The 59,132-nt window shown below is 44.0% G+C and overlaps 2 protein-coding genes and 1 long non-coding RNA gene across 4 annotated transcripts; 1 reads left to right on the forward strand and 2 right to left on the reverse strand.

The window, feature by feature from the left end:
- Positions 1-4,067: 4,067 nt before the first annotated feature.
- Positions 4,068-6,566, reverse strand: LOC134405099 (uncharacterized). The gene is made up of 2 exons (XR_010025925.1): positions 6,339-6,566; positions 4,068-4,290 (listed from the first exon to the last, which is right to left on the reverse strand). It is a non-coding gene; the product is annotated as an uncharacterized LOC134405099 (long non-coding RNA).
- Positions 6,567-14,336: 7,770 nt separating this feature from the next.
- On the reverse strand, positions 14,337-42,084 carry NECAP1 (NECAP endocytosis associated 1). Its single transcript, XM_063135713.1, has 8 exons — positions 41,841-42,084; positions 27,608-27,708; positions 26,453-26,557; positions 25,203-25,284; positions 22,603-22,711; positions 22,309-22,495; positions 16,994-17,099; positions 14,337-16,491 (listed from the first exon to the last, which is right to left on the reverse strand). The coding sequence occupies exons 1-8, from the start codon at positions 41,945-41,947 to the stop codon at positions 16,443-16,445; spliced, it is 846 nt and encodes a 281-aa protein (XP_062991783.1). The 5' UTR covers positions 41,948-42,084; the 3' UTR covers positions 14,337-16,442.
- A 9,248-nt stretch (positions 42,085-51,332) lies between these two features.
- On the forward strand, positions 51,333-55,287 carry C3AR1 (complement C3a receptor 1). Of its 2 annotated transcripts, XR_010025892.1 has the most exons (3): positions 51,333-51,414; positions 52,923-54,508; positions 54,937-55,287. XR_010025892.1 is itself a non-coding variant. In XM_063135413.1 (2 exons), the coding sequence occupies exon 2, from the start codon at positions 52,948-52,950 to the stop codon at positions 54,358-54,360; it is 1,413 nt and encodes a 470-aa protein (XP_062991483.1). In that variant the 5' UTR covers positions 51,333-51,414; positions 52,923-52,947; the 3' UTR covers positions 54,361-54,644. The 2 variants fall into 2 exon arrangements, 1 of the variants encoding a protein (XP_062991483.1); XM_063135413.1 differs by lacking the exon at positions 54,937-55,287 and having other exon boundaries at positions 52,923-54,644.
- The last annotated feature ends 3,845 nt before the right edge of the window (positions 55,288-59,132 follow it).

Below are 59,132 nucleotides of genomic sequence, written 5' to 3' on the forward strand. Positions count from 1 at the left end.
GGGATCAAAGATTTTTTTTAAAAAAGCACCAATTTGAGTGTAAAGGCATTTACTAGTTGCTAGATTTGTCCCCGGGTATATCAGTAATAGCTTAAATCACAGAGTCATTCACTGCTCAAGTTTGCATTTGCTAAAGCCTGCCAGAATTGTGAAAAGGTGTCAGAGGACAGAGCTCAGCTCCCAACTTAGTTCTTTACCCAAAATTGTTGAGCAAGAGGACAAGAAATACAGTTCAGGGGAGCCATCCCATGTCCCATTTGAGAGAAGAAAGCATTTTGCAACTGTATTTGCAGAAGGGTGCAAATGACTATTGACATATTGACACGATTATTTACTTGCACAGCCTTTGTGAAAATGACTCTGTGATCCCAAAACTCACTCAGTAGCTCATGATGTACTTCCAAAAGACCAGATTTAGGGCTCATCTACACCAAGCAGGATATTCCACTATGAAAGCGGTATGTAAAAGGCTGGAGCCACAATACTGCTTCATAGCAGTACTGAAGTGCACTGACAACTGTTGGGGCCCATTGACACAGACCATATACCACTTCCATGGTGTTATATCCTGCTTGGTGTAGATGTGTCTTATGGGCCCCAACAGTTGGCTGTGCACTTCATTACCACTATAAAACAGTAGTGTAGATCCTGCAGTGCACTTCAATATCACTATAAAGCAGTAGTGTGGCTCCAGCAGTAGTAGTTTTCATAGTGGAATATCCTGCTTGTTATAGATGAGCCAATAGTCTCTCTGAATTGATAATAGATGCTGCAGGAGAACATGTAGACTTCACACTGGACTCATCTACACCAAGCAGGATATTCCACTTTTAAAGTGGTATGAAAGCAATATATCAAAGGCAGGAGCCACACTACTGCTTTATAGTGGTACTGAAGTGCACAGACAACTGTTGGGGCCCAGGACACATCTTCACCAAGCAGGATATAAAATGGTATGAAAGCAGAATATGGTCTGTGTCAATGGGCCCCAACAGTTGTCAGTGCATGTCAATACCACTATAAAGCAGTAGTGTGGCTCCTGCCTTGTATACCACTTTCATAGTGGAATATCCTGCTTGGTGCAGATAAGCCCTATGACTTCTTCAACCAGACGTAAAGTATCCTTGATTGTTTCCCATATTCTCAGTGATTGAGAGAGCTTCTCATCTTAAGAACAAAAGCAGAGAAAATGTCGGAAGTGTATGAACATTCTCCTAAATGCATTTTTAAAAAACTGTGGGAAGTTGCCATGTTCAGCCAAAGAATAGCAGGGGGCGGGGAGCTTAACCTTTTCCCTTCCCACTAGTTATATGTTCAAAATCACCCTTGCTAATTGCTTTTCTTCTTGTAGGATCAAAGATATGAGGATTCCATATGTGTTTCTTGTAAGTAGGAAAGCAACTGGGGGCAGGGGGTATTTTGTTCAGAATGTAGCAGGAAGAGAAATAGTCAAGCAGCCTCTCCCTAGTTACTCTCCCCTCCTAATTTCAGTCTCCAATGCTGCTTTTCGTTTTAATAGTTCAGACGTCTCCCACATATCATCTAACTTGCTACTTAATTTTACTTGCTTTTCCTTCTGGCCAAAAAAAGGCGATTTACATTAGTTCTGTGCCGAAAAATTCTCCCATGAAAATTTCAGCCATTCTCACATCACCATTATTCTTTTGTGGAGGCTGCATTCCCTCCCCCTCGATGCCCTGTGGTGATCTTAGGTATATGGGACATTGTGGAGGATGAAGACGGGGGCCGGGCCGACAACACAGTGGATGCTGTTGTCACTCGCAGCGGCAGTGCAAAAGAACCAAAGACCCTTTGGGGGGGGGGGGAGAAAGGAGCCGTTCTACACCCCTTGCCAATGGGGATGCCTACCTGAGAGAAATTGTTGGAGAATTTCTCCTCCCCCTGGAGAAATTTGTTAAACTTTTCCCCCTATGTTCTCTACCACAAATAGGGTGGAGAATTTTGAGAGGCCCCTTGCACACAGATTTAATTTACATGAGGTAAACTTAGATGGAGCAAATTATTGACAAACCATTTTTGCATAAATCCTGTTGAAATCTCCCATGATGTTGAAATGACATCTTCTTAAGCATGTCCCATTTCATCAGCTACCCAAAGCATTATTTTCTCCCTATAAATCCAACAATCTGTCAATTCCTTTGCGTGTCATCCCTTTTTTTAAAAAAATTATAATCCAAATACACTCCTGGATTACTAGTACAGAGTAGCCTTTGAACTGTGTGAAGTCTTCCAACTGATACCTGCCTCATCCATTTCTGTAGTTGCTCAAATTATGAGAACAGGGTCTGATCATATATAGGAAGGGTCCAGAAAGCAGCAAAGAAGTATCACACACATTCCAGGTTGTGTATGTGAGGGAGTGTGTGTAATCAGTGGATGTCATGGACTTTTTTTAAAAAAAGTAATATTATGCAATCATAGTATAACTGACCAGCCACTGTTTTTATTGGTCCTTTGTTTTAAATTGAACAATTTTAATTTGCTGTTTTTAATCTTCATTCTTTTTACTCCCCCTCCCACGTGCACCACTCTGGGATCTATTGTAGATATGGAGCAGTATATAAATACTGCAAATAAATAAATAAAAATACTAGAGATACCATTCCAGGTGACTATTTAGCTGAACCCTTATGGATTCTGCTAGTATTTCCAGATGAAACTGTTGCTTTATGCTCAAAATCACCCTTGCTAATTGGCTTTTCTTTTTTTATATTTTTGATGGTTTTAAATTTTGTATACTTTTTTAATGTTCACTGTTTTTAACTTTTGTAAACCGCCCAGAGAGCTTCGGCTCTGGGGCGGTATATAAATTTAATAAATAAATAAATAAAGGAGCTCTTCATGTATCATATCAATTTAGATGTGTCCTTAGGGTGTTTAATGTGAATGTGATGAACAGATAATTGAACCAACATGTATCATACTGGTACACTCTTCAAAGAGCAGCTTTGGCTGCCACATCATCATCATCATCATAATATCCCACCTTTTATTTCCTCCGTGAAACCCAAGGCGGCATACATAATCCTCCTCTCCATTTTATCCTCACAACAACCCTGTGAGGTAGGGTTGGGCTGAGAGTCTGTGACTGGCTCAAAGTGACGCAGTGGGTTTTCATGGCCAAGTGGGGACTAGAACCCGGATCTCCTGACTCCCAGTTCTACACTTTTGCCGCTACAACACACTGTTGATTGCACTGCCAGTTGCAAACCCAACTTTGCTGCAGTGTGATATGTGAAATGCCACTAAGTGAGGAGGGCCAGGAAGCCTTCTTCAGCTGCTCATGCTAGATGTGATTAGATCCGTAAGTGCCCAGTAACAAGCATGCAGTAAAATGCTGTCACGGATTGCTCCCATGACGTCGCCTGCCTCTTGCGCGTCTTCCGCCTTTTCTGGCCTTCCTTGCGCCGCAAAAAAGCCCAGAAAAAATCCGGTTGCTGCTCTCTCCTGCTGCACTGAATGGGTGTTACTTCCTGTTTTCAGGGAGCAACATCAAAGCGATGACGGAGAAGCGATGGGAGCTGCGCATTTCTACCTAGATGTGACGGGGCTTTTATTTATTAAATTTATATACCGCCCCCATAGCAGAAGCTCTCTTTTAGTGTGGAAGGGATGTTTTTTCATGTACAGCTGTCATTTCTGTATGTATTTATTACTGCTGCTCCATAAGGGAAGTTCTCTAGATGGATCACAATCAAACATAACATTAAATTACAGTATAAATCTAAAACAATTAAAAACACAGGATTTGAAACAGAGGGGGCCAGGTTAAAAAAAGAGAAGTAAGTTATTTAAAAGGCTGAGGTAGGTAAAAAGGTCTTCGCTTGATACTGAAAAGACCGTAGAGATATTGCCAGGTGAGCCTCTCTGGGGAGGCTGTTCCATAACTGGATACCAACCACCGAAAAGGCCCTCTCCCTAGCAGTCACCCACCTCATTTGACAGGGGCATGCAGAACAGGGCTTCTGAAGGAGATCCTAAGGTTCAGGCAGGTACGTATGGGAGAAGGCAACATTAGAAAATGAACAAACAAGCAAGCACAGGAAAAGAAGGTGGCAGTTTTACCATTTGCCCAGCACTGGCATTACATCTGCTTTGTACACATTTGGTGTGTTGGAAGAAAAATCTGAATGCCCCAGAATCCACTTTTGCAACCCAAGTGGTTGAGGTTTCATTTTATTGCTTAAAGGGTTCTTTGCAATGTTCTTGCACAGCAACATCCATTTCAGTGGGTCTCATTCAGGAGAGCTCAGATTGTGCTCCAGATCTCTAGAAACGGAGACAAACTTTAACATAAAATACAAGAAAACAGAAAGTGTTCTGAAAGTTCTTAGTGGCCAGTTTTTAGCAGCTGAAACAAAACATCACCTTTTTCTCATCACAGAATATATCAGTGGTGCTATGTCCATATAACCAAGTCTGAGTTTTACTTTGCTTTTAACTTCATAAATTTCCTATATTTAAACAAACCCATTTAGTCACATTTTCTTTTACCCAAGAAGAACCAATGGTCTTGAAATGTGAAAACTGATTCGACCACACAAACTAATAAGGCACCAAGATTTTAGCAGATACTATAAAATGGAAAATTAGATGGAAAATTGCCTTAAGCCTCTGTAAATTGAAATTACTCTCTTAATAGCAAAAATAGCCCTTATATAGCAACAAACAATGTTATGATCTGCATTTAACTGGCAGTTTTCATATGGCCAAGGGTAGTTATTCATCCTGCTCTACTGGCCTGGCCAGCTTTTAACAACACGATGTCCTGCATATTTTCACATTGTTGTAAAACAAAACAAAATGTTCTGTAGATTTATTTGATTCCTGTTGAAAAATATTTTTACTGCCTCCTAACCTGCGCAAACTGCAAATTATCCTTAATATAATTTTCTTGGTTCCCCATCCACTTATTAATCAGGAAGCCAATTAGAGATGGTTGGTATACTCTGATTTGAAAGAGTGAAAGCAACATATGTTGACAGTTAATTTGGATATTTTTTGTTAACAAGCATTCAGTTTTCTTCAATGAAATAATATTTGATTATGCTCTAGAAATAAAAACAACAACAAAAGAAAACCATGAGCTATTAAATTGCAGCAGGTTGGGGAAATGCCAGTACATTAATCACTCTGGGAGCAATAATGTAGATCATTTGGTATTTAACATTCTAACATTTCTGTTGGTGATTTTCCATTTTGCCCATTTTTATGCAGTATTACCAGTATTTGATTTAGAGCTTTTCAAATGTGTGTCATTGCAATTCTTTAATGCATTTTGAGTTTCCACAGGCCACACTGTGCTGAAGACTCGTTCAGGAGCAAATGTGACCTATCCTAGCTACTTGTGTATCTGTTGTGATTTCACACACTTCTAGCTTTATGGCTATTTAAATAATATAATTGAATTCCTTAAACAGGTAAAATTAATATGCAGCAGGAGGGCAGAGCTTCAGGCCTGGGGGCCAAATTCAGCTTTCTTGGGGTCCCATGCAGGCTTTCTGGGGTTCACCAGAAGGCCACGCCCCATCCCCCTTCCTCCGCCAGATTGAAATGTCTCCCCTAAGGCTTTGTCCATGGCAGCAACAGCTTTAAGCTAAAATAGGCTGGTATCCAAATATCTACCCATTTTGCATTTCACCCCGCCCACCCCCAGAGCTTCTTCAAAATGGAGTTCGGCTCTTGAGCTGAAAGAGGTTCGACACTCCTGGTCTATATTGAAGCCATTATAAACTATTCATTTTCCAACACTCTCCTTTGGCCTAACTCTTTCATGCCTAAGCATGCAACAGAGGTGAGCATAGCTGTTTCCACAGTCAAGAACCATACAGAAATTACTTTTATAGGGGTAACTGATATGACATAAAGAAGATACAATTCCATTGGTGAAATACAAAACTCATTTCTGTGAAAAGGTATTTTTTGGTTAGAAAATCTCTAATACTTTGTTTCTGACTTATAGAGATACTTTAAGCAATGCCAGTTCATTATGCACTAGGAGACAAACAGTGACATGTCACTGGGGGGTTGGGGAGAGGAAGGAGAGTCACATTGAGGAGGTGCCTCAACAATGGTCTCATTAACAGAGAACATGCTTTGCCTGTGAAAGGTTCTAGGTACAATTCCTACCTGGAGAATCTCAGGTGGTAAGTTGGGAAAAGACCTCTGCCTGAGAGCCTGGAAATCTACATCCATAAGAATAGGCAATAGGGGGCATGGTAACTGCTGTACAAACAGTTCCTTATCACTAGCAATGCGATATCCCACAATAATTTTAAATAGTGCATTATCTCAGATCTTTGTTAAAGCGAAATTACCAGGCGAAGGCACAGCAGACGTCCTGAAGATTGACAGTGTCATGTAAAGATCTTGCAAACTTCCATGAATGGCCAGTCGTGTGTGTGACATAAATCACTCATGTAGAGAAGCTCTTGGCATATATGGTCAGCAACCTACTTAGAAGTTTAGTCCTTTCATATTGTCAAAAACAGGTTTAATTCTCTAGAATGTAAAATGGTGACTGTCGAGTTGATGTAATCCTCTTAATGAAGCCACCAGTAAAACAAGAAAAAGAGAGGAACAATGTTATATATGGTTGCAATTGCATCCAAGCTTAAATAAACAAATAAACAAGTACAACAGAAGATGAAGCCCACTGTGCAAAACATATTTAATTACAAACTGCTTTCCAAATCTCCCAATGCAGTTTGTTTTAAATTGAACAATTTTAATTTGCTGTTTTTAATCTTCTTTCTTTTTACTCCCCTTGGGAATACAAGTGCCTGGGTGTGGTAATGTAGGGTGGCCATATGGAAAGGAGGACAGGGCTCCTGTATCTTTAACAGTTGCATAGAAAAGGAAATTTCAGCAGGTGTCATTTGTATATATGGAGCACCTGGTGAAATTCCCTCTTCATCACAACAGTTAAAGCTGCTGCTATACTACAGTGACCAGATTTAAAAGAGGGCAGGGCACCTGCAGCTTTAACTGTTGTGATGAAGAGGAAATTTCACCAGGGGCTGCATGCATACAAATGACACCTGCTGAAATTCCCTTTTCAATACAACTGTTAAAGATACAGGAGCCCTGTCCTCCTTTCCATAGGGTCACCCTAGGTAATGGGCTGGATGAGGGCCAATAAACTTCAATTCATTCAAGACAAGACAGAGGTACTCTTAGTGAAGGATTCATCTGCCTGGCATCCTAGTCCAGGCTAGGACTGGTTTCTTTTAAAGAAACTGGAACTTCTCCCTATCTCAGGGAGGCATTTACAACACCCAGGACCCAGATGGACACCCTCTCCCTCTGCCACAAGGTGACCACAAGTGGTCAGCCAGACCTGACTCAAGCTCCTTGTCCATAGTCAGGAACGTATCATCCATTCTTTCTACTATCAAAGATCTTACTCAATAAATAGCAATACCCAGCAACATCATATATATATATATATATATATATATATATATATATATATATATATATATATATATTCGATTGGTGGCTTGGTCTTGTAGAGACGACAGCTGCAGTGGAGGCTGCAGCGTCCAGGCCAGAGTGGCGAACTGGCAGATGGCCAGGAGTGCCCCACGCCCCATAATTTAATAGGAGCCTCCCACCTGATCAACAATTGATTTACACGAGGTGCAAAGAATGATACTGGGAGGAGCAGGGCCGGTGCCGGACTACTTTGCACCCTAGGCAAGGCATACACACACCCCCAAAATTGCCAACTTCGATTCAGCTGTTCAAGAACAGTTTCTGAACTATTATATTTTCCTTTTATTACGTTTTTTTCTTAAAACAGCTAATTTGTATAAAACTGTGACCCTTAAAGGTCAGTACTGTGCCCCTCTGAGGTCTGCACCCTTGGCGGCTGCCTAGTTGGCCTAATGGTGGCACCAGCCCTGGGGAGGAGCCAAGGTGGAGGAGAAACAGCCCCAGCAGCCCCGGAACATTGGTGGTAGCGGGAGGAAAAGCAGGACCCCTGGGAGCCGCTAACGCCACCTCCTCCTCCTCCTCCTCCTCCAGAACCAGCAGCCTTGATACTGCCCCTCCCTGCTCTTTCGCCACTCAGCAACAGAGGCTGATAGCACTCTTCAAATACTTGAAAGGTTGTCGCACAGAGGAGGGCCAGGATCTCTTCTCGATCCTCCCAGAGTGCAGGACACGGAATAACGGGCTCAAGTTGAAGGAAGCCAGATTCCGGCTGGACATCAGGAAAAACTTCCTGACTGTTAGAGCAGTACGACAGTGGAACCAGCTACCTAGGGAGGTTGTGGTCTCTCCCACACTAGAGGCATTCAAGAGGCAACTGGACAGCCATCTGTTAAGGACACTTTAGGGTGGATTCCTGCATTGAGCAGGGGGTTGGACTCGATGGCCTTGTAGGCCCCTTCCAACTCTGCTATTCTATGATCTGTTTTTAACAGGCCAGTGGACGCAGTTCACAGTAGCTTGTCTCCAGAAAGCCCTTTTTGGTTTGTTTTTCTAAGGACGTCTTCCCTCCTCTCCTGACTACCGGCAGCAAAACTGCTTTTTCCTGCTGCCTACAGAATTATGTGGGGAGTGGATGTAACAACAATAGGAACATGGGCAAGTATTTTGCAATACACAAAATGTGGTCGAGACACACATTAGTTAGTCATCTTGAAAAGTTATAAACTGCAATAGTAATAGCCCTTGCTATAAGATGCATTAAGGAAGAAATTTAAGCGCAGCAACTGTATCACACTTGCCCGCCAGATGGCACCACAACTATGCCAAATTATAACTAAAATAACATTCATTTTTTGGAAGACAAAGGGGTCATGGGTGGACCAAGAACATTATTTAACTCATTCCTTTACAACTGCATCAATCAGATAGACATAAAGACAGCACACGGAGGCCTTCTGGGGCCTTTTCACAAAATTGTTTTCTTTAGGTGGTGGAGGTGGTATTTGTGCATTATACATGCAGCCCCTTATTTGTTGTGTGTGGTCCAGGAATCTCTCTTCAAAGGCAGAGCTTCTTTTTCAGGGATATCATCCCATTTCTGAGCACTGAACGCTCAATCCTTGGTACATCTAGACAGCCCTTCCTATGGAATGGGGTTACGTGAGTGTTGCAGGCACATACTGGACACTGTGCAGGACATGAAGGCTGGCAAGCAACACATACTTGAGGGTGAGCACGCCCCCCAATCCCCACCCTTCTGTTGGGCCACTCTAGCGGGAAACACCCCCAACTACCCTGAAAAAGACACAAGACACAACCCCAGAAATGCCCCGCCATTTTAAGACTCCATTCTTCATGTTTTCTTATTCAAGTTCATGTGAAGGGCTGAGGCCCATATCCACCTGGACTCAAAAAAGAGGACAAGAGATTTTACTATTATTGGCTTTGAATTAGAACTTGTGGGATTATTGGCTAAAAGGTTCAAGCTAACAGGGGCGTGCAGTTCGTGATCAGCTAGTGAAATGTTCAGGGTTTATCACAGCTTTAACTTTCAAGAAAGTGACAAATATACTATGAAGTAAAGTTTCTAAAAAGGCTGGACAGGGTAACTTCTTAATAAATATATATATATATATATATATATATATATATATATATATATATATACGCAAGCACTCAGAATATATCATACTCTTGTGCTGATCCCATTCATTCTTTCGTTCTTCCACTGCACCTGAGGGCAACAAGCTAGTTTACAGTAGGGCTGTGCTCCGCTCCGTTTCAGGGCAGAGCCGAAGCGAAGCCGGGGCGGGGCAAAGCACCGCGAAGCGGACTGCCCGTTTGTGGATCGATCCACTTGTTGTGAAGCTCCGCCCGCCATTTTGGAAGTTTTTCCCCATAAGATTGCATTGCACAAAATGAGCGCGTATAACTTTTTTGTTTTTCAAGCTGCAACCCTGAAACTTACTCTGCTTAGAGAGTGATGATTGGGGGGTCATTTGTGTCGACTTTCAGAAGTTTTCATCGTGCGGTTTGCTTGCTATTAATTTTTATAGAATGGCTAAAACGGGAGGGGGGAAGCGCTTTTTTCCCACCTTGATGATTGACAGATTCAGCGCCCTGATGTGAAGCATCCTCCAATCCCAATGTTGGAGGGGGGGGGGGAATAAGCAAAACAGGATACTTAGTAACTTAGGATACTAGTTAGTAACTTTGATTTCTTTGTCTTTCGATCAAACTTTTTTCAGTGTTTTGAAGCAGTAGCCCCAGTAAACTCACACACACAACCTTAAATCATATACTAAGTAAAATAACAGATAGGCAACACACCACTGCAAGGTACCCACCATAACCTTGGGGAACAACTGAATAGATGTGGTGCAAGAGGATGATGTCCATATGGCATGTGGACGTGCCCAGTGCACACTGCCCTGCCTTGGGGGTCATCAGAACCCTTGAAAAAGTAGCCAGTGGAAAAGCCAATGAGTTGCACGAGTTGAAGTGTGATGTGGCTTCTCAAAGGCAGGTACCTAGACAGGACCAGGCGAATGAGTCCACTTTCCTCTTGCTGGTAATAAAGTCAGACAAAGCCTTTTTTAAAAAAATTCTTGTTGTTGTGATTACTAGATTCAGCAACACTACTGCTTTTAATTCCACCCCTCCTGTGTTTATTTGTTTATTAAATTTATACCAGCCCATAGCCAAAGCTCTCCTGGCTTTCCCTCTTCAGTGAAGTCAGGCAGGCTTTCACTGTGGTTTAAGTTCTTATTATTGTTGTGATTATTATTAATATTAGTACTGTTATTATTATTATTATTGTTTAATAATGGCTGTGGTCACAGTGCAGTCAATCAACTCTGAAGCAAGGAAGACAAAGGTTTACTCTTATCCTCCTAGCCCCCTATTAGTTATGGGATGCAAAAGGCATCTCTCTGTGCTGTTCCCACCTCACAGGGCTGGTTTGCATTACTGGCTTTGAATGGCCTGGAAATTGGAAACAATCCTTGGCCACTTATTTGTGCCCCCAGAAATGTCTGCTGCATGCCTGCCTTCCCGCCTCTGCCTGGGTGTTGTCGTTGTGGGGTATTGGGATCTGCTGGGACTTACTTTCCCATAGATCTATGGCATAGTCGTACATCGTGTGCGTGTAGCACCTCTCTGCCTGCCTCTCTGCCCTGCTGGTGCCTAGATGTAGATGGGCTGTGTGGGTCAACCCCACAAGCCTCTTGCATGCTTGCTCCCAGTGCTTCAGGGGCATAGCCGCCGCCTGCTACCTCTCCTCTTCTGTGCCCGCCTTACAGGGCTGGTTTGTGTGTGTCTTACTTTGACTCAGGGCATTAGTCCTTCCTTCCTCATGATGAAAAGGCAGCTGCATTGTGCTCACCCTGTTTAGCATTTCTTGAAGTTCCATGTGTGTGCATTTTTGAAGTGTTTAACCTAAGATGAAGATTCTTATTTAGATATATCTTTAAAAATTCCCCAAAAATTAGGGGATGCTCGGATTTGCTTCAAACTTGGCATGAATGTGGATACATTTCTAAGGTCTCATGGTGCCAGTTTTGTCTGTTTCTAACTTGAAAAGTGATGGAGATGTTTAAAGGTTTGTTAATTGGGGTTAGGGTTGAGGCTTAAAACATTATTAATTCCCTAAAAATCAGGGCATGCTCGGATTTCCTTCAAACTCAGCATGAATAAGGATCAAGGAGGAAGCTGTGATGGTGCCCATTTTCAAATTTCTAACTGGAAAAATGACAGATAATAACTGCATTTCTGAGAATGGGGGGGATATTAGAAATATTCCCAAAAAATCAGGGGATGCTCGGATTTCCTTCAAACTTGGCATGAATGTGGATACTTTTCGAAGGTCTCATGGTGACAATTTTGATGTTTCTAACTTGAAAACTAAAAAAGTTATAGGCATTTGACATTTTCAATGCAAGTCTATGGGGGAAAACACGGAGCTCCAATCCGGATCCGGAGCCCTGCAGCGGAGCGGATCAACGCAGGGTGGAGTGGACCCGATCCATAAGTAGCGGATTGGGATCCAGAGAGGATCAAGGGTCCATGCACAGCCCTAGTTTACAGGGTGCCAGGCAGGCCGTGGGGGGCACAGAGCTCTGTCCCCTAAAACCTCACTGCCGTTCCCCAGCCTCTGCTGCAGCCTAAGGCAATGGGTTGGGCAGGCCCCATTGTATTCAGGCTTCTTAGATTGTTCTCTAGGGTCATGGCAGCTGAGAGCCATGAGTATGCAATCCCTCAGAAATGGTGTTTCTCTTTGTCCTGAAGAAATTAGGTGAAATGTTCCCCACGTTCTTTCCCCAGAAATGGGGTACAGAATTTTGGGAGGCTATTTGCACACAGCTCTAAAACAAACAAAATACTTATATATTTATTTATTTAAATTGTAATCAAAAAGTGATCAGTCCCCTAACAACTGATGCCTAAACAGCTGTTATATAAAATCAATTAATACAACAAACAAGCAAAAGATGACAGGGAAACAGACATCTAGATTTAAAAGTGCAGACAAAGCCATTCATCTGGATTTGCTAGTTCACAGATAAACTTATTTTCCGATGTCAGCAGGGTCAGAAGTGACAGCTGCCCATTGAAATCAACGAAAAAATTCAAAATGTTACTTAGCTGTAACTCCACCATCCAAACCCCCAAAAGGTAGCGGCAAAGAGCCAAGTTCCTGCTTAGTCAGTATGCTTGACCCAACTTTCCCAAGTTGGTCTGGCACGGTGCCTCTCCAAAGGATCCCAACATGTCCATGTTGGTTGGGTGGACATGTACAGGCATGAGTCCTTGTACATGTATGCACAAGCACAGGCAATAAGACTCCTGTGAGGATTCCAGCTCCCATGGAGTCAGCTGTCTGAAGGAACAATTTTGCCGCACGAGCAGCCCCTGCCCTCCTGGGCTAGACATTATCCGGACTATTCATGAATTTAGTCTTGGAGGGGGAGGGGAATGGAGGCGTCCAGGAGGGGCTGGTTTTTCCAAGACATCCCTGAACCTGAACAAACAGGTGTAAGGTGGGAGAGCAGCTCCTTCGTTCAGTGGTAGATCTACATGTGAAACACACATACACACCCGCCGAGACGATAAACAACTTTACTGAAACACGTTTGTAAGCTACCTTTTACTAGGTCAACCACCTTTTGTTGAAACACAGCACACACCTGTTCCAGATAATAAAAATTGCCATTTGGAAGGAGCTGCAGCTGGAAGTGAGACCAAGGACAGCCCTGCAGGGAAGTTCACATGGAATACTTCAGGCCAGGCTCTGAATGGTTTGCAGCAACGGAATGGTGCATTGTTGTCCAGAGGTATGAGCAGTCTACTCTTAATATTGGAGGTCAGAGGTGAGGCCAATTTGGATTCCACCACCACCCCCTCCAAAAATCCTCTCCGGTTTCTTCAACTCAAGACATCCTCCCAAGCCAAATCCAGGACTAACTTGCATACAGAAACCTCATATTCCATTGACTTGCATGCAGACAGGATGCATTTCTAAGCGTTTAAAAAGCACATAAAAATCTAGTCCAGGGACAGGCAAGATGGACCCCTCCAGATGTTCTGGGCCTTCTCCCATAAGCCCCTTCAACATGACCAGCCATCAAGGATCATGGGCAGCAGATTGCCTACCTTTGGCTAGTCTAACAAGCAGCAGCTGGTCAGGGCTTCCTTGATTTAATTGGACTACTGCCTGGTGAACTGTGTTGCCTTCCCGTTTTTTCCCAACAAGCCACTGGAGAATGAAGAGGAAACTCTGTGATCCAATGCAAAATTCTCTACTTGCACCCTCTCTCACCAATGGGGAGAAACTAGCTTGTGCCAAGCTTCACTCTCATTGGAGTTCAAATCTCCTTGCAACCTTTACAGAAACTAAACCTCAGGCCTTCGTGCGTGTGAAGTGACAGGCTCAGCCGCTGTACATGCCCCTGGGAGCTGGGGCTGGAATCTCTCTTCCTTCAGCCACTACGCTTCTGGGGGAACCCTGCTTGAGCCCAAGTAGCCTCCTGACCTCTGTGCCTGGCTTCGCCCTTCCTGTTGTGATTGGTCACCACCCCTTCCTGCCTCTAAGCAGCCTCTCCTTCTTGCACAGCTTGCAAAGTCCATTCCTTACGGTGTCCCTGACTGTTCTTGCACCCCCCTAATATTTCTGCTACCTGTACCTCCTCACCCCTATCTCATTCGCGTGGACCACTCAACCCACTCATCCAAGGAGCAAGGCCCAATCCTGGAGTCCCCCAGAACACCCCCCCCCAAGGGATACTGACACCACAGAAGGTTCTAGACCACTTTAGAGTGTGATGGAGAAGTGCCAGGCATGTACTGGTATTGCTTCATTTAAAACACATACACAGCAGAAATACATGCTTTTCCAATTTTATTCTTGATTTTATTTGCTACCATTGAACCAGTACATCTTATGCTTTATATACATATACACGAAGTTTTACTTCATTTTGTGCCAGTACATTATATATTATCTTGATAATACTAGTTTTTTTAAAAAAAAACAGAGGGAGAGACTCCTGATTATCTCTTTGGGGTATCTAATTTCTTGACGTCTGAACACAAAATTATTGAAATGACAGGACCTGTCACTGATATGGAATATTCAGCCAAATTCTAGAATTGTTGGCCTGGCATATATGATACCACACAAAAAGGAGCTTAAAGTGGATGGGAAACAGTTTACAACCAACCAGTAGTAAAATAAAGAAGATGGAGATATACAACTAGTTCTAGGAACAGATAAGCTTAAGAATAAGGTGGTGGTAGAAGTGATGAATAACTGGGCATTTAAAGCATGTATTGAGACGTGCATAAAATGTTTAAAAGTATTTCCTCCCCAATTATTCATGGACCAGGTTCCTCTCTGCTGTTCTGGCATTAAGGAATTGTCAAGTACATGAGCAAAGGAGAAACATCAGAAGATTATTCATACGTGCGCTAATTCAACCACCTAAGAGCACCAAACCATGGGGTAACAGAGGACACCACCTATGTGTACATACACAGGCCGCCAGGTGATATTGGCATCACAAGAAGAGCCCACTGTGAAACTTACAAATCTAGCGTTCTGCAATAATGTGGTCTTTTTGCTGAAGGGCCAAGCAAAGCAGGTGCTTTTTTTGTTTTTTAGCCATTTCCAGTCCATAAAGTGCAATGAAGGGGGGAGGGGGGCAAAGGCAAACCTACACAACAACCTGAGCATCTCAGGACAGGAAAGGATGGAGATTGAATAAAATAAAAAACCTTTGCACAGAATGTGGGCTGAGGAAGGGACAATGCCCCCAAAGCCTTCATGATCCACTCATATTTGCTAGGGAGAAACTATTAACATGAAACAAGTTAAATCACACTGGCCAGAAAGTACAATCCAAAAGTTAAATCCCTCAAGCACTGATATTCATTTTTGGAAGTTCGCACAGTGGCATTTCTGTTGCTTTGGTCAATTGGTCAATCTTCCATTAAGCCATAAGCAAGCAGTGAAGCATTTGGACTTCTTTTACATTAGCTGACAGTTCCCAAATGCAGACATCACACCAAACGGAGGTCAGAGTTGAGCTGCCTTATCGAGATACAGGATTCCTAGAAGAACCAGGACAGCTGCTGCTCCCTGGTGGGCAGAAGCATTGCTATGGTTCCCTGTAAGGATGGAGGCAACAGTTTCTGGCATGTTGCTGCTATTTCTACACATTTCCAGTTTTAAAAGGTTCCACAACGTATATTTAGTGCTAGGGATGTGGGGGCAGGCAGGGGAAAAGTCAGGGATATTTGCAGATGCTCGATCAGTAGGAAACAAGGGTGATGAAAGTCAAAATGCACCATAGATAGGCTGACGCATAGACCTCCATCTTCCCTTCCCTACCACAGATATAATGGGAGGGAAAAAAACATTTGAGGAAGGGCTGAATTAATTCCATGATAAAGATGCTATGACAAAGCAACCCGTTCCAGGATTACTACTTTAAGAATGGCTTTTGTTTTCCTCCTTGGTTGCTATACAAGAACTAGTGTCAAATACACCATCACGATCTACCTGTGTTTGCTAAAATCATAACTGCTGTGGGAGATTTGGAGAAGAGAAAGGAGCTACACCTGGCTAGAAAAACCAAATGACAAGCCTAGTCTGCACAGCCTTCTCCTATCCCACACAGCATTAATTTAGTTTTCCTCTACAGCCATGAAGGAGGAAGGTAGATTTATAGAAGCTAGCCAGAGCCTTTCGCCTCTTCCAAAGTTACCCCAGGGCAGCATTCTGAAGCACTCCCAGCTTTCTGCCGTTCTGTTCCATGGGAGAAAAAACTATGAGTGTCAATGCAAATGGAAACATGAACAAAAACAGGAAGATCGTCCAGAAATTGTGTTCTGACTGAAGAGCCAAGGACACCGGCACACTCCCGTCCCTCTTAGAGCCCGATGAGCCTCGGTCATTGGTCCGTTCCTACTGCACCAACTCAAAATCTTCAGAACTGGACCCAATTGGGGGGCTGAGGAGATTGGCTGGGAACTGTGCTAGGGGGTGAAGAAAAGGCAGGAAAGTGTTAGTGAGGAGAGTGGCAGACTTTAGCCCTGGACCGTGGCGCTGTCGTGGACCTGGAAACTCTGGGACCTGCATGCCCAAAAATGCATTGCTCCCGCGTCTGTTTATGAAGATCATTGCGTTGGAATCTTAGTAGTGAAAGAGACAAGAACATCAGCAGGAAGGAACAAGGCCTTTTGCTGAATGAGGTTGCTCCAAGGCAGTGGAACAAGTTCACCAGGGGAGAGAGTTGCATCTCTGTTTGAAGAAGGGGGGGAAACCCACTTAGAGGAAGAAGTCTGGCTGATTAACTAATCTGGATGTCCCTTAATTCAGGAAGTTGTCTTCCTGTTTTATGATTTATTTGGAGTTTTCAATGTTGTACTTTAAGGTTTTTTAAAATTTGGTTTGCTTGTTATTCCACCCCTGGCATTTGCACTCTTCACGATCTTCTTAGGCCAAGAGCCCGTCCCCGTCGTTTTCACAGCTACTTACCTGGATGCAGTGTTGAAGTCTCCCCAGAGGTCTGTTGTGGCTGGAACCACAGCAGGTGCAGGGGCCTTTGAAACAGCAGGTGGCAAGTCCAAGTCTAGAAGAATATCTGGTGGTCAAGAGAGGCAAACATTTATTTGTTATACTTCTGTATTAGAGCAACATACACAGACTTCCTTTTGCAGCCTTCCATTCCGCCGAATGCGTAAAAGGCTCAACTCCAGTGTTGCTGCAAGAAGAGGGGATTCTGCGCATTGTACATCAGGGACAGGCCAGCCACAGGCCCCTGGCCCTTTTTGTGGTCCCCCTCGTCTCCAAATTTGCAGTTCAGATTCGGTGGTGCAGTAGCAAAGGGAAACTGCAAATTTGCTTTAAAGCAAGGTATACGCTAGGGGTGTGCATGGACGCCCCGCTCCGCTTCACTTCCAGATCCGCGATTTGCGGATCGGCCTGCTTTGCTCCGCCCCCGCTCCGCCCATTTCCGCTCCGCTCGGAGCTCCGGATCGGAGCTCCATTCCCCCCCCCCAGGCTTGCATTGAAAGCTAAAAAAGTATATAACTTTTTTTCTGTTCAAGTTAGAAACCTCACGTTTGGCACCATGACACCTCATGGATGTATACACATGCACGCCAAGTTTCAAGGGAATCCCATCATCCCCTGATTTTTGGGGAATTTTTGAAAATCGGGCACCCCATTCACACCCCTTTCTATAGCTCCATCAATTTGTACGCTAAAAATCTCAAACTCGCCACCATGAGAGCTTATCCAGGGACACACACGCACGCCCAGACTCAAGGCAGTCCCATCATCCCGTTTTTTGGCGCGGCTCTAACCTCTAACGCACCACCTATAACCCTAATTCACACCCCTTTCGATAGCTCCTTCAATTTGCATGTTATAAACCTTAAGCTCGGCACCATGATAGCTTATCCACGTGTCCACATGGACGCCAAGTTTCAAGGCAATCCCATCATCCCCTGATTTTTGGGGAATTTTTGAAAATCGGGCACCCTATTCACACCCCTTTCCATAGCTCCGTCAATTTGCATGTTAGAAACCTCAAACTCGGCACCATGATAGCTTATCCATGTGTCCACATGGACGCCCAGACTCATAGAATCATAGAATAGCAGAGTTGGAAGGGGCCTACAAGGCCATCGAGTCCAACCCCCTGCTCAATGCAGGAATCCACCCTAAAGCATCCCTGACAGATGGTTGTCCAGCTGCCTCTTGAAGGCCTCTAGTGTGGGAGAGCCCACAACCTCCCTAGGTAGCTGATTCCACCGTCGCACTGCTCTAACAGTCAGGAAGTTTTTCCTAATGTCCAGCCGGAATCTGGCTTCCTTTAACTTGAGCCCGTTATTCCGTGTCCTGCACTCTGGGAGGATCGAGAAGAGATCCTGGCCCTCCTCTGTGTGACAACGTTTTAAGTATTTGAAGAGTGCTATCATGTCTCTCCTCAATCTTCTCTTCTCCAGGCTAAACATGCCCAGTTCTTTCAGTCTCTCTTCATAGGGCTTTGTTTCTAGACCTCTGATCATCCTGGTTGCCCTCTTCTGAACACGCTCCAGCTTGTCTGCGTCCTTCTTGAATTGTGGAGCCCAGAACTGGATGCAATACTCTAGATGAGGCCTAACCAGGGCCGAATAGAGAGGAACCAGTACCTCACGTGATTTGGAAGCTATACTTCTATTAATGCAGCCCAAAATAGCATTTGCCTTTCTTGCAGCCATATCGCACTGTTGGCTCATATTCAGCTTGTGATCTACAACAATTCCAAGATCTTTCTCGTTTGTAGTATTGCTGAGCCAAGTGTCCCCCATCTTGTAACTGTGCATTTGGTTTCTATTCCCTAAATGTAGAACTTGGCATTTATCCCTATTAAATTTCATTCTGTTGTTTTCAGCAAGGCAATCCCATCATCCCCTGATTTTTGGCACGGCTTAAACTTTTTAACTCACCCCAAATCAAGTCCCATTCTACAACTACATCAATTTGCATGTCAGAAACCTATTCTTTGGTTCCATGACAGCTTACCCATGTGTCCACATGGACACCAAGTTTCAAGGCAATCCCATCATCCCCTGATGTTAGGGGAAGTTTTGAAAATCGAGCACTCCAGTATGTCAGGGATTTAAAGTTGCAATGCAGACAGTTCAATGGGGCCAGTTGAAAGGAAATCCCAACATGCCACGAGATAACCCTAAATCTTCTTCCACATTTGAAAAATGGATTATTGAACTTGATAAAGTCTAAGTGAGCGCAGGAAGGACTTCTCCCCTGAGTCAAAGCAAGACACATACACCATCCCTGCAAGGCGGGAAGGGGAGAAGGGAGGGAAGGCAGGCAGGCAGCATGCATTGTAGTGCCGCAAGGATGGCTTGAGCACTAACGCATAGCAACCAACCCGTAAGCAGGCACAAGGAGCAAGTGAGGCAAAGATGGCTGGTTGTTTCTTTCTAAGCCAGCAGTTACGCATTGAGGGGCACAGAGGAGGAGGACTGGGAGCAAGCGTGCCGGAGGGTGCTGGGCACGAACCGCAAAGCCCATCTCCCAGGCACCAGGCGGGCAGAGAGGCAGGCAGAGCAGGCGAGGAGTCAGTCCTGGCAGATGCCCCACCACAGCAGCACCCCGGGGGAGGCGGGCAGGCAGGCTGCGGGCATTTCTGGGGGCACAAGGAAGTGAGGCAAGGATGGCTGGTTTCTAAGCCAGCACTGCAGTTAGTCACGCATTGCAAACACAAACCATCCCAGCGAGTTGGTCACCGAGGAGGACAGGCTAGCAGAGGGGCAGGCAGAGTGACATGTCATAGATCTAGTATTGGGGAGGAGTCAGTCCCGGCAGATGCCCCACCACAGTAGCACCCTGGGTGGGCGTTGGAAAACTCCATCTTGTGGGTCCATACTTCCCCCACCCCATGTCCTGCAGGGTTGCCTGCCTAACCCTTGTGGGGATGGGAGATGGAGAGCTTAGAGTGGCAGTGCCACCACCACCAGCAGCAGCAGCAGCAGCCTTCGGCTTTCCCCTGGAACCAGTCACCTTGCCCACCTCTTTCCCCAGCAAGATCGCCTGGTGCTGCCTCTGAAGATGCATCTTCATCCTGCTGGTTCCATAATGCCCTGTAGATGAACCCCTGCTTAGGGTGAGTTTGCAGTGGCGACAGACAGCAAAGCGGGGATCCGCTCCCAACTCAAAGTGGTCCCACACTATGCTTGTCTTTCGCTTCCGTGGTGACACCAATTGCCCGCCTGAGCTCTCTGGTGTTGCCACAGAAACAGGGGTGGCAGCGGAAGAGGGGTGGGATGAGACTGGGGAGAGAGCCTCGGCCTGCTGCTGCTCCTCCTCATCCCCCACATCCTGGAGGACCACCGCCTCCTCCTCCCCCTCCACTGTGCTGAGGGCCTCGTCTAGGAGGTCTGGAGACAGGTCCATCAGCGGGCTCGTGGGCTCAAAGGATAATGAAGGAGTTGGGGATACTCCTCCTCCTCCTCCTCTAATGGCACTGCTGCTCCCACCCTCAAAAAGAGAACGCCGGGCACAAGTTGCAGAAGAGAGTGCCTCTGCCTGCTCCTTCTCCTGCTTCTGTTGCGGAGCAGCCAGCCAAGGAGTTGCCCGTTTGATTTTCACAGCAGGAGAGGCAGCCTGCTTACTGGTGCCAGCCTGACCCTTGCCTTGACCACTGCTTTCAGCACGCCCCACCACAGACATGCGCCTGCTCCCTCTTCTCATGATGACATTACTAATAATAATATCTATAAGAATATACTAATATACTACTACTAATATGTATAAGAATAAAATATTAATACTAATAATATGTATAAGAATATATACTACTACTAATATGTATAAGAATAAAATATTAATACTAATAATAGTATGTATAAGAATATATGTATAAGAATATAATAATATGTATAAGAAAATTACTGTATGTAGGGAAATGGGACAAGAAGTGTGTGTATGCTTTGCCCAAACAGGATTTGAAATGCTCAGTCAGTGGCTGTTGCACTTCACAAACAGTGCACTGCACACACAGCACACTCACACAATCACACAGTCACACACAGAGTCCAAGTAACAGAGAGAAGAAATAGAGAATATTTTTTTTTGGTATTTTTTTGTATTTTTTGGTATATAGAAGGAAGATGAAACACAGTCAGGCTTTAAGAGAGGGGAGAGGGGGGGACAACCAACCAACCAACCAAACACACACTCCAAAGTTTAAAAATAAAGTTTATATTAAATCAAAGTAAGGGAAAAACACAGAGCAAACTAAGCTAAAAGTCAGAAAGAAGCAAACAAACACACACACATGCGCCAAGCTAAATCCTAATCTATCTCCAAAGTCCAAACACAGCAGCAGCACCTTTAACTAATTCCTCTCTCCACGAACGCCAACCCACAAAGAGACACAAAGCAGAAAGGTCTCAGGGTGCCTCTGCCTTAGTCCCCCCCTTCAACGCTGGGATTGGAGGATGCTTCATGAGGTGATCAATTCTCATCAGGATTGGGAGTTGAATGTGCCTGTCATCGCTTCAAAACCAAAAAACAAACAAACCCCAAACCGCCGGTTTACCGCGCTGTCCCTGTTTGTTGACCCGATTTTTAAAAAATTCTAGCGCGCGACCCGCACCACGCAGAGAGGTGAGAGTAGTCTCAAAATGACCCCCATCCACGAGTCTCTAAGCACAAGAATTTTCAGAAAGATAGCATCAAAAACAGCCCAGTTAACTGCGATTCTTTTCCGCAATGCAATCCTATGGGCGAAATGTTTCAAGATGGCGATAGAAGCGGAACGCGGAAAGAGGATCACTCCGAAAAAGGGCGCTTCTCTTCGCCTTGCTTCTAGGGGTCCGCGGTCCGCTTCTACTCCGCCTCTGGGCAAGGCGGAGCAGGCCAATTCGCTCCTGCTTCTGCGCTTCTAATCGGAGCGGAGCACATGCCTACTGTCAACACTATCATTTCCATTATTTCCCCAATTCTGAGTGGCAGTATCAGAACCCATCAGTTCGTTTGCAAAGAGTCTTGCCCATCTACAGCTCCCTGTGCCCCCCGTCAAGGTGGATTCCTGCATGGAGCGGGGGTGGGGGCGGTTGGACTCAATGGCCTTATAGGCCCCTTCCAACTGTACCAGTCTATGATTCTAAGAGGCAGTGACTTGCTTATGGCTACCTAGTAACAGTATGACAGAAATTAAATCCAAACCAGGAAATGTCTGATCTATAGCCCAGTATCCTTGCCAGCTCCAGCTTTTTGTATGTTCAAAGCACTGGGATTGTTCCAGATGACCTTTTCTGCACATGTGTAGCAGTTACCTGTGCTGCCCACGTTGCTGGATTTCAGCACTGGTGGTGGTGTAACATGGTTAGAGATGGCAGTCGAGGAAGGAGGGGGGACAGGAGGAGGAGCAATTTTGCCCCCAGGAGGTGGTGGAAGTAGGCTTGGTCCCCCTGATCCAGCTGGACGTGGCTTGGCTGACCCACTTTTCTTTGTTGGCATGTTCTGAAAAGAGAAACACAGTATCAAGGGGAATATCTCAAAGCAACAGCAGCTTACCAGAGAGAGCCTTGAGCAGGCCCAGAAACAAGCAAGACCCATTAGATTCTCACCCCAATGTTCAATTTAATGGTCTGTCCTTCCTTAAACCCTAGGTCAAGCTTGGGACGGCTGTCTATTTCCTGGGACTCCTTGGAGATTTCTGTCTCTTGTTTCACCCACCTATATTGTGGAGTGTAGGAACAGAGAGAAACAAATAAAAAACACACAGGAAGTGGAAAGACTGATTGCAGAGACAAGGAAGATGCAAAGAAAAACTCAAACCAGGATTCTACAGCAAGTATTTTGGTTTGCCTTCATATGTGTATCCCACCCCCCAATGTTTTGTGTTCTGGCAAGAACGTGATTATTACTCTGTATCAGGGCCCTTCCTTCAAAGAATTGAGGGGTGGCTTACTCAAACGTGCCTTGTTTTGAGCGAAGCTGAGAATGAGTGGCCCAACACCAGCCAGCCAGCTTCCTAATAATGGAGATATCTGAACCAAGTTCAACACTCAGTCAACCATGGTGTCTTCCTGCTGCTTTGGGCTTCAACTCTCCTAAGACCCAACCAACATGGCTAATGGCCAGGAACGCTGGGAGTTGTAGTCGAAGACACATGGAGGCCACCAGGTTGGGGAAGGCTGCTCTGGCCCACGGATGGAGAGCCAGCAGCTTCCCCATCTCACCCACACCTTGGAAAGAAGGCATCAGTGGACGCCTTTTTTATGTAACTCATGTGGGGCATTTACAGGGCCGTTGGGTGTGTCTCAGCTGGGGAGGGAGGGGCTAACCCTTGCCATATGCTGTAACTCTCTGCCCCAAAGCTCCACACCCCAAGCTAGGCAATTAGTCTTAAAAAGCATTACTGCCGCACCAGGGGTTGGGTGAGCAAGGCCAGGCAAGAAAGAGAGGGGGAAGCAGGGAAAGAGGGGGGAATGCGTGTGTGAACGTATGTGTGCATACATGCAAAGGGATGGATGGATGGCTATAAGCGAGACGGACAGTTCTGCCCCTTGGGGGAGGGGGGAGGCCCGCCCCCTTTTCTTTCTCTCTCCCCCTTTTCCTTCTCAAGCCGTGGGGGGCCAACAGAAAAGGGAGAGGTCACTTTTGCCAGATGTCTGAACTGATTGCATGCAGGATGCCCTTGAAATCTGGCGAGGACCACAGGTTGCCCTCCCCAATGTTCTACACGCTCTTGGTCTAAGCTAAATAAGCCAATGAGCAGGAGAGTGGACCTAGAAGCCTCAACAGATGCCTTCATCATCACATGAAGGGCCATTTCAACCAACGTTTGCAAGAGTAAGGAGGCAGAGCAGCTTTTTACAGCAGGGAGTCTAGCACCAACACCTTGAGCTGGCCGCCTCACCGATTGGATTGGACTCTGCATTGGCACCACCCCTTTTACTGCAGGCAAACATAGCTCTCCTCTATTTTTAACTAATTAGAGTGTGTTAACCACCTTTCTGGCAAGTACTTTAAAGTGATGCATGCATCTTTAAAACCACACATTAAAACTATTTTTAAAGTGTTTTAATATTTAGAAAATCACCCATGTCGCTAGATTAAAATAGGCTTGCCTGGGGAGGGTGTTCCATAATTTTGTGGTAGTTTATTGTTTTCATTTTTCTTTTCTTTTATTCATTAATTACTTTAGTTCTCAGGAAAACCTTACATGAGAGAACAAGATTTCACTTCCTAAAAATCACAGGGGCTTGGGATCACAAGGTTCTTAAGAGAGAAGATGCTCCGGAAGACAAAAAGTCTGAAATCATTTTTGGACTTTATAGATATAATCAATGCCTTGAATTGGGCCCAGGCACACTCTGAAAGACAGTAAAGATGGGCAATGATTTTGTGTAATGTGTTCCTGGAGAGCCACCTCTGTTAGGAGACAGGTAATTGAAACTTGCACTATTGAAGATTTCAAACAAGTCTTCAAGGGCAGCCCCAAACAGGACGCCTTACAGAAGTCACCCAAGGTAGAGCACGGAGACAGCCTGCTGTTTTCTGCTCGTCTTCGAGGGCTTTGACACATCCCATCTGTTCTAACTCTCCACATCAGGGCTACAGGCAGAGCTTCACCAGCCAAAGGTGTGTCTCCCCTTAGGTCCAACAGCTGAGATGTCTGAATGAGAGCAGCACCAGCTCAGTGGCTGAGCACCTGCTTTCAATCTGGGACCTCCTGCAGGCAAGCCTGGAATCTCCATTTTAAAGAAAGTCTCATCAGAAGGGCTGGAAAAGAGTCCTTGGAGAGGGCTGCAAGGTAACATGGGGATAGATCAGGGCTGGGGAACCTTTGTCGAGCCGAGGGCTGAAGTCAGGTTCCGAGAAGGTTCTTGGGAGCTACACTCCGATGGCAAACAGGGCAAGGCAAAAGGGTTGGGGCAAAAATACAAAGAACACCAGGATGCAGTAGATGAAAGCTCTTACGGACGGCGGCTCAGCCATAGGAAAGGCATTTCAAACTTTTAGGATGAGAAAAAACTGCACAAAAGGCCAGGAAAAAGGGGACCCCAGAGAGCCTGATCAGGGGCCTCTGGGGGGCTGGATTTGGCCCTCGGGCTGAGGCTGCCCACCCTAGGCTAGATGGACCAATGGTCCAACGCATATGTTCAGTGAGAGAGAAGTAGCCCGTAGAGGATCATGTGCCAGAACAGAGAGAAAAACTTACTTGAAATGATCCTGCAGGGAAACGTTGAAATCAAAGGCATCCCCCCTGTCTCCAAAGCCAATGCCAATGAAGGCACTTCGCCCTGACAAGAGAGGTGGAGCAACAAGTCAGCAGCACAACTGATGGGGACCAAGTTCCCAATAGGTGATCCCACCCACCACCAGAATGCCTTGGGGAGTCAGGCTTAAGTGGCCCAGAGGCATATGGACTGGATTTGAATCTATCCATGGAGCTAGAGACTTCCTTTTGCTAACAGGTATCCTTTTATCTTGCCTTAATTTACAGTTTTCTCTTTTCCTGTTTATCCAAATACTTATGGCTCCAGATTTGCTGCTGCTGCTGCTGCTTCTTGTTTTTTATACAAATGATGACTAACCTCTACATCAACAGAGCTAGATTAATGTTGGTGGTTGCCCCAAGGCAAGGTTAGTTTGTTGCACCTTTGGGGTTATGATACCTGCCATACCTGAAGTAGTGGTACACAGACTCCAGTTAAAAGGGACCTTATTCTTAATTCAGAGGTAGGCAACTTGTTACCACTCCCATAATCCCTTCCCATTGGTTGTGCTGGCTGAGACTGACGGGAGTTGTGGCGTAAAACATCTGGAAGCTTTACTCGTTTTTCTTAACCCAAATTCTAGATCTTGGCTTCTCTTTTATACCGAATGGCTGTTCAGCAGCCATTAAGACCTCTGTAGCAGTCATGATTGAATCCTTTAATGAATCTCTGCCTTTAGCCCAAGCACAAAAATAATTTAATGATATTGAAGGGCACTTAATTGCATTGTGCGATTGCTTCTAGGTGTGTCAAATGTTGGACACCAGCACAAACCTGATATAAAGCTTAGTTCTGGCTTAGTCCTTCACCTTCCATTTTCAATTACCCTTTCCTTTAATCTTTTACTTTTGTCATGCGACACTTCTACTTTGCCAATACTATTTTAACACCTCGTCTACTTTGTTCTGGGTGTAGTGCCTACTTCCTGTGAATATTACTACCAGTTGTTATTAGAAACCAGCATTATGAAGCGAATCCCGGGAGACAGCTGAACAGGAGAGGGCCTCGAATAGTTACCTAGGTATGTGCCTTAGTGAGCCTGGCCTTACACAGGAGATACACAGCCATGTTTTGCAGACCCACTCCAAAAAATGTCATCAGCCATATTCCTCAAAAGGCAGCTGGGTCAGAGTTCCCTTATGACCACTCCATTCATTCCAATTCAGCTGGGGAGCAATAAATCCCTTCTCACCATTCCCATCCTGAATCCGGATGACAAAGTACCGGCTGGAATCAGTCACAGTCTCCACAGCAATGCCAGGATATTGATCTATCGGAGCTTGGGCAAAAAGCTCACCTAAGGATACACAAGAAGAGCACCATGTTCAAGACCAAAACGAATTCATCCCTGGAAGGATGCTGGAAAGGATGCACTCTTGTGTTCCTCAAATAAAGGAACAACCAACTTATTCAGCATCAAGGGCCTTAAGATGATAACAATTTGCGTCATTTTTTTAAAAAATAACAACAACAACATGGAGGGGGTAAATCTCGGTGAATTGCTGACTTGTCTGAAGCAGTTTTAGGCATGGATAATCAGCATCTAATCAACATCACACTTATACCAGCCTTCATTGCTAACCCTTAATTCACAAGATCTGATACCGAAAAGAAATTTCATTTTTATCCAATGCTGTATTTCAATCTGCCCAAATACTAATAACCTTCTGGCAGCGTAGATTCACTATTTTCTCAGAAAACATATTTTGATCCTAAAATGCAGATGAATGTAACTGTGGGTCACTATCCTCATGTTAATATAGCAGAATGATCAATACACATTGCCTGATATCCTTTTTAAAAAAATCTGAAAGGAGGCTTACCATAAAACTCCAACTGCAGGTTTTCCCTTGCAAATCAGAGCTATAACACTGTGTAGCATCTCATTTTCAAGAAGTTTGAACAGGTATGACATTAACTTATCATGAGCAAAGTTATGCTAACCAAGACTTGGGCCAGATCTACACCAAGCAGGGTATAACACTATGAAAGCAGTTTGAAAACAGTATATGGACTGTGCATCATGGGCCCCCACGGTCGTCAGTGCACTTCATTACCGTTATAAAGCAGTAGTGCAGATCCTGCCTTGTATTTACCCAATATTTAATGATTGTGCTAATCTGAACCACCAAGCAAGTCACCCCTAAAAATGTGCAGGGCAGCCTCACTCCCACCACTGAAGAGAAAGGAAAAAGATACACATTGAGCCAACAGAAATAAAGCAAAGCAGTTACCACAGAAGTTACTGCAGCAGTTCAAAACTATTTGGAAACAACCCAATGAGACTTTGTTATCTAGATAACAATGTCTTTAGGACTACAAAACACCCTCCCAGCCATTTCCTCACCTGAAATTTTGTCCTCTAGTTTTATATAAGCAATTTTGCCTTTAGAGGTAATGCGAAGGCGCCCCGTCCAGTCTGGCTGGTCCAGTTTCCAGTCAGAGGCCCTGCAGGGCGAACAGAGATGGGGTTATTTACTGATAAGAAACCGCTTCCTCCTACACGGCTGATTTGGCCTTCCCTGGTGATCTCATCAGAGTCCTGAGTCACAGCAGATTTGGCTCACCTTTCTGAGCCAATGGGGGCCAGACGCTCACCCAGAGATGGGGCCTTAGCTTCATGTGTTCTCAGCTACCAGGGCAGAATGCAGCTACTCAGTGTGAATGTAGGCAAACAATTAAAATAGGGCCAAACATAATGAAACAAGAACGTTATTTTCCATTAGAAAGTGGCTAGCTTGTCAGACTAGGCCTGGGGAGACCCATACCCAAATCCATACTCAGCTATGAAGTTCAGTGGTAACTTTGGACTACTTGCTGTCTTTCAGCTAAGCCACCTTGGTTTATGTAAGCCCCACACCTGGTAAGGCCATACCGCACAATCCATCTATACTGAAAGTGTATTTGGTAGCTGCCCCACAACATAGGGCCTTCTCTATACAGACATCAACAAAAGGTAGGCCGAGGCAATGTTACGGAATTTTTATTTTAGAAGCTGCCTTTTTGCTCCTGCTACTATTCTTGCCTCAAGTTTTCATTAGATATACAAACTGTATTGTTTTATTAGTATGCGTTGATGTTTTATTAGCATTTGATTGTGAGCCACTTTAAGTTTTTAGAAAGGTGGACTATACATTTTACTAGTAGATTTTTGTTTTTATGAGAGATACGTTTGCTGCAGAATCCAAATTGGCACAGTTCCTCCACAGAGATATAACTGTGAATATACTTTCAAACCACTCCCAGAATGCTGTGGACTCAACACATGAATGCATCCAGACAGTCAATCTGAATCCAGATTGAGAAAATGCTAAACTACTGAGTTGGCCCTTGGTTGCCTAGAAGCACTAAGCTTTCAAATCATAGAATCATAGAATCATAGAATCATAGAATAGCAGAGTTGGAAGGGGCCTACAAGGCCATCGAGTCCAACCCCCTGCTCAATGCAGGAATCCACCCTAAAGCATCCCTGACAGATGGTTGTCCAGCTGCCTCTTGAATGCCTCTAGTGTGGGAGAGCCCACAACCTCCCTAGGTAGCTGATTCCACTGTCGCACTGCTCTAACAGTCAGGAAGTTTTTCCTGATGTCCAGCCGGAATCTGGCTTCCTTTAACTTGAGCCCGTTATTCCGTGTCCTGCACTCTGGGAGAATCGAGAAGAGATCCTGGCCCTCCTCTGTGTGACAACCTTTTAAGTATTTGAAGAGTGCTATCATGTCTCCCCTCAATCTTCTCTTCTCCAGGCTAAACATGCCCAGTTCTTTCAGTCTCTCTTCATAGGGCTTTGTTTCTAGACCTCTGATCATCCTGGTTGCCCTCTTCTGAACACGCTCCAGCTTGTCTGCGTCCTTCTTGAATTGTGGAGCCCAGAACTGGACGCAATACTCTAGATGAGGCCTAACCAGGGCCGAATAGAGAGGAACCAGTACCTCACGTGATTTGGAAGCTATACTTCTATTAATGCAGCCCAAAATAGCATTTGCCTTTCTTGCAGCCATATCGCACTGTTGGCTCATATTCAGCTTGTGATCTACAACAATTCCAAGATCTTTCTCATTTGTAGTATTGCTGAGCCAAGTGTCCCCCATCTTTTAACTGTGCATTTGGTTTCTATTCCCTAAATGTAGAACTTGGCATTTATCCCTATTAAATTTCATTCTGTTGTTTTCAGCCCAGCACTCCAGCCTATCAAGATCACTTTGAAGTTTGTTTCTGTCTTCCAGGGTATTAGCTATCCCACCCAATTTGGTGTCATCTGCAAATTTGATCAGTGTTCCCTGCACCTCCTCGTCCAAATCATTAATAAAAATGTTGAAGAGCACTGGGCCCAGGACTGAGCCCTGCGGCACCCCACTCGTTGCCTCTCCCCAGTTTGAGAAGGTTCCATTGATAAGTACTCTTTGAGTCCGATTCTGTAGCCAACTGTGGATCCACCTAATAGTTGTTCCATCTAGCCCACTTTTAGCTAGTTTGTTAATCAGAATGTCATGTGGTACTTTGTCAAAAGCTTTGCTGAAGTCAAGATATATGACATCCACAGCATTCCCACAGTCCACAAGGGAGGTTATCCTATCAAAAAATGAGATCAAATTAGTCTGACAGGATTTGTTCCTGACAAATCCATGTTGGCTTCTAGTAATCACTGCATTGATTTCAAGGTGTTTACAGATTGACTTCTTTATAATCTGCTCCAGAATTTTCCCAGGGATGGATGTCAGACTGACTGGTCTGTAGTTCCCAGGTTCCTCCTTTTTGCCCTTTTTGAAGATAGGGACAACGTTAGCCCTCCTCCAGTCGTCCGGCACCTCACCCGTCTTCCATGATTTTGCAAAGATAATAGACAAAGGTTCTGAGAGTTCTTCCGCTAGCTCCTTCATTACTCTTGGATGCAGTTCATCGGGCCCTGGGGATTTGAACTCATTCAAGGAAATTAGGTGTTCTTTGACCATTTGTTTATCAATCTCAAACTGCAATCCTGCCCCCTCAACTTCTTCTTCACTTTTTCCAGGGGGGTCATAGATCCGCTTTTGGGAGAAGACCGAGGCAAAGTAGGAATTGAGCACTTCAGCCTTTTGTTTGTCGTCTGTTATCAATTTGCCATCCTCATTAAGCAGTTGAACCACCATTTCTTTCCTCTGTCTTTTACTACTCACGTATCTGAAGAAAGCCTTTTTATTGCTTTTAGCATCCCTCGCTAATCTCAGCTCATTCACAGCTTTAGCCTTCCTGACGCCATTTCGGCACTTCTGCGCCACTTGTCTGTACTCTTCTTTTGTAGCCTGGCCTTCCTTCCACTTCCTATATGTATCCCTTTTTGTTTTCAGTTCATCAATAAGCTTTTTGTGGAGCCACATTGGTTTCCTCTGTTGTCTTCTATCTTTTCTCCTTGTTGGAATTGTTTGTAACTGTGCCTTTAAAATTTCATTTTTTAGATACTCCCACCCATCCTGCACTCCTTTTCTTTTTAGGCTCCCTTGCCACGGGACCTTACTTATTATAGTTCTGAGTTTATTAAAATCAGCTTTCCTAAAATCCAGAGTACGTGTATGGCTACGCTCGACTTTTGTCTCCTTCATAATCAAGAATTCAAGTATGACGTGGTCACTTTCCCCCAGAGTTCCCGTAACTGCCACTTTATCCACTAAGTCATCCCTATTGGTCAATAACAAGTCAAGGATTGCTGACCCTCTAGTTCCTTCCACCACTTTCTGTAGGAGAAAGTTATCACCCATACATGTCAGGAATTTCTTGGAAGGGCCGCTTTTGGCAGTAATGGTCTCCCAACAGATATCATGGTAATTGAAGTCCCCCATCACTACTACATCACACTTCCTTGAAACACTGGCAATTTGTTTCTCAAAAGTTTCGTCCTCGTCTTCTCCTTGATTGGGTGGTCGGTAGTAGACTCCGATTATCATATTCTTTTTATTCCTAGCCCCATTTATTTTAATCCAGACGCTCTCGACGGGGCTCCCAATCTCATCCGCCTGTATTTCTGTGCAGGGATAGGTATTTTTAACATATAGTGCAACTCCACCTCCCTTTCTATTTCTTCTGTTCTTTTTGAACAAGTTATATCCTTCAATTGCTATATTCCAGTCATGGGAGTCATCCCACCAAGTTTCAGTTATACCTATCAAGTCGTATTTGCCTTCATGTAATAAGAGTTCAAGTTCATTCTGTTTGTTTCCCATGCTCTGGGCATTAGTATATAGACATCGAAGACCATGTGTTTTATAGTCTGGCTTTGTTCCTACCTTGTTGCAGACACTATTTTGGGACTCTGTTGGAGCTGTTCTCTGTACTGTGGTGCATTGGCCTTCATCCATTGTTGCCTCAAAATTTACGTCTCCCACCCCCGTAAGATTCAGTTTAAAGCCCTCCTGATGAAGTTCTTCATGCTGTGGCCGAACTCATTCTTTCCAGCCCTTGTGAGGTGCAACCCATCCCTTGCCAGCAGTCCATGTTCCAAGTAGCGTAGCCCGTGGTCCCAGAATCCAAAACTCTCACGACGGCACCACTTTCGAAGCCAGTCGTTCATCCGGAGTATTTTTCTTTCCCTTTCTAATCCTCTTCCAAGAACCGGGAGGATGGATGAGAAAACTACCTGGGCCCCAAAGTTCTTCAGTTTCCTTCCCAGAACTTCAAAGTCTGAAATGATTTCTTCGTAGCTCTGCTTGGCGACATCATTTGTTCCCACATGGATGAGAAGAAAGGGGTATGTGTCCGTGGGCTTTATGAGCTTCGGTAACCCTTCAGTCACATCTCTAATCTGTGCTCCAGGGAGACAGCACACCTGGCGAGTCCATGGGTCTTCACGACATACTTGGGTTTCAATCCCACGCAGCAGGGAGTCTCCCACAACGACTACTCTTCGCTTCTTCTTGGTTGACCTACCTTCTGTCTCTTGGTCACTGTTGCATGGTGCCTCCTGTACTTCTTCCTCTGCAAACTGTCCTTCAGTCTCATTCTCCAGAAGCTGAAAGCGGTTGCTTAACTGCAATGGCTCCACCGGTGCAGAACGCCCTCTAATTCCTCTTCTAACTGTCACTCTTTTCCAGGGAGTCCCCTCAGCATACTCCACTTCTGCTTCAGCTGGCTGTTGTTCTTCAATCTCATGTGCTTCTTGTTGCTGTTGCAGTTCCACCGTTCGGTCTAAGAACTCCTCGACTTCTCTTATTCCTTGGAGGGTGGACACTCGCTGCTCAAGTCCTCTCACTTTTTCTTCCAAAAGTGCCACCAGCTTGCACTTGTTGCAGGTGTACGCCATGTTGAGCTCAGGCAGAAACACGAACATTGCACACCCTTTGCAGGTCACTACCTCTAGGGACTCCTTTCCATCCATAATGTCGATTTCTGCTTTTGTTTTTTTCCTTTTTGATTATAGTAGAATTGCCTTTGCTTTGTTGTGTCCTCTCTGAAGGTACACAACTATATGAGGATGTCTTAAGGGAAAGTAATCTTTTGGGGGGTTTTTTGCTTTTGTTTGGTGGTGGTTTTGTGGGTTTTTTTTTTCTCTTTATGCTTTTCTTTTTTCCCCCACCTCTTTTTTATTTTTATTTTATTTATTTATTTTTATTATTATTATTATTATTATTTAGAGGCCTCCCCCTTGGCCTCCCCTGCCGAACTCCCCCTGCCAAACTCCTGTTTGCTCTTCCTGTTCGCTCGCTCCCTGGGAATCTGGCTTACTTTTCTAGCTCCTCCTTGAGCTGGGCCAGCTGCTTTTCCCTGCTTCTGCTCAGCTCCAAGTCAGCAACCAGAATGAGGTCACTGAAAGGCCAACAACAATCAACAGCAATTAGGCACTGATTGCTGAGACCAACTGACAATCAGGCCACTCCCCCTTCAGCTCCTGCAGCAATTATAAACACCAACCTCTCACTCAGCACTCAGGAGCACATGGCAAGCACACGGCCTCTTTGAATTGGCAGCCTCCTGGGTTTCCTTGAGGCTTCTCTTGTTCCCCTTTCCTTGGTCTCCTCTTCCCCTACACTCCCCCTGCCAAACTCCTGTTTGCTCTTCCTGTTCGCTCGCTCCCTGGGAATCTGGCTTACTTTTCTAGCTCCTCCTTGAGCTGGGCCAGCTGCTTTTCCCTGCTTCTGCTCAGCTCCAAGTCAGCAACCAGAATCAAGCAAGAGGTTTCTTGAGGAAACAGTATTTTTTTTTAAATAATAATAATAATAGCACAACTTCTTGCATGTCTAGGCAGGAGTACTTATCATCTGGATTTTGGGGGGATTGCTTAGGAAGATTGTGAAATTTGGTCAGTTACAAATGACAAGCTTCAGCCCTCAAACCATTTAGAAGCACTGGCTAAGAAAATTCAGTAATTTAGCAAGCCACATTTATAGTGGTATTTATCAATATAAAGTGTCCAGGTACTTTGAAACCATGGGGGATTTTACATTATAATTGAGTGGCAATAAATTTAGTTATTGGTTTGCAATCCTGTTGTACAGGCAAACCATAGTAAGCTGGGTTCAGATCAAACAGCCAACTATGGTTTTGGAAAACCACAAACTCGGGGGCGGAGCCTGACGGCCATGTACTAGTAAGCTTCTTGTGAGGCTCCCGGACGGGGTAGCCGAAAATCCAATTATTTATTTATTTATTTATTTATTTATTTATTTATTACATTTTTATACCGCCCAATAGCCGAAGCTCTCTGGGCGGTTCACAAAAATTAATTATCTCATTTAAATGGACATGAATCTCTAATGAACATTAATGAAAATGTTTATGACCTTTAACTGATGGAGATGATGACTTTTTTGAAAGTATAATCTGTAGACGGAGTGGGGAAATCAGCGCGGCCTCTGGGCTCAGCAAATCAGTTTGTCGGAGCGAAGAGTATAAATCGAAACTAAAGAATTTGTTATTGTTGGACCTCTTCCAGCGACTGCTGAGTTAAATTGCTGGGATATATCACTCCTTATCTGTGTGGAGCGAGCAATTGGTAATAAATTTAACCATCAGAAAGCAGTAAGAGAGAGAAGTTGTTTACTTGGATGGAATGAGAGATTGTTTTGATTGTTACCCGGAACATTAACCAACTGATTTATGCCCTATGCCAAACATTAGAAAACCAAAAGTTGATAAAGCTACCTGGCAACGCCGTAAACGTCCCTCAAATCATAATCTTGGCCGTCTTGAGAAGGTGTCTGGGTCCTCGGAAGAAGATGCAGATAGTAGTGAGAGTGACAAGATGGCGGGAAAAGCTGGCAAGGAGCCAGCTACCATGGATGAAATCAGGAGCTTCATATTAGCAAACAACGCCACTATTTTTTTAAAAAATGGATGAACATGCAGAAAAGGCAGACAAGAGAATGGATGTGTTAGCCGGCAAGATTGCTCAGAATGACAGGAGCATAAAGACACTAGAAGCAGGAGTAAATTTACTGGAGAAACGGCAAGATGTCTTTGAAAAAAGTTGTAATGTACAGTTTGAGGATCAAGAGAAAAGGCTGATCCAATTAGAAGACCAGAATCGACGATCTACACTACGAATTAGGAATTTTGTTGAAGTATCAGGAGAGGACTTGAGAAAAGAAATTTTGCGGTGGTTCAAAGAAATGATGCCTGATCTGGAAATAAAGGACTGTGAGGTGGACAGGATTCATAGAGTGGGAGGATCAAACTACAGAGGAGCAACTAAAGCAACTGATGAAATTTGGCAGCTATTACAAAAAAGAGCAAGTTATAAAGAAATTGAGGTCTTTGGCTCGGATACAATTTAAAGGCACTTCAGTGCAAATTTACAACGATCTTTGTCAGCAAACACTCAAATGGAGACGCAGTGTCAAACCAATAACTGAAATATTAACGAAGAATGTAATAAAGTATGCCTGGGGCTACCCTGGTTTTTTAAGGTTTTCACATGGTGGGAAGCAATACAGAGTAACCTCCTTGGATCAGGGCAAGGAGTTGCTGAAGAGTTTGGGTTTGCATGATGGCGCAAGTTTGAAAAAAGCAGGTGGGAATGGAAGTGAAGCTGGGGCGTCTGGGATGTAATAATCTTGATAAATTGATAATGAGATAATAGTATATATTTTTTTAAGAAAACATAGAGGGCTCACCGGACAGGCTGAGGACTGCCTCTCCCCCCTCTCCTAAGGGTAGATAATGGCCGGAGTGATAGACTTACGGGGATTTGGGGGGGGGAAGAAGTGGGGGGGACGTTCGGTTGGGTGGGAGGGAGGGATTTGATGGGGTTTTCATGGTTTTTGTGTTTTTATGTATGTGAATTTGAGTTGCAGAACACATGGGATCGGAAGGATTATCAAAAGGCTGAATATGGATAAGAAAATAAAAATATCAACGCTTAATGTAAAAGGTCTGGGGGTAGTCGTGAAAAGGAGGAGAACTGAACAAATGTTAAATAGAGAAGGATCTGATATTATCCTTCTGCAAGAAACACACCAGGGATTCGATGGGGTAAATGAAATACGCATAAAATGGTCAATTATGAAAAGTCACTGGGGACTTCAAAAAAAATGGAGTGACTATACTGATTTCAAAAAGAAGTGGATTTATATTAGACACTATAAAAAAGGATGATAATGGTAGATATCTTATGATAAAGGGTCAAATTGAAGGCAAAGCGTATACATTAGTTAATGTTTATGCCCCTAATGAAAGACATAGAGAGTTTTATATAGAATTATTTAAAGAAATAGAAGACTTTAAGGAGGGGTATGTTATTTTAGCTGGGGACTTTAATATGGTTATGGACAATAGATTGGACAGGTCAAACCCCACTAGTGCTGAAAAGAGAAATAATATTACTATATTGAACAAATTGGTAAAAGAAAAAGATTTTGTGGATTGTTGGCGTTTACTTAGTGGGGCGAATCCTGGGTTTTCATATTACTCTCCAGTTCATCATACATACTCTAGGATAGACTATATATTTGTTTCAAAAGAGTTTGCAACTAAGGTCTGTAAAATGGAAACGGGGGTAATTAAGGTAACAGATCACACATTGCTAAGTTTAGAGTTTACAGTTAGGAAGAATTATAAAGAAGCGTTTAGGTGGAAAATGAATACAAAAATATTGAAGTATAATAAAGTGGTAGAAAAAATGCAGAGGGAACTATCAGAGACTTGGGAAATTAATGAAAAGGGAGGAAAGGCAAGGGCAGTTGTTTGGGATACCATGAAGGCGGTAGCAAGAGGGATTTGTATTAGAGAAATGTGTAATTTAAGGAGGCAACAGCTTGCAGCGCAGGAAAAGTTGGAGGAAGAGATTAAGAATTTGGAGAAAGATTATTGGCAATTTAAAAATAAACATAAATTAATAGAAATACAAGCAAAGAAAAAAGAATTAGAGAACATAAATTTAGAGCAAGTTCAGAAAAATCTGATTTATATGAAAAGGGAGTACTTTGAAAATAGTAATAAAAATTCTAGATTGCTAGCCAGACTCACACAAAAGGAAAAAGCTAGGAATAGGATAGGAATATTGAAAGATAAGCAAGGGAATTATTGTCATATAATGAAGGGTAAAATAAAAAAAATTCAAGAATTTTATCAAGAACTATATAAGGGAAAGGATATTCAAAAAAAGAAGTTGGAAGCTTATATAGAAAAGTATATAAAGAAGGGAATAAAAATAGAACATAAAGAGTTAATGGAGAAGGTAATAACGCAGAGAGAAATTGAAGAGGTAATTGAGAATTTGAAAGTGGGTAAATCACCTGGGATAGATGGTTTAGGACCGGAATATTATAAAGTTTTTAAAACGTTTTTAGTACCGAAATTATTGAAGCTGTATAACGCCATATTGGAAGGAGAGAGGACACCAGAATCATGGGAACATTCATTGATAGTTTTAATTCCAAAACCAGATAAGGACTTGACTGTCCCTGATTCATACAGACCTATTTCATTAATAAATCAAGATGCAAAAATTTTCTCAACTATTTTAGCTAAACGGTTAAATAAATTTATAATGTAATATATAGGGGAAGACCAATGTGGATTTGTAGCAGGTAGACAAATGCATAATTTAGTGGGAAGAGTTTTAAATGTAATACTGGTGATAAAAAACTCTAAGGTTAAAGCGGGAATTTTGGCACTGGATATTTTTAAAGCTTTCGATTGTGTGAGCTGGCAAGCATTAAAGATGGTTTTAAATAAAATGGGATTTGGAAATAAATTTAAAGCTATAATAGAACAATTATACTCTCAAAATACAGCCGTAGTGGTAGTGAACGACGGAGTTACGGATAAGATACGACTAGCCAGAGGGACAAGACAAGGATGTCCACTCTCGCCTGTCCTGTTTGTAATAGTTATGGAATTATTGGCAAATGCAATAAGAGATGATGGGGAGATAGAAGGAATAGGTGATATTAAAAAAATAAAACTGAATATGTTTGCGGATGATATTTTACTAACTATTAAAAATCCAATAAGAAAGATGGAAAGAATTAAACAGCAACTGAGAGAATTTGAGGAAATTACTGGGTTAAGAATAAATTGGTCCAAATCAGATATGATGTTATTCAATTATATTAAAAAAGAAGAGAAGGAATGGGAAGGAAAAGGAATAGAAATGAGAGTCAAAGAACAGATTAGATATTTGGGAATTAAAATTACAAAAAATTTAGAGAGTTTAGAGAAGGAGAACTTAAATAGTTTAAAAAAAGAGATTTTAGTAAAATTGGAAAAATATAAAAGATTAAATTTATCCTGGTTTGGAAGAATTGCATTAATAAAAATGAAGATTTTAGCAAAGATTAACTTAGTGCTTAGGATGTTACCAATAAAAATGTCAGAATTAGAGATAAAAAGTTGGCAAAATATCATAAACAATTATTGTAATGGGGAAGCAATTATAGGAATAGGAGATTTAGATTGGATGGAGGATAAAACCACAAGTAATATTGAAATGAAGTTGGAAAATGTATTCTTTAGGGAAGGAGGAAAAAAATGGGCTGAAAGTATAGGTAATCCGCTCTTGAGGTTTCACTGGGAGATTTGGAGTAAATATAAAGGGGAGCTGCTTTCGAGCAGCTCCCCTTTATCACCGGTAATAATGTTAAAGAATTTCCCGGAGGAATTAAAGAGTAGATTAAGTAAAGTTTTAATAGAAAAAAATAAAATGAAATTAAGGGATTGTTTAAGAGAAATGAATACAAGAGAGGATTTGGAAGAGGTTTTAAAAGATAAAAAAATTAACTTGGTTAAATTATTGGCAATTAGAACAGTGGACCAAAAAGTGGATAAGAGAAAATGGAAATTGTAGAGAGTTGACGAAGTTTGAGGAATTAATAGTTAAAAAAGAAAATGATAAAGGAAAAAGAATAGCGTCAAAAGGGTTAATGAGTGAAATATATAGAATATTGTTGGAGAAAGGGTTGATAGATAGTTCAGGGAAAATGGTTTGGGAGACAGATTTGAAAGTACAAATAGGACAACAGAGCTGGGAGGGACTATGGAAACAAAGAGCGTTAAGAAATATGTCAGTGAGAATAAAAGAGAATTACTTTAAAATTATATGGAGGTGGTACCTAACCCCGGTTAGATTAAATAAGATAAATAATCAGCATTCAGCAAATTGTTGGAGAGGATGTGGGGGAAAAGGAACATATTTACATATGTGGTAGGAATGCAAATATGTACAAAAATTGTGGAAGATGGTGTTTTTAGAGATTGAAGAAATTGTGGGAATGAAGATAAAACGAACACCAAAAATTGCATTACTGTCACTATTTGAAGATTTAAAATGTAAAAAAGAAATTAAGGAATTGATATCGAATTTGCTGACTGCAGCAAGATTGATCGTAGCTAGGAACTGGAAGATTCAAGATTATTGTATTGAAGAATGGTACAAAGAAGTATGGGATATAGCTATTAATGACAAATTGACTTGTAATATTAAAGTGAGAAGAGGTATAGCTAAAACAAATGATTTTGAAGGAATCTGGAAACAGTTCCTAATATTTGTGTTTTCTAAGGGAAGTGGGAAACCACCATCAGAAGAAAGTATGAGATTTTGGAACCAGGAATGAGATCCCAAGGTGGGGGGTGCACTTATATGTTAAGTTTGATTATGTTATATAGATAAGATATTAATGTTAATCAACAATTATGTAGTATGTTTTTTTTAATTGTAATGGTGTATGTTTAAGTATTGTAGAAAATAAAAAAATTAAATTAAAAAAAAAGAGAGGAAAACCACAAACTGAAAATTCTAATCTCCAGGGGAGGATGGAGTAGACACTCCCCAGTCTCATGCCTGCTCACTCTCATAATGAGAAACTATGGTTTGGCATTGCGTCTAAGGAGACCCAGTAAGTCTGCTGTTTTAATCATTTTTAGCTGTACATAAATTAAATAAAATGAATAAACAATTGACAGTGGACCATATTAAATGCAGTTGGACTTGCTTCTGAAAAAATATTTATCTATATCCTGATCTCAGTAAACAATTTATTCCTGAAAATACTAGTCTAATTCATTTTAATTTTTCTAATCAGTCTGTGGAGGATCCCTACCTTCTGATTTTGAACTTTTACTTTGAGCGTCATATATTTCAGTACATGGAAGATGTGTGTGAACTCAAAGAAGTTCTCAATTCTTTAATATTTTAGTATGCATATATTTTTCAACTATTTAGCAAATTATTTAACTTAGTGCAGAAGATGGAGGATTCTGAGGCAACCAAGTAGCAAGAAAAGTCAGTGGCTGTGTTGCAAAGGCCTGGCTACCATATTGCAAAAGCAACATGCTTGAAAGACTCCTATTTACATCATATCCCCCAAGATATTCTGAATTCCTCAATTTTTGAAAGCACTTTTCTAACATTGTCTTCAGTGTATGTCTTGTTTATTATTTTAAAACCCACCTTTTAAAATATCTCACAGAATTTTGTTTTCCACTTTTATTTATATAAAGAAGGTGTTTTGTTTTCTTGCATGTTTTACAATGGAAACCCTCCCAATGTCCCCAGGCCTTCATGTCTCCAGCAGTGTTGGCAGTTACAGCCCTTCTTCTTCTTCTTCTTCTTCTTCTTCTTCTTCTTCTTCGAGAAAAGGGGATGCCAGAGGAATTTCAGCCTTGAACTCAGGGAGATGGAAAGCCTCATGGAAAGCATTCTCCTAGAAATCAATGTGATTGCTCAGCTCCTTGAACAAGCAAAGGGGCTCAAACCATGTCAGATGAGTGGATATGCAGGAATGCCAGCAGAAAAACAAGCATTATTGCCTTGGAGTACCCACTTTCTGGGTCTTTCTGCTCATGGAACCAGGAGAGTCAAACTGGAAGATAATCCAAGTCCCTTCATGACTGTTAGCAACAAGATAAAAAGCAGAAGAGTGGATTTGTCACTAATGAAAACTGCCACAGGATGACTCAGAGCATGTGTGCGTGCACACACACAGAGCAAGGGAACAGAGATGCGGGGAGGGGGGAAGAAAGAGTGGTTTATAAAACAAAAGAGTGCTTTATTTCTTTTCCTGCTGAAGAAGCCAACGCCAGCAGGAGGAAGTCAATCCACCTGTGCAGTTACCCTGAACAAAGGAGGAGGGAATCTATAGAGGGCAGCAAGAGTTTGATTTGTGTTATTCCCCATTTTAACATCCTTTGTGCTCTGCTTCGGGTTGATGTCAATCCATGGGGAGCACAAGCAATAAGCCCTAAGAGTTTCTCATTATAACTAGGAAGGTGGCATTCACACACAGTGTTGCAATCTGTAGGAACAGGACCTGGAATTGCAGAATAAGATCTGGCAGGCCCCTGGCAAACCACTGTATTTCAACTCAAGGGCCTTGTAAGACTGCTGTGAGGTGTGCTGTCCTGGGCTCCCTAAAGATCATGGCAGGGCAGGGGTGCAACTTGCATAATCCGTGTAAACATCTGCAAAGGAAGCCTAGTTCTGGATGCCCCCCCTTCCTATCCACCCGGACAGGGCCTGGGGGCCCTTAGAAGTGCCTGAAGCCAGGCAAGCCTCGCTGCACAACCCTCACTTGCTCCATTCAGATATGGAAGACTGCATGAAGTGAAAGGGCCTTTTAAGTGCAACAAAAAGACCCCGTAGTGGATTTTAAAGCTTTTAGAAAGAAGCAGCAGTAGCAAACCATTGACACGTTTTCTGAATGTTCAAAGTGCTTCACACTGGATCCGGTCATATTCAACCCCAACTAGAGCTATGAAGGCCAAGGAATGCTTCCCCCCCACCCCATCCAGACTTTCACATCTCTTCTAACCCTTGCTACTTTTACCTGGCCTCTTCTCTCCCTGCCTTTGTGCCCTTCTTCCCCGCTATCAATGCAGAGGCTATAAGCCTTTGAGGGATTCGGGGGTGTCTCTTCTCCCCCACCCCACCCCCTTACGAACTCCGCAAAGCGCTGTGTGCATGCATTACGCTTTATTGTTAGCAAGATGAGTAGATGATCTTAAAGACGACCAAATGCATATTAATTCAGTCATTCTCACAACGGCCCTGTGAGGTAGGCTTCTGTTTCACTGGCGACGCATTATTCCCAGGAGAACAACGGCAGTGTGTGTGGAGGGGGGGGGGACAGGCTTCGCCGCGGAGCCCCCACTCCACCCCCGCGACCCGCATCTTCTACCTGTATCCCCGATTCGACGCCCTCGGGGGGATCCGGAAGACGCTGATCTCGGGCTTCACACACAGCACGGACTCGTACTCGCCCTCGGTAGACGCCGTCGCCATCATCTCGAGCGTCAGGGCCGGCGGCTCGGCGGCCAGGCAGAAGGGAAGACGCGGGCGGAGGCAGGCGGATCGCCGGGCGCGCTTCTCACCGCCACCTTTGTTCGGGGCGATATCGCAGGCCAGGAAACGGCCCCGGTCACGTCTCTTGAAGCCCTGGCGGGCGCCATCTTAAAACAGGGCAAGCTCCGGCCCGCCATATTGCCCAGTCACGACCCGCGCCGGGCGACGCCATCTTGGGTTTTCGGAAGTTTGTCCGCACAGAGCTAATCGCTAGACTCACAACGCCTGCCGGCCTCCGGGCTCTTTGTAGGCCTCCTTCCTCCCCTCGGGGCTCAGGGTTAGGGCTGCCCGTGAGAAAGGCAGGGTTGGGGCGTGGGGGCGGCGCGTCCGCCCGGGGCCTACAGGTAGCTGAGGAGGGAGGGAGACGTTTCTTTCACTCGGGGCTTATCTTGTGCAAAAACGTGTTTGGTTCAGGACTGTTGTTGTGTGTGGGGGGGGTTCCGTTTTCAAACACGCACATTTAAAAGTGCGACGTGGCTTCACACAGTCGACGGAGCGCCAGGATTTTGCATGCAGCAGAGCTCGAGATTTGGCGGGCCGGGGTGGGTGCGTGGGGCTGCTTTGCCCGGGAGATTTTTGGCTAGAAATCCAAACTAGTTTGACAGCCCGCTTCTGCGCTGCAATCTTGTGACAACAAACTACATAGGAATTAGGGTTTCCAGGGATTTTTTAAAAAAGGTTTAAAAACGTTTCCGCACCCGTTTGTACTCCTGGCTTACATTTGCGGGCGGGGGGTGGGGACGCTGCTACCCAAGTACAGCTTTGTTACCAATTCTAGAGTTCTTCATTGTTTTCTATGGGTAAACAGCCAGAGTCTAAAGGAACCGTGGAACGGAGTCTTCGGGCCTTACAGTGAGTCACTCTAGCATTTCCTATCTCTACGCCTCTATACCCAGCGCCGCTGACGTCATGAGGCCGCTGAACTCCTGCCGGCAGCCATCTTGGGCCCTGGCAGCGCGTCGCGGGCCGAGAGGAGCCGCTCTCACGGCGATCCCTCGCCTCATGTTTTGATTGAGAGAGAGAGAGAGAGAATATGCCCGAGTGCACTTTGGGTCTCCCCTGGGGCGGAAGTGGGAGCTGTCTGTCGAACACGCAGGACGTCCGCGGGGCCCGGGCAGCTGCGCGTGTAGACGCCCGCCCCGGGGCCTCTCGCCTCGCCAGCCTTCCTCTCTCTCTCTCTCGCCAAATTTGGCCCTTGGTGGCATTCCTAGAACACAGGACATCCAATTATTTCCCCATTGACGTGGAAGAAAGTAAAGCAAGGATCCATGAAATAAAGGGATTCCCATGATTTCATACGATTTGTTAAAGAGGACGGCCACGAAACCACCATCCAATCACAGAGCGCATCTTCCTCCACAGACTGAACCACAAAAAACACTGATCCACCATTTGTAGCCACTGCCACAGCGCAAAAACATAGATCCTCAGGGATCTTCATGATTTTTACAGAGCAAATACTCCTTAACAATAACATATCATAGAACTCATCTCCCTCCACAGACTGAACCATGAAAACCACAGGTCTGCCACACATGGGCACCTCAATGGTGCAAAAACATGGATCTGAGGCAGGGATCCTCATGATTTTCACATGGAAAATACCCCAAACCATAATCCAATCACAGAGCATATCAGATCTGTCACTTGTGGGCATAACCACAGCACAAAAACATGGATCCGAAACAGGGATGTCATGATTTCATATGATTTTTACAGAGCAAACCCCCCAAACCACAGTAAAATTACAGAGCACATCTTCTTTCATGGACTGAATCAGAAAAAATCATGGATCCACCACTCGTGGGCCCCTCCACAGTATAAAAGCATGGGTCCGAGGCAGAGATCCTCATGATTTTTACATGGAAATTTCTTGTAAAAGTCATGAGGATAATTAATAATAATAATAATAATAATAATAATAATAATAATTTTATTATTAAATACCAAAATATCAAATGCATAAAACTGATTAAAAACGTATAAAACTGATACAATATTAAAATAACAATCAGACATCTTAAAATTCATTTGGGTAGGCCTGCTGGAAGAGATCCATCTTCATGGCTTTCTTAAATTTGGAAAGACTATTAAGTCGGCGAATCTCTCCTAGCAGGCCATTCCACAGTCTGGGAGCGGCAGAAGAGAAGGTCCTTTGAGTAACAGTTGTCAGCCTAGTTTTGGCTGACTGGAGTAGATTCTTCCCATTGGACCTGAGTGTGAGGGCGCATTGTACGGGAGAAGGCGATCCCGCAAGTATCCTGGGCCCAAACCATGTAGGGCTTTAAAGGTAATAACCAACACTTTATACTTCACCCAGAAACTAATTGGCAGCCAGTGGAGTGGTTCTAAAGTTGGATCCCTACCTTGAATCCACATTTTTTCTTCCTGGGCACCTACAAGTGGGAGATCCATGATTTCTCTTGTTCAGTCTATAGAGGCTGATACGCTCTGTAATTTGTTGTTTGGGAGAGGTTGCTCTGTATAAGGGTTCCATCCTATGAGCGTTTTATTGCATGCTTGTTACTGGGCACTCACAGATTTTTAGTAGGTCCCACACATGATGTTGTCTGTCTCCCGTTCCTTCTGGCCTTCCCTGCATCACAAGAAAAAACACAGAAAGTCCGAAATATTTTTAAAAACCGAAGTTGCTTCTCTCTCCTGCTGTGTGCAGGAGAAGCAGCGTGATTAGAATGCCCAACTGAATGGGCCTCGTGCTCGTTGTTTACTTCCTGTTTTGAAACAGAAAGTAACTGAGCAATGAAACCAGGAGCGGAAAAGCAACGATAGGGAGCATGTTTTCCCACGTGTGATGCAGCTTTAAATCATACGATATCAAGAAGATCCCTTCCTCAGGTCCATGTTTTTTGCACCCTGACTGCACCCATGAGAGGTGAATCCATAATTTTCATGGTTCAGGCCATGGAGGCATATGTGCTCTGTGATTAGATTGTGGTTTGGAGGATTTTCCTTGTAAAAATCATGGGGATCCCTGCCTCAGATCTATGTTTTCATGGCAGAGGCAGAAGGTCAGTCGAACAAGATGAAGAGAAGAGTAGTCGCTGTGGCGGACTCCCTGGTGCATGGGATTGAAACCCAATTATGTTGTGAAGGCCCATAAACTCACCAGGTATGTCTCCCTGGAGGACAGGTTGAAGATGTAACTGCAGGGTTGCCTAGGCTGACCATAGGCACCGGAGATTTCCGGAACCATCCGGGGAAATCAGGCCAACCGGAGCTGGGGCCCAACTTATCGGAGAAACGGGGGTGCCCAGCCCGCAGTTGGCAGAGGTATGGCCTTCTTTCCCCGGCAGTTCTGCCTTCTTTCCAGTGGAAAGTCTCGCACGACTTCCTAGCTGGCAGCCGAAGGCCAGAGCATTGCTGGGGGTAGGGGCTGCTGTACGCGTTCCCGCACTTCCGGGAACATGTACAGCAGCCTCCGCCTCCCCCCAGTGCAGGAAAAGGGCAAAATCAGACCAGGGGAGGGGGCAGAGGACGGGTTCTGTCCTCCAGCTTACCCCCCCCCCCAGCGCCGATCTAGCCCTCTTCTCCTGGGCTGGTGTGATCGCAAGCCGAGGAGGAGAAGGAGGAAGAAGGAAGAAGTAAAAAGAAGCAAGCAGGAGGAGAAGAAGCAAGTCGGAGGTAAGACTGAGGTGTGTGTGTGTGTGCGCGTGCACACATGTGCTGACAGTGTATGAGTGTATTGATGTCTGAATGGGATGCCTGGTTGTTTTACTTTGAATGGATGCATGTGCATGTTTGCACTGTATGTGGGGGGGAGGGCTGTAGTTTTCTGTGTATGAGTTGGGGGGGGTGTTTTGGAGGTGATATACCTATTAAATAATGCATTTTAGACCCATAGACCTTCCTTTCCAATTTGTTTGCTATAATTGGCATGATGTATATTTTGTAACAATGGGTGATAATTGTTCATCCTTCTTAAAAACCTTTTTAAAAATTAACAGGGTTGCCATTATTATTATCATCATTTATCTCTCTTTTCTTGCTTGTGGTGGTTTTTCTAGATGAACATGATGGGCTTTGCCAAGTCATGCTGTTTTTTACTTATTCAGAAATTCTCTGACTATTGAACATGTTTTATGTATGACTGCTTTCTGGATGTTGGCATGCATGTATTTTGGTAGGCCTAATTTCTGAAGGTTTTCTGTAAAAAAAAACCCAACAATATCATGCTGGTGACTGATGTGACTAATGGAATAATTGTAACATTTTCCTGTTGCCATAGTTCTTTAACTTCCATAGCCAGTGGTGTATATTTTTCTCTCTTTTCCTCCTCTGCAACATTTTTGTCATTAGGTATTGCAATTTCAATGAAGTAGGTGTGTTTTTCTTGGGTTTTTTTTTTTTTTTTTTTACTGTTATGTCTGGTTGAAGTTGAAACAAGCTAAGAGGTGCTAGCCTGTAGTCCATTTTGTTCCACGGCTAATGTTTGCAGGCTAATAGTAGTTTATACTCTTTCTGAATGCTTGTTTGTTGTAATAGAGTTTTCTGTACTTGTCAACTGCTTCATTTGTTCAGTGGTAGCAGTATGCTGAATTTGTGAGTATGGATATGAGAAAGGTGAAGGGGAAAGAGTGTTAAATGTTAGGAAAGGTTAGACTATGGTAATCCAATGAAGGATTTGCAGTCAGAAAAGATATTTGAGGAAAGGGGAGACTGTATCACACAGAGTATAGCAAAAGCTTCAAAGTACAGCAAAAGCTACAGAAGTAGGAATGAGTGAAGTTAATTTCAGATACATTGAACGTCTCACTTGTACTTTATTCCAGTGATTTTAACATTAAGATGTTTGTAGAACAGGTTTGTCTTAATTGTGTGCTGTGAAATCAGCTGTGACCAAGGCCATGTTTGGGTGGGCCTTTGGGGGCTGGACATGTTGGTGAGCATGCCCCCATGGGTTCCAAAATATAGTCTCCCTAGGGTTGCCAAAGCTCATAAAGCCCACCGACACATATCCTTTTCATCTCATCCATGTGGGAACAAATGATACTGCCAAGCGGAGCTACAAGGAAATCATGTCAGATTTTGAAGCTCCGGGAAGGAAACTCAAGAACTTTGGGACCCAAATAGCTTTCTCATCCATTCTTCCAGTTCTTTGAAGAGGAACAGAAAGAGAAAGAAAAATACTTTGGGTGAACTACTCTGGCTATGAAAGTGGTGCTGACGTGGGAGATTTGGATTCTGCGATCATTGGCTACGCTACTTGGAAGATGGACTGCTGGCAAGGAACGGGTTGCACCTCACAAGGGCTGGGAAGAATGTGTTTCGCCACAGCATAAAGAACTTCATCATTAGACTCAATGGAACTTACTTCATAGAAGACACTGATTATTCTACTAAGGCAATGTCTTTGCTAGTGGAGGCAGCCATTTCTCCTCAACATTGTAATATAACTGAGGAAGGAGGGAGACACCACTGAGCATGCAGCGTGTTGTGTCTTTTCAAAATGGCATTCACCCTAATGCAATGAAATAATATTAATTAAAAATCAACCGAAGGGATTTTTTTTAAAAAAAAATCAGGGTCTAATTACTTCATAAATCATGGGCACAGATCTCACCAGCCCAAATTCAGTAATCACAATGGCTGACTTCGGATGACACATTAGGCAATGGAGGGGGTAATAGCACACTCACAGTTCATTATTCTCCTGGTACTCCTCTCATGACATGTTGCCCCTGCCCCCATCACGTGGCTGAAAGTCCCAGGGGCATGGGGCCATGCTGCTGAATCTACTAAGTGGATTCACCACCCTGGTAAGGTGCCACACTGCTGCCAGAATTGTTGAGTCTCTCCTCCCAAAGGAAAGGCTCCTGCTCCTTCCTTCCTCTTCACTTGACACCAGGAGTTGTAATGCTCACCTGTTCCTGTCTACAGGAAAGGGCTTCAGTAGGGATAGGTATATTGCTTTTAGAGAGCCCTTCCCCTCTTTTCCCTGGGGTGTGTGTTTGTGTAGGCTTCAAGTCTTTTAAACCTCCATTTGCTCAGCTATTTCCCCCAAAGCTAGCTTGTGCATTTGAATTTGTTTAAATCTCAATTTCTGTAAACCGCCCAGAGAGCCCTGGCTATGGGAGCGGTATATAAGTTTAATAATAATAATAAAAAATAAATAAATGTGCCATTGTGGCACATTTCTCCAATAGTTTAGATTTCTTTGGGTAAGAATTGCCTTACTTAGCCACAAATGTTCTATTGCCAATGTCTGAAGATTCCTTATAAGCAGGTGTGTAGGTCGCAGCCTGTTGTTTGTCTCTATTGATTAAAATGGCGAAATAGTGTACGGTCGGCTGTGTGGGCACTGCGTCCCCGATGACGCAATGATCAACTCGACTGACAGTTGCCTCCTTCCCCGGCCCGTTGATTATTGTGTCGTCCGAACCCAGCCAGTGAGTGAGAGAGGTTTTTTCTTTTCTACTTTAAACTGCCCTCCTTCCCTCAATCTTTCACCAGTCTTCTTGAAATTTTCAGGTTATGTAAAACCAACCTTTCTGGACCATGTAAATTTCAGGAAGATTGGTGAAACATTTTCGATGTTATGAATTCAAGAAGGATGCAGACAAGCTGGAGCGTGTTCAGAGGAGGGCAACCAGGATGATCAGGGGTCTGGAAACAAAGCCCTATGAGGAGAGACTGAAAGAACTGGGCATGTTTAGCCTGGAGAAGAGAAGATTGAGGGGAGACATGATAGCACTCTTCAAATACTTGAAAGGTTGTCACACAGAGGAGGGCCAGGATCTCTTCTCGATCCTCCCAGAGTGCAGGACACAGAATAACGGACTCAAGTTAAAGGAAGCCAGATTCCGGCTGGACATCAGGAAAAACTTCTTGACTGTTAGAGCAGTGCAACGGTGGAATCAGTTACCTAGGGAGGTTGTGGGCTCTCCCAAACTAGAGGCATTCAAGAGGCAGCTGGACAAGCATCTGTCAGGGATGCTTTAGGGTGGATTCCTGCATTGAGCAGGGGGTTGGATTCAATGGCCTTGTAGGCCCCTTCCAACTCTGCTTTTCTATGATTCTATGAATGCTAGAATAACCCCCTCCTCCCCCAGTACCCCTTTATCATGGTGGAATGTGTTTTTTCCAGTCGGTCTTAACTAAAGAGGCACTGCCATGCCTCTTTAAATACATCCCTATCATGTTCCCATTTATTCACCTTTCTCTGAAGATACGAATTGTATTCAGTGAATGCATCTCTCTTACCATTTTTTCCCCATCTTAAAACTGGATGTTTGTAGTGCTGCTGTTCTGGACAAGTCTGACGTACTACAGTTACGATACTTGGCTAAAGGGGACTTCTCCTGCCAAACCATCTCCACTGTTTTGTTTTAAAAACAAGACTAAAACATGGTTGGCATTTGGAATGGACACATTATATGGGAACTATCCTATTCAGGGTCACCAGGAAATTAGCATGTTCCCACTGTACAAGGGCGTTAGAGGTGCAATCTACGATTTCCTGCCTGTGACTGCCTCTTCCTCCCCCTCGCCTCAGTGGAACAGAAGGAACTCTTGAAATTCAGATGGTGGCAGCAACAGCTGTGGACCCAGAGCCAAGAATAAAGCACAGCAAAGGTAGGGGCTTTGGAGAGAGTCTCAGAGGAGGGATGGGGGCTGCAGGGTGGTGGGTTAGAGACATACAGGCAATAGCCAGGATTTGGAGGGGGGAAGGCAGCAAGGAGAAGGTGGCCACGGCAGAGTTGACAGGCCACCCTAAATGCTTCTAGATGGTTCATAGTTCAGGAACTCTGGACAGAAGAAGAAGCAAAAAATACATCAATCTTATTCTGGGCCAAATTTGCCCACATTTCTGAAAAGGCAAAATTGTATGTTGATACAAACTTCAGTCCTGCCTTCACTTTCAAGAAGGGAAGGGGCTCCTGGGGACATGAAAAAGTCTGTTTCCTCCTTTCAATGAAAAATGAATGCAGATAAATTCCTTTACCTGAGTAGTATAATGTATACCAGAATATGACATATTCTGGAAACTAAAACTGCTTTATAAGGGATTACAAATTATAACAGGTGTTCATGGGGCTGCCTTGATGGTGCCGGGTTGCCTGCACTTTTAGGAAAACCCTGCGCTTTTGCTGCAGTGAGGTGGCGTTGGGTAGTCCCAACACAGGAGGCAGCGCAGGCTTTCTGGTGGCTATTCGGCTCGCTGGGCCCACCCCCAGATTCCGGCAACCAATGGGAGGTCGCCTTCCACATGGGAATGCCCCCCCCCCCCCCGTGCCAGAGCGAGGCCAGATGGCAGAAGACCTTGCTTGCTCTGGCAGGAAAAGACGCGGCGAGTTCCTGACTTTTCTGCTGCACATCTTCATCTCTTTGCCCCACAGCAGCGAATCGACGGCAACATCATATAACTGAGACAGTGCCGATTTACCAGCCACTGGGGGGGGGGGGCAAAGACGCTGTCTAGACACACACACACACACACACTCCTATTACCTGCTTCCAAATTCATTTTTAATAATTAAAGTAATTTAAAGTGTGCCTGGATACTAATACTGATACTCTGGCTGCAATAAGGTCCTTTATGTCCTGTTGGATCTCATGTAGCAGGGCTGGGGAAAACGTCTGCCTGAGGGTTTTTTTGGTTATCCAGCACTGAGGTAGATGGACCAATTGACTCAGAGTTATGCAGCTCCATATGTTCACAATAGGGCTGTGCTGCATTTGGACATCTGAAAGAAAATATATATTTGAAAGAACTCCATAATCATTTCCAGTTTAATAAATACAACTCACAATTATTCTAAATTATCTAATCATAAATGAAAATGTTCATTCTTTCAGAACGTTTTTCTTTCAAATGTATTTAGTACACTTCTTATTCCTAAGTCAGGCAGCTGCAGGTTTATTTGCAAATGGAAACGATGTCACTACATCTGAGCGAGTTAGAGATTAAGGAGCCATCTCCAGGGGTTCACATTGGGGGTGGGGAGGAGTACTTGCAGGAGCATAGCTAGAGCAGGGTGGACGCCCACCCCCAGCCAGGGATCCTTGGGGAAACAGGGTCCTTGGTGGGCAGTGGGCTTCTCCCCCACCTCTAGCTGGGTTTTGACAGTGCCCCCCGTTCAAATCAATGGAGTTAATAGTTTGGCTCAGTGGAATGTTCACAATTTGTTGTGTTAAATGGTGGCAATTCTAGGTGGTGGTGCTGGGAGAGGGAAGCAAGCATGCAAGAGAGGGCAGTGTGTGCATGTGCACGTGCGTGCACATGGGCGGAAGAATATGGTTGGCAAAGGAGGAGAAAGGCAAACAATTTGTGAGGCCTGGTATTATGGCCATCTTCTCTCACCTTCAGCAGGACTCTTCCTTATGAACAAATGATGTGTAGGGCAGCAGACTGGGAGTAGAGAGTGGTGGAACTTGACACTGGAATATAGGTGAGTAAAACTTAACTGCAATCTCTCTAGGTTTCCATTCTCTAATCTGAAACTATGAGAATGGCTTGTTTAAAGTATTGAGAACTTGGTTATTTCTGTGAATCACTAAAACAAGGGAAATAGAGGGTTTCCTCACTACTTTCTACCTTACTGCTTTCAATTTTCATGCTACGTGCTATGGCTTTACTGGGTACACGTTACTGCTTCAGGTTATCTACCTGTTAAAAGTGGCAGCAGGGGGTGAGTGGGGAGGGGGAGGGAGAGAGAGGTGAGTCCGATGGACTGAATTGGCCCGAGGCGCCCCGAGGTTTCGGTACTGATCTGCTTCGACCTTGGGCCAACGTGGCACTGACTCAGATCCAGGCTGAGGTGGGCTGACAATAGCTGCTACAGCTAAGGCTCAGAAGTACGTGTGCATATTTTTTAGTTGGGTGCTTTTCCTTATTGCTGACCTCAACATTAACACTGCTGACACATCAGCTATATTTGGAACTCCACGTAGGCCATAAAAATATACAAGAGACAAAAGTGCTTCCTTTGCACAAGGGGAACCACATCATTTGCAAAAGAAATGGGAACTAAGACGGAGCCATAATAGAAAGGGATTTGACAAAATGCCCCATGACATTCTGATTAGCAAACTAGCTAATAGTGGGCTAGATGGAACAACTGTAAGGTGGATCCACAGTTGGCTACAGAATCGGACTCAAAGAGTACTTATCAATGGAACCTTCTCAAACTGGGGAGAGGCAAGAGGGGAGAGTGGGGTGCCGCAGGGCTCAGTCCTGGGCCCAGTGCTCTTCAACATTTTTATTAATGACTTGGATGAGGAGATGCAGGGAACGCTGATCAAATTTGCAGATGACACCAAATTGGGTGGGATAGCTAATACCCTGGAAGACAGAAACAAACTTCAAAGTGATCTTGATAGGCTGGAGTGCTGAGCTGAAAGGGATAAATGCTATGTTCTACATTTAGGAAATAGAAACACAGCAGGAAATCGCAGTACATTCTGTTTTTTAAAAGAAGTTGGATTAAAAGGGGTCTATTTTGCAACAGAAAAACAAGCAGAAGGCGCAGGAGAGGCAGTCCATAAGTGGGCAGTAGCGAGTGTGTGATAAAATGCTAGTCTGATAAACCTCATAGAGAAAATTCTGGAAAGTGTCCTTTTATTTCTAGGGGGTAAGAAAAGAAAAATATCTTATGAATTTCCTAGTGTGATAAAGCTCCAAATTGCTCAGAATTGAAAATCCAAATGCCACTTGCTCACACTAATTAACACAGGGGGAAATCCACTAGGAAGTTCTTCTGCACAAGTGCTGTTGACATAAACGAGAGCTACGCAAGAGCACGATAATATGCCCCTGTGCAGCTCCCACCCATTGAGCTTGTGCAGGAGAACTTCACATTGGATTTTGCCTGTGTCAGATTCTTTCAACCACCCTTTACAGTATCATTAGAATAAAGTTGGAGAGCCCCGAGCTAATGCTATTTGCTTTGTTTTTCAGGGTCAGGTGTTGTTGTCTTAGGAAGATGCCTCCATTCCTGGCTAATGAGAGTTTTAATAGCTCTGTTGAGCCCTTCATGTTCGAACGTACCCCCACATCTATCAGTTCTCTGACTGTCTTCTCCCTCACCTTCCTCCTGGGTCTGCCTGGAAATGGCCTGGTGATATGGGTAACCACCCTGAAAATGAAGCGAACAGTGAACACCACTTGGTTTCTCCACCTTGCGGTGGCTGACTTCCTGTGCTGCCTGTCCCTGCCTTTTTACATTGTTCATCTGGCTCTCCATGAGCACTGGCCTTATGGTTGGTTTTTCTGCAAGATTATTCCAACAACCATTATTTTCAACATGTTTGCCAGTGTCTTTCTCCTCACCACCATCAGTATTGACAGATGTCTGGTGGTGATGAAGCCTGTCTGGTGTCAGAATCACCGAACAGTAAGGTTCACTGCCATGATATGTGGTGGCATCTGGCTCTTAGCCTTCATTATGTGTTGTCCTGCCTTCTTCTACCGTGAGACCTCCATGGATGAATTTGGCAACACCAAATGTGTCTACAATTGGCACGGTGAGGAATATGCAGAGGACAACTGGCCAGCGGACGCATTTTCCGGCAACTATGAGTCTTTTATTCCATACCCTTCTCCCATGGATAGTGGAATCTATGAGGACAACATCACATATGGAATTCTGGATATGTATCTGGAGTATCCTATTCTGAACACTGAAAAAAGCAAGTTTCTGCATTCTAGCATATCAAATAATCACAGCATCAGTAAAGTTACAGATTCGTCAGTGACAGCCATCACGCATCCTACACCAATATTGCATGAACTTCCCAGAATCTATCAGAATCTATCCAATATTCTTCATTCAGATGTTCCTCCTGGCATTTATTCTGAGACCCTCTTTTTGAGTAATGATTCAACAGAAATGTACTTTTATGATTTCTCTGAAATCCAACCACCAAGTGTCCTTTTGTCCATTACCATTACCAGAAGCGTCTTTGGTTTCCTTCTCCCCTTTGGAATCATGGTGACCTGTTATGCACTTATTGCTCACAAGATGCTCAAAAACCAATTTGCTAAGCCCCGCAGGAAGGCTCTACAGATTATCCTGCTTGTGATAGCTGCTTTTTTCCTCTGCTGGGCTCCTTACCATGTAATTGGGGCGCTGTACATCCTGGCTTCCCCAGGCACAGAATTTCATGAAAAGCTGGTTTTGTGGGACCACATTTCCACAGCACTGGCCTATGCCAACAGCTGCATCAACCCACTTCTTTATGTGTTCGTGGGTCGAAGTTTCAGAGAAAAAGCACACCAGACAGTGCAAGGGATTTTTGAAGGGGCTTTCCGTGAGGAAGCTACATGCTCCACAGCCTACACTCAGGACAGAAGCAGGTCTATCATTGACAATGATATTGATGTTTCAGTACTCTAAAATGGATCTTCTAGACAACAGAAATTCTGTTTCAGTCTTCTGAATTCCTGATTTAGTGCAGCAATACAGATGTGAACAATCTGGATTATGATCTATAGCTCTTGTATATATGGAGGACACCTTGAACATCTCACATCTGCTTTGAAGGGTATTTTAAATTTGCCAATATTTTATAGCATTGTGAATGTTACGTATGGTATTATATGTCTATGTGGCTACATCTTCTCTTGGCACCATTGTCAAAAGGGAGTGGATGTTGCGAAGTATCATGTGCCAGAATAAGTTTTAGCGCTAGAAAAGAAATGTTCAAATAAGGTTTAACAGTGGTTTTTTTAAAAAATGCACTGTGTTCTGAGAATGCTGTCAAACGTGGAAGTCGTGCTTCATTTCTCCTGCTGTTTCTAAAAAGATGTGTGCCAGGGCTCAAGCCTGCCAGCTAGAAAGACACCCAACTGATTTAGATCTAAGCATGTGGGGACAGGCTGCCATTGCTCAATAGGGAAGAAAATGCATTCATAGCCAGAGATATTTTTTCTTGATATAAACCATGACTTTGTATCTGTTTCTTTGAATAAGAGGCGTGGCCAAAGATGGGAGAGTGGAGCTAAATGGGCATGGCTAGAGCGGTGTTGTGTATTTGAAACCAGTACCTGAAGAGTTTTGTTCTACTTACGCCACTGGGTAGGACATGACTAACACGAACACAGAATTGGACTTGCACAACTATGAGCGTCATGTTTCATGTAACACCACTGAGGACTCCATTAACAGGTATGTTTTTCCAGTGCACATATCTTGGAGTAGGGGCTACCCAGTTATTGGATGCCTTCCTGCTACAAATTCACCAAGGCCTGAGCATTGTTCAGAAGAGTTGCAAGACCTACATTTTCGTACTTAGCTTTGGGGCAGAGGGTTACGCCAGGAAGAGGTGGAGACGTTTTTACAAATGAGTGATGATGTTTTCTGTTCCGTGGTGTGGTGGGTAAGGAGAGATTTTGTTACCCAGCCTGAGGTTTTGGGATGAGGCAGGCTAGAAAGGTGCGTTAAATAATTTTAAACTCTGAATTAAACACTACATGGCTTTAATTTCGAGCCCACCTTTCATACATTCTGCCCCATATAGGAAATGACTAGCAACACAGTTGCCTAAATTTCCAGGCACAAAGTGCCACCGCTCTAACTCCGCCACAGGCACCAGCGTGCCGGCCTCTTCCTTGGCGCCTCCCTTGTTGCCCCACATGCTTCTCACTTTTCTCTAATCAATCAATTCTCTTACTGGCAGATGGGATCACTTCAAAGCAAAACGAGGGCCTCCAGCCGCTGCCCCCTTGTTTGCTCAGTAATTCCTTGGGGCCACACATGGGGCTCTCATGAGCATTCCTAGGAAATGAAGATGACAAGGTAGCTACAGGCTGACGCTTCCCTCTGCAGCACTGGAAATGGAGGGCTCAAAGGAGCTTTGAGAAGTGTCTTTGGCCTCAGGCCCCCACTTCTGCCTTGTACTCCAGCCTTTGGGGGCAAGTTACACGTCGCTTGTGACTAGCCACACCTTCCATGGTAGCCACTCTGTGGTGGTGCCCAAGACAGTTCGTACAGTTCCAGTCGAGGTGGAACTCCCTGCCTTTGGAGGCCAGGCGGATGCCAACACAAGGCTGCTTCCGGCACCTCCTGAAAACAGCTCTTGTTTCGAGAAGCCTTCCTGAAATAACTAGCTTTTTTTCGGGTTCCTTTGTTTTTAAATTGAACAATTTTAATTTGTTTTTAAAATCTTTCTTTTACTGTTTATAGTTATGTTCACCACTCTGGAATCTATGTTACATAATTGAGCAATATATAAATATTGTAAATAAATAAAGGATCCAAGAAGGTTGCCTGACCTTTCTCGAACCCCTGGTATTTCATTTGACAGTAGAATGCAAAACTAACTTCATTTCCTAACAAAAGAACCAATAATTATGCTGTGCAGCTGAAGTGTTTTTCAGTCTCTGTGGATTACCTATAGAAGAAAAAGGAATTTTTTTTAAAGACCTAGCTAGGAGGTAAGAGGCAGCAGTACTCCCCCACCACTCAAAAATTAATGTTTGGGGAGAGGGGCACCTCCTCGTCCAAATCATTAATAAAAATGTTGAAGAGCACTGGGCCCAGGACTGAGCCCTGCGGTACCTCATTCGTTGCCTCTCCCCAGTTTGAGAAGGTTCCATTGATAAGTACTCTTTGAGGCTGATTCTGTAGCCAACTGTGAATCCACCTAATAGTTGTTCCATCTAGCCCACTTTTAGCTAGTTTGTTAATCAGAATGTCATGTGGTACTTTGTCAAAAGCTTTGCTGAAGTCAATCATATCATATACTTTGGTAACACGTATATAAATAACGAACAACAGGAAAATATTATATATGAAACTGCACCTAGAACCTTACTCATCAAGTAATTTAACATGGCCTAAGTTTGAAATGAGCAGAAGCTAAAGGACGTCACTGACACTCCTGCAGGAGTCCAGGACACAGGTTAGTGGCTCACTGCTGATTTCATTTTTTATCCTTTCCTAAGGGAGCTCAAGTTATCTCTCCTTTAGCTATATAACCCCCTTAAGAGGTAGGTTAGGCTGCAAGATCGTAACCAGCCCAGTTAGCTTCATTGCTGAGTGACGATTTGAACACAGGTCAAAGTCCAACACAAGACACAGGAGATCCATTTACCTGCTTCCTGAGTGTTACCCTCTTATGTGCCTCTGAATGAGCCAAGACAGGTAAGTGAGGAATGCACATATGGGGAGAACTCTGTCAGGAAACCAAAATCAAACAAGGCACAGCTGTTCTTTGTCAAGGGAAAACATCTTAAATGCTTTTCAGGATTCCCTCTTCCTTCAGGGATGAAAAGCCTTTAAGGTTTTTTCAAGTGACAAAGACCCACGTCGAAACACGTTGGGAACAACCAGTACAGCTGTATTGTCTATTTTTGGTTTCCTGCTTTACAGCCGTTTTTCTGATCCCTATTGCTACTGTTGAGAACTCTGACAGCCCCTCTAGCATTGTCCACTCTGGGGAGGGTAAGGTTCCCGCGTCCTGTGCCTGGGCTACACAGACAACAGAATGTGGTGGTAGCGGGTGCTCTGGACCAGGTGAGAACCCCAAATGGAATGACCTATTGTCTATCCCTAAGCTTGAGTCAGCAGCGGATGTCCTGCTGCTCATAGATGAAACATGCTCCACCAAATGCTCCACTGCCTTTGCTTTTTCAACTAGGCTCGAAAGAACACTTCCCTTTTCAAAGTTCAAGTTACTCAATCCATTGCATATTGCAGCAAAAACAAGTTTTTGCTGATTTTCACTCAACTTCCTTTTAAGATCACAATCTCTGCTTTAGAATCTCCCAAAGATAACCAAGGAAACACTTCATTAATTATTTTAAAGGTTTCTTACAGCACTGGACGTGGAAGGTGTCTGAGCAGAGTTGCATTATGCACAAAAGGATTTAAGGCAAGTCAGAGATTGCGGCACGGCTGGCTCCTGGAGCTCCCAGCTGTGTCAGTGGTCTCCTGCAATTCCTTACCCAATAGAATTTCCTCAACTGAGAGTTTATGTGGTGGAGCGGATAGAGCTGGACATTGAACATGAGAGACCTAGGATCAAATTCCCACTCAGCTGTGTAGCTCACTGGATCACCATGGAGCTGTTACTCTCTGAACCTCACATGGTTGCTGTGAACATAAAATGTGATAGCCCCAAATATGTTGCCTGAGTTCCTTGGAGGAAGAGCAGAATAAACATGTGAACAAACAAAAGGGAGTATAGATGCCTGAAATGTAGTACTACAGTCCTAAGTATTTACATTATAACATTTGGAGAGGCTGTTTCCACACAGTGCTGAAGACATGTTGCTCACGGCCAATCATATGTGTGTGTGTGGGGGGGGGGCGGAATTAACAGAGGCCAAGGCAATCCCAAATCCTTCAGCATGGCTAGCTGAGCTGTACATTTACAAGATTGTGCATTATGTGAAGGAAGGAGATGGAGAATAATTCTTCTCCCTCTCACCAAATGTATCTTAGATACAATGAAACTAGCGATTGATCAGACCAAAGGAAGCACTTTGCACAGCACATAGCTAACGTATGCCACTGCTACAAGATGTGGTTATAATGATCTCTAGCTTTCAAAGAGGATTACAAAAAGACGTGGAGGTTGGAGCTATCAAGGACTACTGGTCAGGATGCCTATATGAGACCTCTAGGTGCAGAGGCAACACACCAATGGCTGCCAGTTGCTGGGGAGCAACAGCTGGAAAGGCCCTATGGCCTCTACTTGCCCTGCTGGTGAACTTCCCAGGGGCATCTGCTTGGCCAGTGTGGAAAACAAAATACTGGATGGGATGAGATTTGAGCTGATCTAGCAGAGGTCCATTTATGTTCAAAATTGATCTTGGTTTACATAATTTATTGCACAATTTCTTATTAGTCTGCGTACTTTATTCTGGCTTTGCTAATAATGGGAAAGGACTCCCAAGTCCCATCTCCAATCACCAGAAGCACATACTTTTTTATTCATCTTCCTTGATTCTGAGATCTTGGCCCACTGGATATCTTAGCAATTGTAACAGATAGAAATGTTAAACAAACAAAAAAAGAATCTGAGAGTCTCAGTAAGTTGATTCTGCATTGTGTCTACTGCAGAATCCCAGTACATACACACAGATAACAGGGCTATCTTTGAGCTCAGGCTAGGGCAGTGGCATCTGGTGGTACAAAATTAAGGAATAATCTGGATTCAAGTT

The sequence above is a fragment of the Elgaria multicarinata genome, chromosome 10 (genome assembly GCF_023053635.1).
Source record: "Elgaria multicarinata webbii isolate HBS135686 ecotype San Diego chromosome 10, rElgMul1.1.pri, whole genome shotgun sequence".
NCBI lineage: Eukaryota > Metazoa > Chordata > Lepidosauria > Squamata > Anguidae > Elgaria > Elgaria multicarinata.

Excerpts from the sequence above, each read along its gene's own strand:
- NECAP1 (XM_063135713.1), bottom strand. The coding sequence starts at position 41,947 with ATGATGGCGACGGCGTCTACCGAGGGCGAGTACGAGTCCGTGCTGTGT. Across the intron at positions 26,558-27,607 it reads ACTAGAGGACAAAATTTCAG|GTGAGCTTTTTGCCCAAGCT; the intron begins GTGAGGAAATGG and ends GTGTATCCTTAG. Across the intron at positions 25,285-26,452 it reads CCGGATTCAGGATGGGAATG|GGCGAAGTGCCTTCATTGGC; the intron begins GTGAGAAGGGAT and ends CTCTCTTGTCAG.
- C3AR1 (XM_063135413.1), top strand. The coding sequence starts at position 52,948 with ATGCCTCCATTCCTGGCTAATGAGAGTTTTAATAGCTCTGTTGAGCCC.